A 72,089-nucleotide genomic window follows, 5' to 3' on the forward strand; every position below is an offset into this window, starting at 1 on the left:
AAATAACACAGGCAAAGTTGTAATGCCCTTTGAATTACTAATAGTGGCCTTCAAGCAATTGCACTTCCCAGCACATACATCCAAACAACACATTGCCGCTGATCTCCAGGAGGACTGGTTTATCCCAAACCTTCAGGAACATCTTAACAAAATGGTCATAGAATTCACGACATGCCAAACGTACAATTCAGGAAAGACTATGGTAACACTGAAAGGAACCCTGCCCTACTCCGTAGGGCCCTTCTGTGAACTGCACATTGATTTTGCAGACATGGGAGAGAGATGTTACGGAGCAAGATACTTGATTGTGGTAGTATGTCCCTTTTCAAGGTGGGTAGAAGCAGGACCATGCGCTCATCCAGACACGAAGTGCGCTGCAAAATTCCTTGTTAGGGAAGTATTTCCTTGATGGGGAATATGTGATGTAATACGCTGTGACAACAGAACACACTTCGTAAATGATTTATTCAAAGAAGTCACCTTGTTACTGGGAATAAAACACAAAATGTGCCCCATTTACCACCGGCAAGTGAACTGGGTAGTCGAGAAAATAAACGTCTTATTGAAAAGTAGACGATCTAAACTGTGTCACTCACGTAAGAAGAATTGGGTCTATTGCTTGCTGTTAGCCCTGTTTCAACTCCAAACGCAACCAAGTAAGGACCACCATATGTCCCTCCATGAAATAGTAACTGGTCAACGCATGCAAATGCCTTTGTCACCAGTGCAGAGAGTATTAGGAGAGGAGTTCAAAGAATACCTTACCCAAGTAACATGAGCTGTCAGGAGCATAGCAAAGCAAATGGGTCCCCCATTCACCGGGGAAAATGAAAGAGATACAAACACTACCATGGTAGACAGCCCAGAACAACCAATAATGCCTGGCCAATTAGTGTATGTAAGATGTTTCATGCGCAAATGGAACTCTTCAAGGTTTCATGGTTCCTATGAGGTAATCTATTGTACGCCTTTGGCAGTAAAAGTTAAGGGACTGCGCTACTGGATTCATCTATTCGACATAAGAAAGGCACACAACAGTGTGGTGTCTGAAACAATGAGTGAACAGCAAACAAACGTTGCAATGCCCTAAAACAAATGAGGAAGACATAACTGGGTGTACATATAACAGAATATAAACAGCATAAAAAAATTGAAGAAAATGTGTATGTATACAATGATGTTTTCTCGCGTTCAATACTCTTCTTCTTTCACACTGTCCTATCATCTCTCATTTTCACTCTCACTCTCTTCCAATAATGCTAAAAATGAAATAATGAAAGAGAAGTAGTTGGTAAATTGAATAGCGTAGTACTGCCCGCTCCTATCTTTCTCTCACATCTTCACTGTTGACTGTACCTCACTCACAAGTTTACTATACCTCCGACTTGTCCCATCTTTGTATATATTAACCCCATCCCATTTTTTATTTATTTCTTAGGTGTTGTGATGATGGAGCCAACAGCATATACAGAGACTGAGCTAATTAGCAATAGAGATAGAAGTAACCGCATGCCTTCGTATACATCTCAATGTGCACTGAACTTCATTGCCTTACTGTTTACTTTGATGATTCTAATATTAAATGCGTTTTGGGCAGATTCTTTTATCTGGGGTGTCCATATAAAAGCAGGTGGGGTGGGGATAATATGGAGAAATGTTAACAAGGTACCCCATAATCTAACAACGCTGCACAAAAATGTTACCATACTGTGCCCTGTTTCAGAATTGCACATGAATAATGACAATATCAGCCAATCGCAAGAGACAAATTACATACTACCAATAAAGTCTATGTTTACAATTTCACTACATTCCCCACAATCTACTTTTGACGCTACCTCATCTTCTAGTGAACTCAAGTATGTACCCCAAACCCCACTGTCTAATGCAAGACTTTCGTATTACATTACCCCAGAAATGCACCAACAAGAAGCAACCGAAAGTAATACTGATGCCAATGTCGAAATGTTTCCCATGTACAGTGAACTATATGCAAATGTTCAATGGTCACTCTGTAGTGTTAACGATATGTGTAAAGTCTTCACGAACGGGAGGCGATCCCTTTTACATTATTGACCAAGGAAAAGAAAGGCTAATAAGCACCAATACAATGCCTATCATGGGTTAGGATTAGATACTATTAATGATCTTCTCCACCCCACCCAATCTAATAGCTGGTATTCTGACATAAGTTCAACCGGTTAAAAAACAACTAATAGTAGTTGTTATGTGTGTTGCTTAATTCCCCATGCCTCTGGTACACCAAAAATTCCAGTACCTCAAGAGGTCCCTATAGTTGGAGCCCAATGTCTCCTTCATCAGGCCCTTTGTCGCATTAAGAGTTCATTTCAGGCACGCACAGTAACATTAAAACTTCAGCCGCCGGACAAAAACATTTGCAAAGATCCAGATTGTCTGAAAGACCCAGTTCTGGCAATAGAAGGCACAGATTTTGCCAACAACAAGAGACTCCAGTCAACTTACATGTGCAAGGCAGAAGCATTACGGGAATGGTCAGATCATCTACTAAACTGGATGGGTCAAACCTGTGCTCAAACATGGACAAAACACATCTCGAAACTGACATGGGTCACAGCCTTCGAGAAACCCATCAAGGTCAGACAAGAGGACAGCTATGAACTATGCTTCTATGGTGAAGGAAAGACTCCTATGGGGTCCAACAGATACTGCAACAAGACACTTGCCGTTCCTAATCTTTGAAAGGGCACAGCTGCTTTAATGGACCTTTATTGGGTATGTGGCAATCAGGCATACATGCATCTCACGCCATACTGGAGAGGCTACTGTACCCTGACAACGCTACATTTGGCACTGTTGATGAAAACTGAAGAGCATGTAAAGGGGGGAGCGGTACATCACAACGAAATCTGGGCACCATGTTCAACATTAGAGCAAACCCCATCTATCAAATATTCACTGAAGAAGAAAAACCTGGCAGCTTTAAGCAAAGAAAGGGACACTCAGACTACATATCCCAGGAATCCTCTGGCCTCCTTGCACAAATACCAGATCAATACAAACTGTTCAGCTCTGCAGAGACATTCTTTGCATCACTTGTGCCAAGCATCCAGACAAGAGCAAATGCCAAATGGCTCCAGATCGTGAGATGGGAGCTCATTCAGCTGACCAACGACACTGAAGAGGGATTTAATGTCATCAAGGTAGAACTCAGAGCCCTCCGACTAATGACAATGCAAAATCGCAATGTTCTGGACCTTCTGACCGCAATGGAAGGAGGTGTGTGCAAGAAAATAGGCAGTTCCTGCTGCAAGTCCGTACCTTCTATGGACGCTGAAAATGGGACATTATCACACGTCATAGCAGCAGTGCATGAGCTTGGAGTAAGAATGAAGAAAGAAGGTGGTATCGAGTATGACAGCTGGTTCACCATAGCATTCACTTGGGTACCTTTGTGGCTTGGATTGGCTGTCGAGATGCTAGCTCCCATTATCATCTTGTTCCTGCTATTTTTCTGTCTGTGCCAATTAGGGTTGAGGTGTTGCTCAAAAGCAGTGCCCAACAGTGCAATGATGATGGTGACAATCAGCAACCAGAGTGTAACCAAAATAAAAAAGATAAACACTAAAGAGGCCCAGGTGCAAACTTGTGAAAACAATGAGCCCAAATATCGTATGGTCATAATATACAATACAGGGGATGAAGTAGACAACTTGTATAACACAACAATTAAGAAACCATTAAATCTTGAGAATTATAAGGAGGTGTGGGTAGATCTGGATGGGGATGGAGATTTTATTTACATGACCTGCCGTCCTGAAGAATATGCTAGACATGGGGAGAGTTTGAGAAACGTTTGTAGAACATGGATGCCCATAAAAGGTTCTTCTGCCTGGGATGAAGCAGTTAAAAAGACAGAAGAACACAGAAGTAAGGTGGGGGTATTTGTTACTTTAGGTGTAATGAAAGGGGGAATGTTGGGAAGGGGGTGGTCTATTCCCACTCCCTCACCATTCCCGAACTAACATATCACGTAGAAGTGCCCTGCAATGCGATGTAACATAGACACATGCACACATAACACAACCCATACAATTGCCTTAAGACTCCATCTTGTACCGCGATAGATGCCATATTTTACTAGGCCCAGAAATCATCCCCCCTGCAAAGAGCAGCTCTCCCATCCCCAGCAGCTGCACAGACAGCCCAGAGCCCCGCCACCCCCTCCTGTCCTGCCAGCTTTGCTCAAGCCCTGTTCCCACAGAAGCCCAGCGATTCATTTGTTGCAAACAGCATAACATCATATCCTCACAGTGCCCATTCTGCAGAGGGTGAGAGCAGAGCAGGCCTCTGCACCAGAACCCATCCATCTCCACTAAACTGTCTGTGCCCCCTCGAGCCCCATCCAGCCAGACCACAGCCAACTAACACTGATCCTCCGACTCTCTTTCCTACAGATACCTATCTGACCTGGCCTCAACCTGACCACACCAGAACCCCAACTTAAATTCTAAACCTGCAAAGCAGTATATTTTCTCAAGTTCACACAAGCCCTCAAGTATCAGTAAAATAGATGGGAGATCAAACCTTGAGGCGGGCACTTGGGTGTGAGGCATGAGGTATCAAAAGCATTTCTGAGGGTAAAGGTTGGAATGCCTATAAACTAGCTCATGTACCCAAGCAACCCTATTTTAGTGTAAGATGTTATGTGTACCATTACTCTCTCATTATAAGTTCCTGTTGTTTAGTTTAGATGGATAGAAATGTGTCTTGTCGTACCCTGACCTTCACCCCGAAGATGAGCCCAGCTGACCCACGTGTCAATGGAGCGACAACCGAGCAGCAGCCAATACAACGTGGTCAGCCCTTATAGAAGCATAATGTATCATTCCATTTCTCCAATTGTATTGTCGAATGTTGTCCCTATAGTCTGACCTCACTAGTGACGCATCTTGCACTCATAATGTCCTGCCTGTGTATTGTTTGGCAGAGCGCCCTCGGGCAGCAAAGTTCTTTGCTAGCTATCCTTCTTATATAAAGCTTGTTATACTTGCAATTTATCTCAGAACTTTTTTCCCCAGAAGGGGAACGTCCTCATCACTTGGTCTATTGGATAATACATGCATTGTTGGGTGTGTGTGCCTTCACAGGCCTGGCGGCCAGTCGCAATATCAGGCGCTTATTTCAAGGCCAGAGCAGATTTACAGACTTACAGGTAGTATATATTTAATCGACATTTTGGCGAGTTCTTCCATTCTGCCCTCTCCTCCATGATGGAAAAACAATTACATCGTCGTAAGAGTTTTACGCCCCAATAGCAGCGGCTCCTGGAAGGTCACCCCCTTTACAGAGCCCTAATAGAAGGCAGACCCTTCCCCTGACGCCTGGACCAGCTGACGTGAGTTTAATACGATAAATAACCAGGTCTGGCGTGTATTCGGGGCTGGGAGGAGGTGGGGGGGGGTGTGCGGGAGGGGGAGAGGGAGGCACAGGGGCCCAGGGAGCTGTCAACTCTTTGTAAGGACGAGAGGCCCATACATTCTCTCCCTGCTGCTGCAGCCATTGTATCAACACCAGTGCAATGGTCATGTTCGGAAGGACTCCAGTATGTGTGAGAAACGGAGGCGGGAAACCGCGGGCTTGGCATGTGGCGCAGCGCCGTCTGGAAGGAGGTGGGGAGCACCCCGCCCTTGTTGTTCATGCAGCTCGGTGAACCCCTAACCCTCCTCCCCCTCCCCCCACCACAGGGCATGCATGCACAATGTGCATCGCACATAGGGTCAGTTGAACGCAGGAATAACCGTCAGTGAACAAAACAAGTGCGACAACCATTGGAATCTGCAGTAGGACAATATTCTCTATTATGCCCAATGTACAACACAGCTGCTGCCCGAACGTAAGCCCTTTCCTTAGGTTGCGCCGAATGTGTTCTTCCCAACCCTTATAATATGCTGATCACGTGCTCCAGGGATACAAAACTGCACCAACTGAAACTGAATGTGCCAAAAAAAGTGCTTACCATTTTTCCACTGTCCTTTCGAATTAATTTGAAAACCTCAACATTAACCAAAACATTCCATTTTTGATGCAGGCCTTTCCAGCTCTACCTTCAGGGATGTATTTTTAAATTGGCCTCCACGCATGTTTTGCTCGCGTTGGCAACAGTGGAGCGACCTATGGGGACTGAGGACGTGGGATGTTGCTGGCGGCCTGGTATGCCTAGAGACATGCATCGCAGAAGGGAGGTAACCGGTGTGTGCCTCTGATGCACTGACCTCTCTCTCCCCCAATCCCCCCGCCCATTCCCACCTTCCAATTGGCTCCCTGTGGTGTTCATGATTTGTTAATATAAAGCATGTGCATGGGCTACTGAAATTCCCTTATTTGAATGAGGCACGCCCCTGTGCAAATGAGGCAAGGCCTCCTTTAGGATGCGCACGCCCACAGTGGTAATAGAAGGTGGCACTGAGGCGGTCACGATATGTTTCAGTAGGACTTTTTCTGGGGAAACTACAATATAAATGAAAGGGGCTGGGGAGGAAGAGGGCATATGGATCGCTGGCCATGGACAAAGCTCATAGCCATGAGCCCATGCTATTTTGGTGCAACGTAGTTGGCCAGAGGTGTTTGATTATTTACCAATGAAGGGGGTGTGGCCATGGCCACAGCAATGCCCATTGGGTGACTTTGGACTAATTGGGGGGCTGTTGGCAGTGGCCTTGGCCAAAGACAATGATGGATCTGTTTTTTGGGGAGTGAGCAGATATGGGCCAGGGTCTTTTTGCCCAGTTGACTTCGGAGCCCCCCTGTTGCTCTGCTCATGATCGCGTGCATGACATCACAGCGTGGATCAAACATGATATACAAATTGATATCATGGGTGACATCTACAGAGGGAATCTGAGTTAAGATTGACCTCACTGCCCCGCCCCCCCCTGACCCCTGCACTCCCAAATGCCATACTTCTTTTTGTTGGGGGGTGGGGAGCTGTCAGATCATCGTAACTCTGTTTTAACTAAAGTTCCAATAGAGCTGGCATTGCCTGTCGCTTGTGCGGCGGAATGAGCATTTTCCAGTCACTTCTCTGTGCTGGTTTTCATTCTCTGTTATTTGCCCACCTGCTTCCTGCATCTTGTAATACTTTTCCCTCTGTCTGAATGCCATTGCATACATGCCACTGCATCCTTCACGTTCGGGCCTTTCTCTCTAATGATGCCTTCCCTTATTTCGCATCTTACCTTTTCTTTTCTAATCAGGGAGGGAGCCCCCAGACCCCTTCATGTTTGCAACCCTTCCTCGGCTCCTTCAATGCCACTCGAACCACAGATGTGATCTCCCCTCTTCCTTTCCTTCTCTTGTGGTTGGGGATCTTTTGGTGCCCAGCATCCTGGTTTGTCTTTTAAAATGTTGATGCCTCTTGGTACCCATCCCTACTCCAACCCTATCTCACCACCCCCTCCCCCCCTCTCCCCTTTGCCCCGTACTCCTTTCTCGTTCAGGAACGAGTGCTGCATGCACACAATGTTTCCCTGCACGCCTTTGACGCTGCATGCACTCGTGTGAGGACCTCCCCATTCTGCATGCAACATCCTTCTTTCATGTCGACGTTTATGCAGCGTGGAATTTAGTGAGCACTCTTTCCTGTGTGAACACATTCCCAAGAGACACTGCGATAAAAACACACCTTAAGCTTCTCTCTGGCACCCACAGGTCCTGTTCTAGTCTCCTTCCTGGTGAGATCCTGTTTTGGAATTTTTCTCTGCTCCTCATTTGTGGTGTCACACCCTGTTTTGGTATTTTTCACTGCGACACCATGTTCTGGTGTCTTCCTTTGCTTTCCCCCGGGCTGCCAGACCGCCTTCTGTTTTTTTCTTTTGCTCCTCACCTTGTTTTTCAGATACTGAGCCAACATGTTCCCCTGCGCTTCCCATGAACTGTATGAACCTTTTTGGCCTCTTCCACTGCTCCTTCCAGGGCCTGTTAGACTCTGGTCTGTTGTCTTCCTAGGTTCTCACATGGACTTTTAAACCCTACTCGTTTCTGTTTCACATTCCCTTCTCAAGATGGGCAGTCCATGTCTGCCATACTCTGTCTTGGTGTCACACCACTCACCGGGTCTTGGCGGTGGGGTCGTTGGTTCTGGTGGATCCCGACATGGCGGCTTTACCCCCGGCGGCGCCTCTCACGGGCCCATTCGGTCTGCTACTTGGGCGCAGCCATGATCATGGGTCTGTGCATGCACGGGCATCCATGCCCAACTCTCCATGCATGCGCAGTCCGCTTGGCAACCAGGGTTCATTTTGGACCCAAGCCTTTATCTGGGTTCTGCTTGTGAGAACACACAGCGTCTCAATGCGGTCAGTACCCTGATCGCGTTCCCTGCTCCTGCCTTGTTTTCTTTTCCTTGCCTCTTGGTTGGCCTGTTCTTTGGCAGGTCGATCCCTGTGTCTTCCGTAGATCTTTTTTGGGATACCTGCCCTGGGCCTGGGTTGGGTCCTTGCTCTCTGGTTCCCTCTCTCTCTTTGTGGGGTTCTCCGCTTCCTTCTCTGGTTTCCCGGGCTACATCTCCTGACTACCTCTGGCTTCACCTTGTTAGCTTGCTTCTTGTCATTGCCCTGCCTTCTGTCATTGCTTGGTACCCTGCCTTCTGGAACCAGTTCATTGCACCATTGTGGAACCTCATCATGCTGTCTCCTGGAATCTGTGTATCTCAGCCTCTCGGATCTTCATTCTACATCTGAGCTTACAGTTGGACCATCTTGAGGCCTTCTCTGCTTGCACTGTTCTGACTTCACGCAAATCAGAGAAGTGCCATCCCGTGGCGATTGCAGCCAGTCCAGCGACAAACTGTTTGAGTCAACCATGAGGGTGTTGGGTTGGTACCCTGCCTCGTTGCTAGTACTTTGCCTCAGTATACGTCGAGAGACTGGCTGACTCTCCACATCACTCACCAGGAAGATCAGGTACACAGCACTCACGCAGCGCTATGTTTAACACTTGGTCTCGTCCATTGCTCCTCACCTTGTTTTTCAGATACTGATCTGATGTGCTCCTCTGCTCTTCCCATGGATTGTAAGAGCCTGTTTGGTCTCTTCCACTGGTCCTCCCAGGGCATGTTAGGCTCTGGTCTGATGTCTTCCTAGGTTCCTCACATGGATTTTTAAACCCTGCTCTGAACTGTTTCATAGTCCCTTCTCTAGATGGTCAGACCCTGTCTGATCTCTTCCTTTGTGCCTCACCTTGTTTTTCAGATACTGACCTGATAGGTTCCATTGCTCCTCTCATGGTCATTCAGACTCTGTGTGTTCTCTTCCTTTTTTCTGCGCCTATGCTGCCACAACCTCTCTTGCTCTCATTGTCTGCTCCTCACCTTGTCTTTCAGATACTGATCTGATGTGTTCCAATGCTACTTCCATGGACTGTAAGACTCCGGGTGGTCTCTTCCACTGCTCTGCCTAAGACCTGTTAGATTCTGATCTAGTGTCTTTCTAGGTTCCCCCCAAACCCCACTCCCTCAACCCTCTCTCACCCTGCACTTGCACATTCTGAATGCTCACAAGGCCTAATAGGTCTGCCTCTATCTTCACTGTTGTATTTGTTCTTCATCCCCATATCCCCTCCCTGTTGCCCTGTGGACGTTTTGAAACACAATTCATGTGATGTATAAGTCCCTTACAAATGCGCAATAGATAAATAAATAAAATAAATAGGTTCCTTGCATGGACTTCAAACCCCTGTTCTGGTCTGTTTCGCAGTCCTTTCTTGCCCTGCCTTCTGTCATGTCTGTTCTTTCCTCTGGTCCGCCCCTGGGCTGCCATACCCTGTCTTGGTCTCATCGTCTGCTCCTCACCTTGCCTTTCAGATACTCATCTGATGTGTTCCCCTGCTCTTCCCAGGGACTGTAAGACCCCATTTGGTCTCTTCCACTGCTCCCGCCATGGCCTGGTGTCTTCCTAGGTGCCTCACATGGACTAATAAACCCTGCTCTGGACTGTTTCACAGTCCCTTCTCTAGAGAGTCAGACCATGTCTGATCTCTTCCTTTGTACCTCACCTTGTTCTTTAGATACTGATCTGATGTGTTCCCCTGCTCGTCCCATGGCATGTTAGGCTCTGGTCTGGTGTCTTCCTAGGTTCCTTACAGGACTTTTAAACCCTTTTCTGAACTGTTTCATAGTTCCTTCTCTAGATGGTCAGACCCTGTCTGATCTCTTCCTTTGCTCCTCACCTTGCCTTTCAGATACTGATCTGATATGTTGCATTGCTCCTCCTATGGACATTCAGACCCTGACTGTTCTTTCCTCTGTTCTGCCCCTATGCTGCCACACCCTGTCTTGGCCTCGTCCGTTGCTCCTCACTTTGTCTTTCAGATACTGATCTGATGGGTTTCCATGCTCTTCCCATGAACTTTATGAACCTTTTTGGTCTCTTCCACTGCTCCTTCCATGGGCTTTTAGGCTCTGGTCTGGTGTTTTATTAGGTTCCTTATATGGACTTTCAAACCCTCTTCTGGTCTGTTCCGCAGTGTGGGATGTATTTACCCATGCATCCGAGCCATACCTCAAAACTGTGCAGTACTGACATGGAAAACATCATGATGGCCAGAGCTTCCCAGAAAATGCACAGGGAAATGCATGAAGAATAGGCTGCCACTCATTTTTGCCGATGTTATGGGCACAGAAGGACACTGCCTAAAACCACCATTGGACTACCCGCACAGTAGTCTGAAACCATTGGGAATGGCAATGCTGATTGCCAAATGCAACCTAGAATTGTGGGGAATTCATTTCTTAAATCCCAAAAATGGGTGCAGTACCAGTACTCACCACTATCCAAAAGCCGGCGTTTTAAAACCACTCTGTTTCCCTGAAGGCAAGTCAAAATGCCTATTTTCAAACATTGCAATATGTGCAAAATATTTACTGAACACCAGCAGACATTTGGCAGAATGGAGTTTTGTGTGCCTACAAAATCTGGGAAATGAAGAGCCCAGAACAATGCTTATAACAAGACTGGCTGCGCTGTGGATTTCAGCAGTTTAAGTTGCACTGGATTGAAAGACACTAAAAAAAAAAATCCATATGTTTAAATTGACTGAGTGACCTACTTTGAGTGTCACATAGGTTGCAATTGTTTAAATGTCATAGTTTTGCACTTAGAATCAGCATTCTAGCTGCATGTGTAAAATTGCAAGTTAATTTAAAAAGCAACAAATAACATGACAGTAGCTGAAAGTCTGGCTTAAGGAACTTGATTCTGCCTGGCAACTACCCCCATCAGCAGTGAAACTTGAGTCACCACTGTGTTCCCAGGCCAACCTTCCTTTTGCTGCCCACACTAAGGATATGCCATCTATCTGATAATTGAATTAGCTGTGCTCTGCAGGAGAGTGAACAAAGCCCTCTTCACTCAGGCAAAGGTTTTTATTACGCAGTCGTAAAATGTAGCTTCCTCTTGGCAGGAGCTGGGAGGAGCACTGCCTGTGAGAGCAAGCTGGCTTGGCAGAACTGGAAGAACCAGAAATTCAACCTTTTGCTGAGGGTAAACTACACCCCTTTGGAGCCAGAACATAACTTTAAAAAGATGAATAACTCATAGAGCGGACATGTGAAAATTTTATAAATGACACCATAATTCTTGTGATTTTTCTGCCCACATTTTAAGAGGTTTTTCGACCCGGTGGCATGTTCAGGGGGGTGTCAGCGGAAAAGTGGATATAACTCTAAATGTATGCATGTTAAAAATCTGAAACTTCATCAGTTAATGTCCGTACTCCCTGCACACTTGTATGTAAAGTTGGGTCAATGTCAGAAATTGCAAAATCAGTTAAAAAGTGAAATATGTGCCAGTTCTGAATGCAAGCTCCCAGGAAGAGCAGAGTTTGAACAGGGTATACCTCCTGTAATGCATGATGGGTGCATATGATTTTAAAACAATATGTACCTCTGCAAATATGTATTTGTTTCAAATCTAGATTTGTGTGTAAGTTGACAGGAGGAGTGGACTTTCTGCAGGCTGTAAAATGACATCACTCTGACTCACAGTTCATTCCCCAATCAAATGATAAATGGAAGTTTGACCAATTAGAAGCTGAGAGAGAGGTAGGGTCAGTGATGCTAGAACACACCCACATTCTAAACACATAAAAGCAGACAGACAGGACAGATAGAGACTTTCCAAATCCATCTGCAGCGGGACGCTCTGCCGGAAAAATCCATACTTACCTCCATCAACCTCCAGAAAGCCAAACTAGAGACTTCAATCTATCCAGAACTAAGAAACCAGACCAGAGAGAAAGCAGTGCTGTACCCAGAGAGACCCAGACCAGCAGAGAGAGCTGACCCAGATCACTGTGAAGTGCAGAGCCCAGTCCAAAACCCTGACCAGATCCATGGCGAGGCCCATTTCACTCAAGAGTATAGTGTGAGTACCTAGAAAACTGTGCAGAACCAATCTCCTAGTTAAAATAATATAATTCAATCTAGCTTAATCTAAGTAGAACTGTCTCCTAACTGTCACCTGTCATTTGTAAAGCTGTCACTTGTCATTTCTAGTCGCAAGCTGCACTTGTCTTTTTGAACTTTAAAATTTCAAATCTGAAAAACGACCTTCACAAAATTGCTCATATCTCCGCAACCGTTTGTGCTAGAGACTTGCAATAACTTTTATTTGAAAGCTTAGAATCTTAGCTTTGTATCGCACCTAGAACCGCATTCCTACCCTTTATAGTTTTACCGCAATCGCGGAACACGCATCCGCGAATTTTACCGCGATTTGCAAATTTCTTCACATGTAAAAACTGCTGCTGCTCGCCTTCCATTTGCCAGAATTTCGTTTAACCTGCTAACTATCCCTGCATCATTGCTAGTGTGAGTCTGGACTAATATTAACTAGATACCACTCACCCTGAACCTCTGAAAGGGAATTAAAAAGCATTTCCAGCATATTTCTCATCCATTGCTAGCACATATCAAAGCATTTGGGCCTGTGTTTTCAAAACTCCTATCTGTTTTCTGTAAGCTTGCTGGGATTGAACTGAATCACATTTGATTGCATTTCTGAGAACTGTGTGTTTCCTTCCATTTCCTTGCCTTGCATCAAAGGGGGGGGGGAGGGAATTGCCAGAGAAAAGTGATTACATTGTTTTGTTGAAATCATATTGAGTATTTCTATACTGCATTTCATTCATTCAACCTTGCATCCATTTGAACTCTATAAAGCATTTTGTACCACCTTCTTCTTTTGTTCCTATTTACCAGTGTGCTACCTTATCCATTTCATGTCAACTCATTAGTGATTATAAGAAGTGTGCTAGTGCCAGATTCTCCGTTGTTGATCTTTATCATATCAGATTAAGTGTGCTATTCAATTATTAATTTATTATAAAGTGTCATCTATATATCTATTGTTAAATTATCAAATAAACCTTTTAAACTTGCAAAACAGAACTACTTCTTGGCTCAGTGGGGTCAGGGGGATTCCAAGAGAGGGGTGTTATATAGGGGTAGTCATCCAGAACGCATGAACTGGACCTAAAGATATATCAATAAGGGTTTTCATTCAGTATTATAGACTAGGCGCTGACTTAGCTGTAGTGTTGAATTGAATCCCCTTACAAATTGGGGGCTCGTCCGGGATGTTGGGTTAGATTTACCACTTGTGCAGCTTAATACAGTGTGCTAACTGACGGGATACATACATCCGGTCGGATCACCACGCTGCATTACGCTGTGAAGCATTCCTCAAAAGGGACACTCCAAGAAAAGTTCTGTTCTGCAAAAAAAAAAAAAAAAAAATACAAACTTCTGTAAGTCAGGACAGAGACCAATCTCTAGAATGACGACCTTAGTAGACATGAAAATAGCCAGAGAGCACCTCTTGCATAAGCTATTTGTGAGAGGTGAATGGACCGAACAGGGCCAGGATGTGTGGTTGCAGGCCATCACACAACAGGTCACTGAAACAGGGTCAGATATATATAGAGATCAGGGTCCCTTACATGTGGCCCTGAGTGAACTATATATGGCTCCTAAAGCCAAAGAGGAACACAATAAGATTGCCAGGATAGCAGCATACCTGTACCTATATATGGGAGACATGCAGGATAGATGTGCTGAAAGCCAAAATCTGGCAAATAGGCAACAGATGGCATTACAGAAGGCCCAATCTGATCTGGACTCTTCTGAGCAGAGGCTGCAGAGGAGCCAGGAGGCAGAAAATAATAGTAGGCAATATATCATTAAAATAAAAGAGGATATGGGCATCCTACAACAGGAAAAGACAGACCAGGATACCCGATTTCTGGCCCTGCAGAAGGAGCACCAAGACAGTTTGGACTCCTTACTGCAGAACCAGAAAAAGCTGGAGCAACAGATCAATTTCAACAGGGCATGCACAGAGCAGGTAGCCACCCTGCAAATCCAACTAGACAGAGAGAAAGAGGAGAGCAACAAACTAATTTTGAAAGACCTAGATACCCAGGCAGAGTTTGATCAGGAGCGCCAGAAAGCCGGCGCCTTCCAAAGGCAAAGGGACGACCTGGCGGCGCAGATGCAGGCTCTTAGTCAGGAAAGAGACGCCATAGGCCAGGAAGTCTGCCACTTAAAAAAGGAAATTGAAGAAAATCACCTGGCCCTCCAGGGGCTGGGTGATCTCCAAAAAGAAAACCAGAACTTGGTAGAGCACACCAGAAGGGTGGAAGATGCTCTAGCAAGAAAGGAGCAGGCCAATAGGGACATTGCCCAGGAGGTAAACCTCCTGCAGCAAAGACTGGCCCAGTTCTCCAGGACCAACCAGGAAGCACAGAGGGAAAATGAGGCCCTCTGTCAACACAATGATAGGCTCCAACAACAGGTAGCGATGCAGGAGAGACTGATAGAGTCTAGTAAGGCCTTAACTGAGTAACTGAAGGCACAAATGCAGGCTCTTGCATTGCAACAGGGAGCAGGGGCGGATAGAGATGAGGTTCGCTGGGAAATGGAAACTCCGGAGCATAACCTCAGGAGCCCTAGTACCAGAGGCCCTCATACCTCTCGGTCCCTGGACTCTGCCACCCCCATGTCCCCTGGCGCACATGAGCACAGGGCCACAGGGATGGCAGATTACTATCCAGCTAAGAGTATGGGGCTCATAGGCCAGTACCACTCAGGAATGGAGGGGTGGGCATCCGGGTATGGGCACCCAAGTACAGTACAGTTCAATGGGGAACCCCGGGAGAGTAGGCCCATTAAGGGCATCCTGAAAACCTCTGCCCAGTTAGGTCAGTGGAGGGGGTACCCATCAAATCCTGGCAGCAAGGAGGAATCTGAAGACTCCTCTGAACTGCGCAGGACACAGGAGACCAGGTCCCCACATTCTGCCAGCCATTCCCAGGCTCGCAGAATCCGGGAAAACCTGGAAGAACAGACGGGAACCTCTGGGAGCAGTGCCTCTGAGTCCGAGGAAGAATGGACAAGGGTTACCCGAACCAAAAAGGCCAATAAGGCAAAAAGGGCCTTGCTTAAGGACCCCTTAAAGCAGATTAAGACGATCAGGAGCGTCATCACGCCTTACCATAAGAACGCTAAGTATTCTGTTTGGGAGCACTTAGAGTTGTTTGAACAAATGATGGAGACTTTCCATTTGAAGGACAGCCAAAGCTGCATTCAATATGTAAAGTGGACCTTCTCCCCGGAATACTCCAGTTTCTTTGCGGGGCTGGAGGACCAAAATCATTTAAGATGGTCCACCTATAAGGCGGCCATCCTGAAACATTTTTCTGTTCACAGAAATCCTCAAGAGGCTCGCAAGGCAGCCTACAATTTGCAATGTGGGGAGGATCAGGCCCCACAAGAATTTGTGCAGGAGTTAAAGCGTGCTTTTGCACAGACCACAAGAAGGGTGCGCACAGATAGTAGAGAGTTTATAAATACGTTTTTCCATGCCTTGCCCAAATATATCATGACCCAGCTTGTGAGGGATTTTCATGAGAAAAGATCTTTAGACTGGGTCATTGAACAGGCTACCCGGATCTATGAGGTGCAGAAACCGGTAGATAGCAAAAGTAATGCCCAGAAAAACCCCAAAGCCAACAGCACCCCTGCTGCTGCCAAGGTGGCAGAGGTAAAGGTCACCCCCGTTTTGGATTTGGAGATGGGGGGGCCTAAAAACCTACCTGCACCTAATAATGCTAGGCCCAGAAGGTCCTCGGGCCAGTCACAGACAGGGAGCCAGGGAGGCAGCCCCACAAATGGGGTCCCTCGCTCTCCTGATTATGTAAGTCCCCGTTACAAGGGAAATCGACCCATCCTGGGTTATGTGTGGACCCCTCCAGCCCAAGGGGGGGGATCCAGCCAAGCACCTAACCCAGGGACCTTCCCTCCAAACTTCCCACAGGAGGGCAGAAATTTACCAAACCCTGGGCAGAACTTTTTCCCCAGATATCCTCCCGACTTTCAGCCCCAAAACCATCCATCCTTCTTTCCCCAATTCCCTGAGCCCAGACCACTGAATCCAGGAGAGGGGAGGCCAAGGGTGGAGGGGTACCCAAATCTTCCCAACCAGGGGTACTACCAAAGAAGGGACAGCTACCCTTCCCGGGATCAGCCCAGGGGAGAAAACAGGGCCCCGTATCAGCCTGAGCGGGTTTCCCAGTTAGAGCGCCAGGTTCAAAACATGGCGCGGGATCTGGGTCACATACTGAGGGCTCAGCAGAACCCTCAGATGGGCGTGCCGGCGCAGAACGCACCCAACTCTGGACCTGGTGCTCCAGAACAATGACGGGGGCAGCACCCCGATAACTCACCGGTTCCCAGGGAGGAGGCACAAAGGGAAGGGGGGTGTAAAGCCTTGGAGGAAGCTTCCTTCCTCACTTGTAAACAGCCCCTGGAAACCCAGGAACCGGAAACAAAATCTCTTGCCCCTGAAAGTCTGCCTCCTAAGGAGCAGAGGGGGGGTAGGAGAAACAAAAGACCCAAACAGACTCAATTTGAGGAGGAGGTACAGATCTTCCAATTTGAGGGAGAGGGATCCTCAGAGGATCCTGAGAAAAGGATCTTCTCCTTCAGAGAGGGGGGAACTCCTCCCAAAGAAAAATGGGTCCCTAGGGATGCAAATCCAGACTGGGGAGATGTGGAGACTGAGCTACCGCCGCCCACTATCTCATCCCAGAACAAACAGCAAGAAACCCCCCTGGTTCAAACCCATCCTGGTGACTGCCTCCAAAAAGGGGGGGGCGGCCCAGAACCGGAGCCAGGGGAACCCACAATGGCTCTGATCTCCAGTTGCCAACTTTTTCTTTCAGATTCCCAAGGCTCTCCACAGAATTCTGCCCAAATCTCTTCGCTAGCGATGTCCAAAACCAGAAAGTTAGCCCACCAGTTGTCCAAAAATGTACATTATCTGTGCCCCCTTGAGGAGAAGGAGGGAAGATATTATGCCCCGGTACAAGTACAGGGGCAGGGTACAATCTCGGCACTGGTGGACACTGGATCTCAAGCTACCCTTCTGTCCAGAAGGGCCTTTGATGAACTGAATGCAGGAAGGGGAGAGAATTACCAAATTCCTCTCACCTCTCTTCCTGGACAACTCCAGAACTTTGACGGGAAGGAAATTCCTGTCGAGGGGACGGCAGATTTGGACATTAAAATTGGGCGACACAAGCTGAAACACCCGGTCATAGTTGTGACCCCAGAGGGCACCCCTTGTTTACTAGGGAATGACCTCCTGAGAAGGTTGTCACCCCTAATAGATTGTGTAAACAAGGTCCTCTGGACCCAGACTAGCCGACCAATAAAATTAAAACAGAGTGTCAACCATGTTAGTTTAAACGGCACATGCCACATGGTTGAACAAAAATCTGACCAAGTAGAATTTCACTTCCAGAACAACCAGATTCCAGACGTGACAGTAATAGCTGTAGGACAACAGACTAGTGATGGGGGGTCCTCTCTATTTCTGAAAATCAACCTTCCTTCCAGTCTAAAGTGGTATTCCACGCTGGAAGGAAACACTCTGAAATTCTATACCAATCCACAATCTGAAACTCCCACTCCTATAGTCCAGAAAGATGTGAAATCAGCTCAAAGCCTGGCTGATATTCAGCAAATTGAAGAGCAGTTGTTCATCCCTGTTCAGTTAAATGATGGGAAGGACTCTGTTCTCGCTCGAGTGTGTGTAAACAACGGTAAGAGCTTCATCAGCGAAGCCATGTTCCGCCAACTCCCAAAAGATCCAGCCATTCCCACCTTCAAACTGATAGACACATGGGAAATGGACCTGGAAGCACCTAATTCCAAACATCTCCTGCCAAGCAGGTGTATGCTCAAAATCTCCATTGGCAACAAGAGCATAGTCCACAATTGTTGGGTCGTGCGAGACGTCACTGCCGCCTTTTACTTAGGCAGTGACATTCTCAATCGCTTTGCCATTAGTTTGGACCTAATAAACTTCAAAGCTTGGTCCCGATTAGCGGATAATCCCATGGGCTTTGATGATCCAGAAAAAGCATTTAGGTCAGCTCAATTGCTACCTTATGCAGTTGAAATTCAGATCAAAGAGGAAGTCACCATCCCAGAAAGGACCCGACAATTCTCCCTGGAAGTGAAAGTTAAAAGGGGACAAGAGTTGAAAAACCCTGATGCTTACATACATCTAAATGCTTCTCTCCAACAGCAAGGGTTGGGGGTAAACCCAACTCCATTAGTCAACATAGAACATGACACCATTCCAATAGAGGTGGATAACAGCGACTTAAAGAGTATTACTCTAGCCGCAGGCACCATTATTGGAATGGCGGTTGATGACCGACATTTTTCCATCGACTTAGTAAATGAACTGTTAGGACCAATCCCTAAGGACTGTTTTGACAGTGACAGTGAGGACAATACAACACCAGACAGGATTTTTACCCGGCATGGGGGGAACTTCCTGGTGTACACTTCTTGCCCCTATGGTAAGGAAGATGTGACTTGTGACTTCAGGAGGGATGAGGTGATTTTCCAGGTCCATGAGGGCTGCCTTGCCCACCTGAAGCCTCCGGTCCAAATCAGCACTCTGACCAGGGACTTCTCCACCCAGCTGGAGGAGGCCGCGGAGATAGCCAAACCAGAAGTCTTCCCAGGCTTCAGGCAGATGGTGGAAGAGAGAGTCAATCTAGCTGATGCCTGTGTGACTCTGGAACAAAAGCAAAAGTTGAAACAAGTTTTCTTGGATTTCCAAGATCTCTTTGCGGTAGACTCATATGACTGTGGTCGCACTGACATCCACACAACAACAATCCCCACGGACCCTGGCATGACTCCTGTGTTTGTGAAGCAATATCGCTTGCCTCTCGCATCAATGGAGTCCCTTACTGAAATAATTAAGAACCTTGAGTCCCGGGGAATAATCCGTCCAGTCCACAGCACCTTCAATAATCCGGTGCTGGGAATATTGAAGCCAAACGGCCAGTGGAGACTCTGTGCCGACCTCAGGGAGCTCAACAAACGGGTCCATACTTCCCGATGGCCTCTGCCCTACATTGACCAAGGGCTGGCCCAGATCCAGGGGTCACAGGTATTCACTGCAATAGACCTGACCAATGGATACTGGACTGTGCCTGTCAGTAGGGAGGACCAATACAAGCTGGCTTTTACCTTTGGGGGCTAGCAGTACACCTGGACCCGGACTCCCTTCGGATACCTCAACTCCGGCAATGAATTCAACATTTTTCTACACAAGGCCATGCCTGACTTGGGTGCAAGGGGTAACTTGGCTTATGTAGATGATGTCCTCATCAAAAGTTCATCTGTGGAGGAACACATAGCGGAGATCCGTTATGTTCTGACACAGTTGAGGGCCGCCGGAGCAAAACTTTCCTTTCAGAAAGCACAGTGGTGTAGAACCCGTGTTAATTTCTTGGGGCATGAGATTACTCCTCAGGGCCTCTGTCCCCAGGAAAAGAAAGTGGAAGCACTTCAGAAACTGAAAGACCCCACAACTCTGCGGGAACTAAGGAGCCTCCTTGGACTGACTAATTACAGCAGAAAGTTCATTGAGGGCTACGCAGAGATCACCAGACCCCTGATTCATCTCCTGAAGGGGGGGGTCAAGTGGGAATGGGGTCCAGAACAGGCAGAGGCAGTAAAACAACTCAAAAGAAGCCTCTCACAAGCGCCCTGCCTAGCTTACCCTGTCAGAAACAAGGAGTTCTTCCTGGAGACAGGGTTCTCTAATACGTGCTTGACGGCAGTATTATATCAAAAGCATGACAAGGTCAATAAAGTAATCTCCTATGCGAGCAAAACTTTATCCTCTGTGGAGGAGAAATTCAACGATTGTGAGAAGGCACTCCTGGCAACGGTGTGGGCATTGAAGAATTACCGCCCGTTTATCCAGGGGGAACACATCATAGTGGAGACTCCACACCAGCCTCTGCAATATCTCCAAAGTGACAGAATCCGGGCCGGAAATGTGAGTAATTCCCGAATTACTTCCTGGATTCTGTCAATGCAAGGCTTTCCTGTGGAGGTCCGATATGGCCAAAACAAGAAGAGTCCCCTCGCGCAAGGTCTGGCTGACTTGCATGATTGTGCCAGAGAAAACTGTCTCGAGGACGAAGGTCTAAAAATAAAGGACAACATGGAGGCATACCTTAATTCCCCCCACAAAGTCTTTGAAGAGGACAAGTGTGAGGGAATGCCCACTGTGTATGTGGATGGATGCTCTTACCATGTTGACAACAACGGGGAGAAAGAACTAGTGGCCGGCGTAGGGAATGCATGGGTGAATGAGTCCCCAGAACCCTCCGCCGGATACAAAATTGGTCCCCGAAGTAGTCAGGTGGCAGAATTGATGGCTGTGCATCAAGCCATCCTCACTGCTGTCCAGCATCAACTCCACGAACTGGTCATAATCACAGATTCGGATTATGTACGGAACGGGTTCGTGGAGCACCTGGTTAATTGGAAAACCAGAGGCATGTTATGTGCTAACAACAAACCCTTGAAACATGGGAAGTTGATCAAAAACATTGATGATCTGGTCACATCGAATGGGATGACCATCTACTGGAAAAAGATCAAGGGTCATTCCAAAGTAGAGGGACCAGACAAAACTGGAAATGACTTAGCTGATCAGCTGGCCAAAACCGGGGCCATCCAAGGGGATCTAATTGAGATTGAGTCCCTGTTGGGGGAAATCCAGGTCACTGCTATCACTAGGTCCCAGACAAATGCTCACAACGACCTTTCAATTGCACAATGGAGTAAGGAGACCCCTGATGCTGATTTGATTACCGCTCAGAAGGGGGATCCAATAATTGGTAAATTTTACCAGCACCTTGAGGACCCTGAGAACTTTCCCCTGATGGATACCGATTACACTGGGAAAGAGGACCTAAGAGTGTTGATGAAATGTCCAAAAATGTTCAGAATCCAAGACGGGTTGTTGGTAAGGAAATCCAAAGCTGGCCACGATCAGTGGGTGGTTCCTACCTCATTCCGAAGCCTGATGTTAAGTCACGCCCATGATGCGGCCACCGCCGGTCATAGGGGGTTTCACACAACCTTGGAAATCTTAAGAGAGGTTGCATACTGGCCACACATGGGCCAGGACCTCAACCAATATTTGAAGGGTTGTCTTGTGTGTGCACAATTTCAGCCGACATCCCTCACACACCGGGCGCCTTTACAAAAGAGGGGAATGACACTGCCATGGTCAGATTTACAAATCGACTTTGTAGGCCCTGTGATTCGCTCGGCTAGGGGGAATAAGTACATGTTGACTGTGACATGCTTGTTTACCAAGTGGGTGGAATGTCTCCCAGCCCCAAATTGCAAGGCAGAAACTGCAGCTGCCTTGATGATTAACCACATCTTTTCCCGTTTTGGTCTACCTCAAAGGATTGAGTCAGACAGAGGTAGCCACTTCACCAGTGAAGTAATGACAAAGATGTGGGAGATGCTGGGGGTCAAGAGAAAGCTGCATATTGCTTATAGACCAGCTTCTTCTGGGGCAGTAGAGAGATATAACCGGACAATTGTGAGCATATTAAAGAAGTTTGTGGCAGATTCTGGGCCAAGTTGGGATATCCGATTACCTCTGGTCCTAATGGCTATCAGATCTACCCCTTCATCTGCAACCAAAATGTCACCATTTGAGTTGATGACTGGGCGCAAGATGGTGCTTCCTCAGCATTTGCTCTACAGGACCCAAGAGCAGACACTGATAAATGCCTCCACTACTCATGAGTATGTAGAGAATTTAAGGAAACACCTCCAACATGCTTTTGCTTATGCTCAGCGGAATCTAGAAAGATCAGCTGATAGCATGAAGACCCACTATGACCTGAAAACTTCCAGGAAGGAATATCAGGTGGGGGACCGGGTCTATCTATACAACTTCCAAAGGAACCAGGCCAAGCAGCGCAAATTTTTGCCTACATGGAAAGGACCCTTTGAGATCGTCGATAAGATCTCCCCTGTGGCCTACAAGATCCGCATCCCCAAAGGCGGTTCGGCAGAGGGGGAAGACAAGTGGGTCCACATAAACCAGTTGAAATGTTGCCATCCCAGGCACACTCTGCAACAACTGGAGGAATCCTCTGGAATCCTAGCGGGTACTGTCTCAGACTAATTCAGTTCCAATCATAAAACATACCACATCTAGTCTCTAAAATATTGTGAGTTGCATGAAACTGTCTCTTAGTTATACTGTTTTTTATCAAAATAAGAATGTAATGTTTCGTCATGATGAAATGCATATGCTGTCCCACCATCTCAACAGTGGTGGAAAAAGTCTATGAGTAGGTATTGCCGCTCTTCCTTTGTCGTCCTAGGAGAAAGAACACCTTGAGACGGGCCAAGGAGGACGATCCGGAGACCGGGAGCTGAGACGCAACGGGCTCGGGGGACCGCCCAATATTCCCATCAGGACCGGCGAGGAGAACTGATCGATCAGTACCGGATGGAGGAAAAGATGCTGAACTGTGCCATCTATTGGAAGAAGATGAGGAAACATCCCAGATCTTGCGAGTCCCATCAGTGAAACCGAATGGCCATCGCAAGAGGGGGGCTTGTGGGATGTATTTACCCATGCATCTGAGCCATACCTCAAAACTGTGCAGTACTGACATGGAAAACATCATGATGGCCAGAGCTTCCCAGAAAATGCACAGGGAAATGCATGAAGAATAGGCTGCCACTCATTTTTGCCGATGTTATGGGCACAGAAGGACACTGCCTAAAACCACCATTGGACTACCCGCACAGTAGTCTGAAACCATTGGGAATGGCAATGCTGATTGCCAAATGCAACCTAGAATTGTGGGGAATTCATTTCTTAAATCCCAAAAATGGGTGCAGTACCAGTACTCACCACTATCCAAAAGCCGGCGTTTTAAAACCACTCTGTTTCCCTGAAGGCAAGTCAAAATGCCTATTTTCAAACATTGCAATATGTGCAAAATATTTACTGAACACCAGCAGACATTTGGCAGAATGGAGTTTTGTGTGCCTACAAAATCTGGGAAATGAAGAGCCCAGAACAATGCTTATAACAAGACTGGCTGCGCTGTGGATTTCAGCAGTTTAAGTTGCACTGGATTGAAAGACACTAAAAAAAAAAATCCATATGTTTAAATTGACTGAGTGACCTACTTTGAGTGTCACATAGGTTGCAATTGTTTAAATGTCATAGTTTTGCACTTAGAATCAGCATTCTAGCTGCATGTGTAAAATTGCAAGTTAATTTAAAAAGCAACAAATAACATGACAGTAGCTGAAAGTCTGGCTTAAGGAACTTGATTCTGCCTGGCAACTACCCCCATCAGCAGTGAAACTTGAGTCACCACTGTGTTCCCAGGCCAACCTTCCTTTTGCTGCCCACACTAAGGATATGCCATCTATCTGATAATTGAATTAGCTGTGCTCTGCAGGAGAGTGAACAAAGCCCTCTTCACTCAGGCAAAGGTTTTTATTACGCAGTCGTAAAATGTAGCTTCCTCTTGGCAGGAGCTGGGAGGAGCACTGCCTGTGAGAGCAAGCTGGCTTGGCAGAACTGGAAGAACCAGAAATTCAACCTTTTGCTGAGGGTAAACCACACCCCTTTGGAGCCAGAACATAACTTTAAAAAGATGAATAACTCATAGAGCGGACATGTGAAAATTTTATAAATGACACCATAATTCTTGTGATTTTTCTGCCCACATTTTAAGAGGTTTTTCGACCCGGTGGCATGTTCAGGGGGGTGTCAGCGGAAAAGTGGATATAACTCTAAATGTATGCATGTTAAAAATCTGAAACTTCATCAGTTAATGTCCGTACTCCCTGCACACTTGTATGTAAAGTTGGGTCAATGTCAGAAATTGCAAAATCAGTTAAAAAGTGAAATATGTGCCAGTTCTGAATGCAAGCTCCCAGGAAGAGCAGAGTTTGAACAGGGTATACCTCCTGTAATGCATGATGGGTGCATATGATTTTAAAACAATATGTACCTCTGCAAATATGTATTTGTTTCAAATCTAGATTTGTGTGTAAGTTGACAGGAGGAGTGGACTTTCTGCAGGATGTAAAATGACATCACTCTGACTCACAGTTCATTCCCCAATCAAATGATAAATGGAAGTTTGACCAATTAGAAGCTGAGAGAGAGGTAGGGTCAGTGATGCTAGAACACACCCACATTCTAAACACATAAAAGCAGACAGACAGGACAGATAGAGACTTTCCAAATCCATCTGCAGCGGGACGCTCTGCCGGAAAAATCCATACTTACCTCCATCAACCTCCAGAAAGCCAAACTAGAGACTTCAATCTATCCAGAACTAAGAAACCAGACCAGAGAGAAAGCAGTGCTGTACCCAGAGAGACCCAGACCAGCAGAGAGAGCTGACCCAGATCACTGTGAAGTGCAGAGCCCAGTCCAAAACCCTGACCAGATCCATGGCGAGGCCCATTTCACTCAAGAGTATAGTGTGAGTACCTAGAAAACTGTGCAGAACCAATCTCCTAGTTAAAATAATATAATTCAATCTAGCTTAATCTAAGTAGAACTGTCTCCTAACTGTCACCTGTCATTTGTAAAGCTGTCACTTGTCATTTCTAGTCGCAAGCTGCACTTGTCTTTTTGAACTTTAAAATTTCAAATCTGAAAAACGACCTTCACAAAATTGCTCATATCTCCGCAACCGTTTGTGCTAGAGACTTGCAATAACTTTTATTTGAAAGCTTAGAATCTTAGCTTTGAATCGCACCTAGAACCGCATTCCTACCCTTTATAGTTTTACCGCAATCGCGGAACACGCATCCGCGAATTTTACCGCGATTTGCAAATTTCTTCACATGTAAAAACTGCTGCTGCTCGCCTTCCATTTGCCAGAATTTCGTTTAACCTGCTAACTATCCCTGCATCATTGCTAGTGTGAGTCTGGACTAATATTAACTAGATACCACTCACCCTGAACCTCTGAAAGGGAATTAAAAAGCATTTCCAGCATATTTCTCATCCATTGCTAGCACATATCAAAGCATTTGGGCCTGTGTTTTCAAAACTCCTATCTGTTTTCTGTAAGCTTGCTGGGATTGAACTGAATCACATTTGAATGCATTTCTGAGAACTGTGTGTTTCCTTCCATTTCCTTGCCTTGCATCAAAGGGGGGGGGAGGGAATTGCCAGAGAAAAGTGATTACATTGTTTTGTTGAAATCATATTGAGTATTTCTATACTGCATTTCATTCATTCAACCTTGCATCCATTTTAACTCTATAAAGCATTTTGTACCACCTTCTTCTTTTGTTCCTATTTACCAGTGTGCTACCTTATCCATTTCATGTCAACTCATTAGTGATTATAAGAAGTGTGCTAGTGCCAGATTCTCCGTTGTTGATCTTTATCATATCAGATTAAGTGTGCTATTCAATTATTAATTTATTATAAAGTGTCATCTATATATCTATTGTTAAATTATCAAATAAACCTTTTAAACTTGCAAAACAGAACTACTTCTTGGCTCAGTGGGGTCAGGGGGATTCCAAGAGAGGGGTGTTATATAGGGGTAGTCATCCAGAACGCATGAACTGGACCTAAAGATATATCAATAAGGGTTTTCATTCAGTATTATAGACTAGGCGCTGACTTAGCTGTAGTGTTGAATTGAATCCCCTTACAGCAGTCCCTTCTCCAGACTGTCAGACCATGTCTGTTCTTTTCTCTGGTCCGCCCCGTCTTGGTCTCATCGCTTTCTCCTCACCTTGTCTTTCCGATACAGCTCTGGTGTGTTCCACTGCTCCTTCCATGGCCTTTTAGGCTCTTGTCTGGTGTCTTCCTAAGCTCCTTACATGGACTTTCAAACCCTGTTCTGGTCTGTTTCTCCAGACGGTCAGACCTTGTCTGTTCTTTTCTCTGGTCCGCCCCGTCTTGGTCTCATCGCTTACTCCTCACCTTGTCTTTCACATACAGCTCTGGTGTGTCCTCCTGCTCTTCCCATGGACTGTAAGTGCCCGGTTGGCCCCTTTCGCTGCTTCTCACTGGTCTGCGACCCTGTCTTGTCTTTTCCTCTGGCTCACCCATGTCATGATCTCTTCCTCCTGTTCCCTCGTATGCATTTCAGACCCAGTCTGGTCACTTTTCCTGCTCCTGTCATGGAGTTTTAGACCCTGTCTTTTCTCTGCCTCTGGTCCTTCCGCCCCTAGGTTGCAGACCCAGCCTTGATCTCATCCTTCCGCTCCTTCACATGTCCTTCAGACACTGCCTGTTCTCTCCTTCTGCTCCTCCGCTGGAATTTCCGACACCTTGATTTTATGCCATGTGTTCTGCTGCTCCTCCCATAGACTGTCAGAGTCCGTCATGATGTGGCCCTACGGCTCCTTCCCCATGTCTTTGAGAACCCAGTCTGGTAAATGTTCCTGCTCCTCCCAGGCTGCCAGTACCTGTTCGTTTCCCTTGCTTCATGCCAGTGCTGTCTGTCTGCCAGACCCTGCTCTTCCATAGGGGGTGCTGTTTGCCGCAGTTGCATGTAATTGTAAACATGTTCCTCGAGTCTGTAACTGAGCTCCCCTACTGCAGGCCGGGACCCCTCCCGCCACCCCAGTCCTGCTCATCTCGCCGAGTACAGTAAATCTAGCTGCAGAAAGGCTTCCCAGGACGCCCGCACTTCCACCAATAAGTTTATTAGCGTGTTTCTCTTTCAAGCAGGAATCCCGCCAGGATTCGGCAGCTGCTCTTTGTAGAGGCCGTTCGGCGCCCTCCTTCCTGGGGTCGTGCGTCACTTCGCTCCTCCCTCCCCACCCCACTTACTTTAGTGAGCTTTAGGCATGCTCGCACTGAAACATCTGGGGTCTAAAGCGCTTCGTGTAATGTGGCTCGTTTCTTCACAATCTGAACAGGTTAACACCTCCCCTCCCCCAGGCTAGCTCCTCTGCGTCCCTTTGCACCCAGTGCTGGAAATGGAAAGTATTAACTGTGGGATCCAACCAGCCATGGGGGCACGGGAGATTCCTTGGGGGGAGGGGGATAGGGGGGGGGATTGGGTACAGATAAATAAGAGCACGAGCAGGGATTGTAAGTTAAGGTGAGGGAGAACTCACGAGGCTTTTCTCGGCACCCTCGCCACCCATAATTAAACATTTACACTTCAGGAGATGAATACATCATTAAAGAAAGGAGGGTAGTTTCCTATAATGTTGCAAGCACATTAGAAAAGTTGCACATCTTTACAAAGCTGTTCTTGAATATTTTCTGCAGAGTACAATCCTGACAGGAATAGCCACAGGGTGTTGTAACCGGACTTTGCTGTACCCTAGTGGGTAAGACACTCGACTTTAGTCCTGGTGATCTGAGTTTGAATCCCAATCCTGGTTTTGTGAACAAAAGCAGATCGGTCACAAATAGTTTTCCTGGATCCAAGACCAGGAATTGTAACCCCCACCTTGGCGCGCTCCCAAGTACTGCAAGTACAACATTCTGTTGCTTCTCAGTTAGGCCTGCCCTTCATTAATCCCATACATAAAGTGGCAGAGACAGATAGGAGCCCCCATCCCCCACACACACGCTGAGACTTCTTTCAGATCCTGGCCACCCCCCCCCTTGCCATAGTAAAATAGTATTCTGAAGTGCCTCAGGAGGAGCCCTTCACCCCCACCTGACACCAGGTCGCTGCAGTAGATGACTGGGGTGTCCTAGAGCAGTATGCTAAGGGGTCTCTATCGACTTCTGGCATGCCCTGGCTGACTGCCATCTATTGTCAATGCCTTATTGACTTTGTTTTGGCTATGGGCAAGATTGGTTCTAGTGTTATGTTATACTTTATACTGTGCACATCGCCGCCGTAGTGGTCTTAAAGTTCTGAAACCTTGTCCGTATGGGTGAACTATGACCCACCAAGGGGGTATACCAGACCCTGGTCTGGGAGCTGTCCATCTCGGACAAATCAATTATCTGGTCAGTTAGAGGTGCAATGTGTTGTCAGTTTGCAAGGCAAGAGTAGTCAGTCTCCTGGGGTGCCACCTCAAGTGAGCGACAGATGACCCCTGCAACGGTTGCCTCGAGTTACCTTGCCTAGGGGCGACAAACTCCCTTACACTGGCCTGCCCTACAGGAATGCTTTGCCATGCTTACTGCCACGTTCCATTCAAATCTGCAGGTGCTTGTCCCATCTTGTTTTTCCCTTTGCTCTTTTGGATTTGCAGTTCTGCTTCCCTCGTTACAAAATAAAGAGAACAAGTCGCAAAATGCAAACCCATCCCTGCAGCGCTGTGAGTTACATACCCAGGTTTTCATTGTCAAACGACATCAAAACATCCCTCGCACTGAGGATTCGGTCTCATCCGGCCTGCACTCATCAACACCTCAGGTTTTGCACCTGCCTTCCCTTCTGTTGCACTAACACCCCTTAAAGGGATGGTCTAGTAAACATTTTTATTTAAAAAATAGATAGGCAACATAAAAAAAAAAATACTAGCATTCTCCGTTTTAAAACTTCCTATGTAAAATTTTGGAGCTATTCAAGCTCAAAATTTGCAAAAGCAAGCACATGGGCGCATCCATTTTGTGAAATGGAGGCCCTCCTGTGCTGGCTTTTGCTTTTGCGGCACTAATGAAGGAAAAGCCAGCCAGCTGTAGTAAACAAAGGCTACCGCTGGGTGGCTTTCCCTTCATTAGTGCTGTAGGCGGAGGACGGGGACCGGAGACCAGAGCAGGAAAGCTGCAGCTGAATCTCGGTAAGTGCTATTTATTTTTTTTTAAGAATAAGCACTAGCTGCGTTTAAAAACGCTTTAAAAACGTTTTGAAGCGACCGCTCCTCGGAGGAGCCTGAGAAACTCGGAAAGAAAAACCGCAGCGTTTTCCAACACAACCGCATTGTTTCAGCCTGAATCTGCTTTACCATTTGGGGCTCTCGGGCTCCCCACGGGGAGCCCGAGAGCCCCAAATGGTAAAGCAGATTCAGGCAGAAACAACGCGGCATTGCGGAAAACAACCGCGTTGTTTCTACCTGAATCTGCTTTCCCATTTGGGGCTCTTGGGCTCCCCGCCCGAGAGCCCCAAATGGTAAAGCAGATTCAGGCAGAAACAACGCGTCATTGCGGAAAACAACTGCGTTGTTTCTGCCTGAATCTGCTTTCCCATTTGGGGCTCTCGGGCTCCCCACGGGGAGCCCGAGAGCCCCAAATGGTAAAGCAGATTCAGGCAGAAACAACGCGGCATTGCGGAAAACAACCGCGTTGTTTCTACCTGAATCTGATTTCCCATTTGGGGCTCTTGGGCTCCCCGCCCGAGAGCCCCAAATGGTAAAGCAGATTCAGGCAGAAACAACGCGTCATTGCGGAAAACAACCGCGTTGTTTCTGCCTGAATCTGCTTTCCCATTTGGGGCTCTCGGGCTCCCCACGGGGAGCCCGAGAGCCCCAAATGGGAAAGCAGATTCAGGCAGAAACAACGCGGCATTGCGGAAAACAACCGCGTTGTTTCTGCCTGAATCTGCTTTCCCATTTGGGGCTCTCGAGCACCCCACGGGGAGCCCGAGAGCCCCAAATGGTAAAGCAGATTCAGGCAGAAACAACGCGGCATTGCGGAAAACAACCGCGTTGTTTCTGCCTGAATCTGCTTTCCCATTCGGGGCTCTCGGGCTCCCCACGGGGAGCCCGAGAGCCCCGAATGGGAAAGCAGATTTAGGCAGACAACGCAGCATTTAGCACTTCCCATTTGGGTCTCTCGGGCTCCCCACGGGGAGCCCGAAAGCCCCAAATGGGAAATCAGCTGCAGGTAGAAACACTACGCGGCATGTAAACATAACCGCGTGTGTTTCTGCCTGAATCTGCTTTCCCATTTGGGGCTCTTGGGCTCCCCGCCCGAGAGCCCCAAAAGGTAAAGCAGATTCAGGCAGAAACAACGCGTCATTGCGGAAAACAACTGCGTTGTTTCTGCCTGAATCTGCTTTCCCATTTGGGGCTCTCGGGCTCCCCACGGGGAGCCCGAGAGCCCCAAATGTTAAAGCAGATTCAGGCAGAAACAACGCGGCATTGCGGAAAACAACCGCGTTGTTTCTACCTGAATCTGCTTTCCCATTTGGGGCTCTTGGGCTCCCCGCCCGAGAGCCCCAAATGGTAAAGCAGATTCAGGCAGAAACAACGCGTCATTGCGGAAAACAACCGCGTTGTTTCTGCCTGAATCTGCTTTCCCATTTGGGGCTCTCGGGCTCCCCACGGGGAGCCCGAGAGCCCCAAATGGGAAAGCAGATTCAGGCAGAAACAACGCGGCATTGCGGAAAACAACCGCGTTGTTTCTGCCTGAATCTGCTTTCCCATTTGGGGCTCTCGGGCACCCCACGGGGAGCCCGAGAGCCCCAAATGGTAAAGCAGATTCAGGCAGAAACAACGCGGCATTGCGGAAAACAACCGCGTTGTTTCTGCCTGAATCTGCTTTCCCATTCGGGGCTCTCGGGCTCCCCACGGGGAGCCCGAGAGCCCCGAATGGGAAAGCAGATTTAGGCAGACAACGCAGCATTTAGCATTTCCCATTTGGGTCTCTCGGGCTCCCCACGGGGAGCCCGAAAGCCCCAAATGGGAAATCAGCTGCAGGTAGAAACACTACGCGGCATGTAAACATAACCGCGTGTGTTTCTGCCTGCTGTGGCCTTCACTTTGGGTCTCCGGTGCTCCAACACAATAACGTTGTATTTATGTTTGCGGTCGCTTCAAAAGCGACCGCAAACATAAATACGTTTTTAAAGCTGCGGTTTTATTTCTAAGTTTTCGGGGCTCCTCCAGCCCGGAAAACTTAGAAAAAAAACCACAGCTAGTGCTTATTTTAAAAAAATAAATAAATAGCACTTACCGAGATTCAGCTGCAGCTTTCCTGCTCTGGTCTCCGGTCCCCATCCTCCGCCTACAGCACTAATGAAGGGAAAGCCACCCAGCGGTAGCCTTTGTTTACTACAGCTGGCTGGCTTTTCCTTCATTAGTGCCGCAAAAGCAAAAGCCAGCACAGGAGGGCCTCCATTTCACAAAATGGATGCGCCCATATGCTTGCTTTTTTGCGAATTTTGAGCTTGAATAGCTCAAAATTTTACATAGGAAGTTTTAAAACGGAGAATGCTAGTATTTTTTTTTTTATGTTGCCTATCTATTTTTTAAATAAAAATTTTTACTAGACCATCCCTTTAACCCAGTCTATTACTGCAGAGCCATGTGCAACGAGGCCCCCAAAGTGGCAGAGGTGCACTATACAAGAACACTTTACATTACATATAGGAGTGGGGGTTTACTTACAGGGACAAACATTTCACCAAAATGCCAGGGGTAGCGGAAGTGACATCACATGACCCTTGACCTCTGATGACATCACAGGAAGTGATGTCATTTGATCACCCCCTGAAGTGGCATCACAGGAAGCAATGGAACACGACCTTTCACCCCTTTACAAAACAGGAAGTGGCATCACATGGCATTCTTCCCAAGTACACTATGAAAAATATGGTTACGACATCATTGTAATGTGATATACATTTGGTACAAGAATGGATTGCCATATGTATCGTTAATATCAGTGTGTATAGGCCCATATTACCAAATTACTGTTAATGCAAGCAGACGGCCAAGGCCAAATGATAATGATGTATTATTATATAGCACTTACACATAAGCACTTCATATAACATCACCCAACCTGTATAATTAATCCTTTATCGACCACAGACGGACGAAAGGCTGAATCAGAACCAGGATCTGAACCTGCAACTTGCAGATCACACAACCATTGCAGCAGCAAGCGCTCAGCCCACTGAGCTTTCTTACTGGCTACAACTATCTTACCAGCTATAGTAAAATGAGCAATTACATGTCTGAATGTTCTCAAAGTCAGAAAGCCAATTACACTCTGTAGTGGATGCCATTAAACTGGTAACTGAGATTGAACAGCAGGCCAGTTCATCTGTAGGTCTGGTGCAAAGTTGGCCACATGTCAAGCTTGCTTGGGTCTACTTTTCAGGCTCCAGAGGTTGGCAAAATACATACCATTGGAAGATTTCATAACACTGTTTTGAAGAATTTAGATTAGCGTGTCAAATGCAGCGCACTCACACGACATCCTGTGCTCTGGACACTCTTTACCTGAAAAATTCAAAGAAACATCCTGAACAGCATGGTAGGGAGATAGGACAGATAGAGACATTACAACAAAGCATTAATTGTGGCACAAGGGAACTTTATATGCTACTGTCAACTATTTCTACACTGTACACACACTTTTAGGCACAAGGATTTTTTCAAGTGACTGAGGACACTGAGATGCAATGTCTTGTGATGATCGTAACAGAGATAACAGCAGAAAAAAACATGATATAACTTCAACTTGTGGAAAGCAAAATACATAGTCCAAATTGGATGCGTATTCTACTCAAAATGCTTTTTGGAAATTTTGTCTGCATTGTGAATTTGAAGTGTTTAAGAAACCACTAAATAAGTGACTCACCTCTGAAGTGTACATGAAATATACCTTTAATAAGTCTAGCAATTACTGTATAGAATTCCAGAAAGGCAAATTATGTGTTATTCCTCTTCTTTCTTATTTAGGGTCACTACTCAAATTGTTACACTTGTGGAACCCCCTGTTTTTTTTAAAGAGGCTTGAACAAGAAAGACAGCCAATACAGAAACAAAGAGCCACATGGCGCTGGCCACAGCCAAGGAGCTTCCATTATAAAAAAAGTGTATTTTTTTAGGGGTAGCCAGGGAGACCGCAGGGGTAGCAAGGGAAACCTCATGTGTCACGCTGTGACCCCTGGTGACCCCCAAATGACGTCCCTGTTTACTTAAAAACAGGCCTGTAAATAGCAGATATTACTATTACACAACACAATGACCCTAATTTTATCACCCATGTCAAGAAAAAAAGCTGATACTGCCTTTGTAGTTATCAGAGTCAGTGGTCGAAGTGCGCACAAAGAAGTAGTGGAACTATATTCCCTACTGGCCTGCCCGCCCTCCTCACATACCCCATCACCGCACCCACTCCCACGCACAATACAAACCCCCAAACACATGTACCTGCTGTTTAAGGGAACGTTCAGTGCTATGCACTGAAGTGCAAGTTTCAACTTCTACCAACATTTCTATTTTAAAACGTAACCATCCCAGAACGGTTTATGTTTAAAATAAAAGTATAGGAACAGTAAAACGTAATTTAAAAAAGTAGAGGAGCACGGCTCCCTACCGCTGCCGCCCACTTCGACCATTGGCCGGAGTCCAGATTTTACTTTCTCTATCGGTGGACTATACCAGCGGATAGCTGCCAACTGAGTCCATGATATGAGGATCACCTTCGCCGGTCCTGGCTGTTTATATAGTGGTGCTTCGGGTTCTCCAACCTCGTTATAACCTTCCCTATTATAAATATATGGGCCTACCATTTCCAGCGGTCAGTGTGGTCTTGATAAAGAACAGAATCGGCGAAAGGTAATCTTCTTCAAACGAGGGACAGCTGGAAGCTACGCCATCCCATCTCATGACACCAAGCCACGCTTCAACAAGCATTGCTTAGCCAATAGTTTTGTTTTTTGTATATGCATTATCTAGGCATTTGTCAGGATGGACATACTTAGACAATCACAGCATTAGCCACTTATTACCATGATGTGCAGTGTTATTACCATTATTTGCCAACTACTGCCATGATATAGGTATAAGTAATCACATTAAATGGTGGGCAAAGTCATGATTATCCAGCTATTGCCATCAGATCACCAGATTCACATACAATTGGCAGGGATTGCCATCTTGTGGGCAGTTTATCATACTATTTCCCTGTTGCCTCTATATTTCTTGATAGACACAACATACTGGCAGTGTATTCCCAGGTACACACAATTGCTTCATGTACTCCCCTGAGGAGTAGGGTTGGGTGAAATTGTTAGATTCTGTTCCACCATCGCAGAAGCAAAATCTGTCTGAATTAATTCTGCTTCGCCCCAATTCGCCGTTCCGCCACCACCTTATCAAAAAGAGCAATGCAAAGTTTCCTGTGCCACTGCGTGAACTGAAATGAGCCACCCGAAGTTTCTCAGAACACTGTGTGAACCTAGTACAAATCAAAACAAAAACTGTGAGAAGTTTCTTGTGCCGGTGCTCAAACCTAGCACGGATCGGAAAAAACCTATGCAAAATATCTTGTGCCCTAGCGCAAAACTAGCGCAGATCAGAATAAGGGCTGCACAAAGTTTCTCATGTCACTGAGCGAAACTAGCTTGCACCATGGAAAAATCTCGAGATGCTGCGCGAAACGAGCACGAATCGCAACAGTCCTGCACAAAGTTTCTTGTTTGGCTGTGCAAACCAAGCACCAATATAAACTTCTGTGAAACAGTAGCATGGTTTGGAAAAACCAGCACAAACTTTCCCACACGAAACCAACATGGATACAAAACGCCACGCTCTGGGCAAAATGTCAGTGCAGGCAGAACAGTAATGCTGATTTCGCAGGAATGGCGCAAACAGATTCCAATGCGAATTCCGCACTTTGCCGCTTCACGGGCAGAAATTTCACACACCGCGACTGAGGAGTCCCATTGCTGTATGAAATGACTTATTTTCAGCATAGTGTGTTCATGTGAAATAGCCGGATACATCATGCTGGCACCCAAACACAACTGGCACATATTTATACACCTTGACAAACTATGCTGTCAGAGGTGGTTCTCTGGCAATTAACGACTGTCGTTCCCTCACTCAGGCAGGGCTACTTGACAAGATGTCTATATCGTCTGATAAGGCCCAGCAGCTTCTGGCATGTTCTATTCAGACACACCTTCTGCTACAGACCTACCTGGCAGCTGGCACCTTTGCTGTTCTCTCCCTCGACAGGAAGCCTCGAGTTTTTAGGTGGAGATGTGTTCTAGTGACTGAGTTGGTGGCGCTACTCTCGGGTCATATCAAACATTCTACAGTTTATAGGCATTAAATCAAGGCTGTAGAAAATACTTCATCGATCATCTTTTAATATTCATTTCATTAGAAAATACAGAGTTCAACAAATTTTGTAAAAGAAGCGATGGAAAAATCCCTTTTACTTCGTACAGTAAAACATATACACACTGTCTAAAAAACAGACAATTTAGTTGTGACACATGAATTTAAATATAATTTGATAGAAAATGTCTATTGTGCTATTGGTAGGTTTTTGAGATCTTTGTAGGGAATAATTACTACCTTACCCTGATTTAAAGGCCCTCTTATAGAGGGTAATTTTATCAAAACTAGTGGGTGTTAAACTAGTCGGGGAAGACTCAACATGTTTCAGTTCTCTGATTATTCTAGGAACTTTCTTCAGGAGTAGTGTCACTGTATCTAAAAAGTTACAGTCAATCAGTAAAAAACTGTAAAAAAAACCGCAAAAGACAATATCAGGAAATGTTATTAATACATATGTCATTTAGACAATTCTTCCTGTTGGCAGTGAAAATAATTCACTTGAATGTTTTTTCTGTAGGCTGTTGATATGGAAGACAAAAGAAGAGTGTAAGCTATAAGTGCCGAATGAACTTCTAAGATAATTTGATTTTATTGGACAGTACTAGGTTAATTAATTACCTAGTCTTGTCTGGACGAGTAGTTGTTATAGAGGTAGGTTCCTGAATATAGAAGGGGTTTGTCCTCCTGGTCGATAGTGGACTCGAAGTTGAGTTTCAGAACGACCTGCAAATTATATTTGCATAATTCAAACCGAAAGCGAATAAAGAGGCCTAAACGAAACCACAGAATGGCATAAAATCTAATCATCAGTAAGGAACCTGTTAACGTTACGAGACCACGAGTTAGAGGCATCCTGCCCCATTACTAATAGTTTACTTGACAGTAATAGGAACCACAGGCCTCTACTTAAACTAACCATTCATATAAAAGGCCTTGGACTCTACTTATAGCCTTAGTTCCAGTACATACTACTACACTACTGCATTATAAATTGTCAAAAAATAGTATATAATTAGTGCCATCCCTATTTATATACATCCAAAAATAATTTGATTTACAATTCGCCCAATACCTACACCTGATTGTGGGTGCCTTTTGCCGTTAAATAATCAAAAATGTAGATACTCCATTTAAGCGGTATTTATGAGTGCTCACAGCATTCTATGCAATTGTCAAATCCCTATCCGTAAATTAGATCATCCATCTAATTCACGTAGTGCTTAAGGTATAATAGCCAAGCCTAGACATCATGAAACTAAAATAAGAAAAACAAAAAACGGACTACAAAGACTATATAATCATATTCATCCAAGATGGAGACCGCCACTTGAATCGCTTCTACGAGCAACCTAGCTCGAGGAGGCCGCTGGAGAACACGAGTGACTGGAACTCCCAGCTAAGCGACCCCCCTACCCCATTTAATATACACTTCGAGCGGTTTTAACCAACACAGTTTTCCGCACGCTCGCAATGTACAAAATGAGTATCTAGCCTAATGTAAACCTAGGCTCCCATTTATATATACCTATTAACGATGCCCAGAGTAGGATTATAATAACAAGGAGCAAATATTTCGACACCACCTTCTTTTATTCTCTCTAGCACTCTGCTATCAGCTATCGACACTGACCACAACGATAGCGTTATACTAAAGAATACACATCGGGGTCTTCTTTCACCGAGTCGAGTAACCTCCCCGAATAAGGTAAGCCCACAAAAAGCGTCAACTATGATCATCTCCGTTTTTTCTTGATTACATCGGCTACACTTACCGAAAAGCAAATTCGAACTGTAATAGTAAGGAAACCTTCTTTGTGGTTTATTACAGGCACAATTTGGTGCTTTAAGTGTTAATTAATGAATGATTCTTCAAAAACGGTTACGAGTCTTCATTTTGACGGACCGCCTCCAAAAGGACTTATAGCTTCAATGTAAGTGGTAAGCCCATGCTTTTTACCCCATGCACTGAACTGCTCGAGCAGAGCCTCCAAGCCAATATGCTAACTAAATTATGCAAATATAATTTGCAGGTCGTTCTGAAACTCAACTTCGAGTCCACAATCGACCAAGAGGCCAAAACCCTGCTATATTCAGGAACCTACCTCTATAACAACTACTCGTCCAGACAAGACTAGGTAGTTAATTAACCAAGTACTGTCCGATAAAATCAAATTATCTTAGAAGTTCATAAGGCACGTATAGCTTACACTCTTCTTTTGTCTTCCATATCAACAGCCTACAGAAAGAACATTCAAGTGCATTATTTTCACTGCCAACAGGAAGAATTGTCTAAATGACATATGTATTGATAACATTTCCTGATATTGTCGTTTGTGGGTTTTTTTACAGTTTTTTACTGATTGACTGTAACTTTTTAGATACTACTCCTGAAGAAAGTTCCTAGAATAATCAGAGAACTGAAACATGTCGAGTCTTCCCCAACTAGTCTAACACCCACTAGTTTTGATAAAATTACCCTCTCTAAGAGGGCCTTTAGATCAGGGTAAGGTAGTAATTATTCCCTACAAAGATCTCAAAAACCTACCAATAGCACAATAGACATTTGCTATCAGATTATATTTAAATTCATGTGTCACAACTAAATTGTCTGTTTTTTAGACAGTGTGTATATGTTTTACTGTACAAAGTAAATGGGATTTTTCCATCGCTTCTTATACAGAATTTGTTGAACTGTGTATTTTCTAATGAAATGAATATTAAAAGATGACCAATGAAGTATTTTCTACAGCCTTGATTTAATGCTTATAAACTGTAGAATGTTTGATATGAGCTAACTACCTCCTATGTTTATTATACTGCCTCACCCGATATAAGGGAGAGCTACTACTTAAGTAGTAATATTGGGGTTCCCCCCTTTTTTGTGCATTTGCTTACAGTTGCCATAGGTCACGGGAACCATTTTTAGAGTATATATATTGGCAGGAGGTTTGGTTCCAGAAGCGGTTGCATGGGATAGAATACAACTTACCAAGCAAATAACTTAACTCCTATAGAAGGTCATAAAATTCAAAGATGGCTGAAGACAGAATCCTAGGATACAGCGATGATTACGTGACAGCACTCATGAACGCAATATCTATTATTAATAATAGTGAGCTAGAAAATATAGAGGAACAAAACAATGACTGGGACGAGATGTTACAACTTCATAAAAGACTTATCAGAACAGAACTACACAGGGCTATAATGCTTGAATATTTAAAAAACAAGGCACTGCCACAAGGTCTGACAGTGCTTAATTAACCCTGTCTATTTCTGGACAACTCCAAATTTAAAATTCAATGGAGCTACATATCAAATCGCTGCGGTCGATATTGGTTAATTCACATTATAGACACGGCAAAAGAGATGGCACAAAAAATAGAAAAAGACCTAACCAAAATGGAAGAAGATTCTTAAAAAACTATATCTATAGAAGCCCTAAAAAAGAAACTAGAGGAAATAGAAAAAGCCATGAAAGAGTTTAAACAAATCAATATCCAAGAACGGATACAACGTTTAAGAAAAGACCTCACTAAATATTCCCACGAAAAAGCCTACCCCTATACCAACAATGGTTACAAAACCACAGGTCAACAAAGAGGCAGACCACAAAATACTAATCAAAATCGCAGAGTCAGTTTTAGAGGCACATCATTCAGCTCTAGTAATAGCAGCAGTGATCCGGATAACGCAGCTACAGGAAGTACCACTCCCCAAAGAGGACAGGGAAACAACAAAAAAGGACAAAGCAATCAGAGAAATAAATCGAGGATTTTTTTACAACAAGGCCCCAACCGGGGCAATTGGAGCAACAACAAACGCCAAAACAGGAGCGGCAATCCCTCCTAGTGAATTTATCCAAATATAAACTCACAGATATAGAAGAACAAGTCCTTAATAAGGGCCTGGGCTACGTCATTACAAAGAGACACGACCCTTTTCTTTTTCGTAGTGACTTCTATAAATTGATGCGGAAGATACATCTAAAGGAATTCTTCTCCGATACTACCAATGAAGCCATGACACCTCAAACGAATAATCCCACAGGTCTAAAAAATCCATCGCATTTCTGTCCTCCAAGCTCTTCCCATACTCCAGAATCTATAATTTTTGAAAAACGAGTCCTAAAAGGGATAGAAAATCTAGAAAAGCAAAACCACTCTGTTTTCCGAAACCTAAGTCGTCAAGAACAAAATGCCCTAAACAATCTCTCGAAAAATGATGGCATAATTATTAAAAGAGCTGATAAAGGAGGAGGAATAGTGGTCTTGGACAAAGAAGACTATGTAAATGAATGCCAAAACCAGCTAGACAACACATAATACTACAAGAAACTACCGGAAAATCCAACTAAAGAACTTCTAAAAATGATTGAACTTAAAGCTGAAAAAGCCAAAGAACGTGGATGGATAAGCCAACATGAAAGTGCATTCCTCATAAACTCTGACTCATCTACACCGACCTTCTACTGTTTACCTAAAATATACAAAACCCCAAATATACCTCCAGGGCGCCCCATAGTAGCGGGTATTAATTCCATCCTTGAACCGCTCTCCAAATTCGCTGATCACTATCTGAAAAATTATGTAATGTAACCAAAATGAAATCATATCTCAAGGACACAAAATAGGTGATTAAACATTATGAATACCATCCTTATGATATCAATAACCAGTTCTTAATAACTTTAGATATCGTATCATTATATACGAATATACCTCAACAAAAAACTATTGAAACCCTTGAAGAGATATTGTTGACATGACTAGATGACGACCCAGTACCTAAGTCATTTATTCTTTGGTGCATAGAAGTTTCCTTAACAAAGAACACTTTCGAATTTAAAGGCCAATTCTACCAACAAGTTGAAGGAACAGCCATGGGAGCCCTCATGGCCCCCAGCGTAGCAAATCTATATGTTGAATTTTTCGAAAAAAAGCATATTTATGCCAATAATCCATTCGAAAGACATCTGAATTCATGGGCAAGGTACATAGACGATATTATTGTCATATGGACAGGTACAGAAGAAGAGGCTAAGAGTTTTGTTACTTGGCTCAATCAACAAAACCGCCATCTACAATTTACTATGACCATCAAAAGAGAGGAAATTAATTTCCTCGATCTAACTATCTTCCACCACCAAGGCACTTTATTAGTTAGACCATACCATAAAACCACAGATAAGAATTCCCTTCTACATTATCATAGTCACCATATCAAACATTTAAAAGACAATTTGCCTTATGGACAATTTTTACGGCTAACACGAAACTGCCGCACTAAAGAAGCCTATGAAGAGGAAGCAGGAATTCTTGCCAAAAAGCTAAGAGACAGAGATTATCCTAAAAAACTGATTAAGAAGGCAGCGAAAAGAGCATGTAATAATAACTGAGATGCTCTGCTCGAGGAGAAGGCTAAAAAAGAAACAGACACAAGAATCGTAAGTGAGAATACATTCACGAATTTAAGCCTATCCATTACTAATATAGTGCGGAAAGAATGGAAGATTTTTGAACAATCGACTAACAAACTCCCCTGCCCACTTTTTGTCTATCAGAAATCCACTACCATAGGCAATAGGGTGAGTAGTAGTAAATTTAAAGGCAAAAACCAGAGCCAGAAAATGTATCTCAAATTTGGGGATTGAGAGGCTGCTCGGTGTGTAAATACACCAAGAAATCCAAAGAAATTGAAATCAGCCTACCTAGACCCTGGAAGCAATTGCAATTTTCGAACTGTAATTCAGAGTTCGTTGTATACATGACATGTTCGTTGTATACGTAAAATAAAAACTCGAATCATAGAACACAGGAGTTGTATACGTAACAAAACCCTCCAAGCACCCATGGTGAAACATTTTCTGGAACATAATCATTCAAATGAAGACTTCAAATGGACAGTGTTGATAAGTATAAAAGGGAATGACATCACCAAAAATAAAAAAAATTCTATTAGAAAAAGAACAAAGAATCACCTTCCAAACCAAAAGCGACCAAAGAGGCCTAAAGGAAGCCACAGAATGGCATAAAATCTAATCATCAGTAAGGAACCTGTTAACGTTACGAGACCACGAGTTAGAGGCATCCTGCCCCATTGCTAATAGTTTACTCGATAGTAATAGGAACCACAGGCCTCTACTTAAAGTAACCATTCATATAATAGGCCTTGGACTGTACTTATAGCCTTAGTTCCAGTACATACTACTACACTACTGCATTATAAACTGTCAAAAAATAGTGTATAATTAGTGACATCCCTATTTATATACATCCAAAACTAATTTGATTTAAAATTCGCCGAATACCTACACCCGATTGCGGGTTCCTTTTGCCGTTAAACAATCAAAAATGTAGATACTCCATTTAAGCGGTATTTATGACTGTTCACAGCATTCTATGCAATTGCCAAATCCCTAACCGTAAATTAGATCATCCATCTAATTCACGTAGTGCTTATGGTATATTAGCCAAGCCTAGATATCATGAAACTAAAATAAGAAAAACAAAAAACGGACTACAAAGACTATATAATCATACTCATCCAAGATGGCGACCGCCACTTGAATCGCTACTACGAGCAACCTAGCTTGAGGAGGCCGCTGGAGAACATGAGTGACTGGAACTCCCAGTTAAGCGCCCCCCCTCTAGCCCATTTAATATACACTTCGAGCGGTTTTAAACAACACAGTTTTCTGCACGCTCGTAATGTACAAAATGAGTATCTAGCCTAATGTAAACCTAGGCTCCCATTTATATATACCTATTAACGATGCCCAGAGTAGGATTATAATAACAAGGAGCAAATATTTCAACAACGACTTCTTTCATTCTCTCTAGCACTCTGCTATTAGCTATCGACAATGACCACAACGATAGCGTTATACTAAAGAATACACATCGGGGTCCTCTTTTGCCGAGTCGAGTAACCTCCCCGAATAAGGTAAGCCCACAACAAGCGTCAACTATGATCATCTCCGTTTTTTCTTGATTACATCGGCTACACTTACCGAAAAGCAAATTCGAACTGTAATAGTAAGGAAACCTTCTTTGTGGTTTATTACAGGCACAATTTGGTGCTTTACATGTTAATTAACGAATGATTCTTCAAAAACGGTTACGAGTCTTCATTTTGACGGACCACCTCCAAAATGACTCATAGCTTCAATGTCAGTGGTAAACCCATGCTTTTTACCCCATGTACTGAACTGCTCGAGCAGAGCCTCCATGTCAATATGCTAACTAAATTATGCAAATATAATTTGCAGGTCGTTCTGAAACTCAACTTCGAATCCACTATCGACCAAGAGGACAAAACCCTGCTATATTCAGGAACCTACCTCTATAACAACTACTCGTCCAGACAAGACTAGGTAATTAATTAACCTAGTACTGTCCGATAAAATCAAATTATCTTAGAAGTTCATTAGGCACTTATAGCTTACACTTTTCTTTTGTCTTCCATATCAACAGCCTACAGAAAGAACATTCAAGTGCATTATTTTCACTGCCAACAGGAAGAATTGTCTAAATGACATATGTTTTGATAACATTTCCTGATATTGTCTTTTGTGTTTTTTTTACTGTTTTTTACTGATTGACTGTAAATTTTTGGATACAGTGACACTACTCCTGAAGAAAGTGCCTAGAATAATCAGAGAACTGAAACATGTCGAGTCTTCCCCAACTAGTCTAACACCCGCTAGTTTTGATAAAATTACCCTCTATAAGAGGGCCTTTAGATCAGGGTAAGGTAGTAATTATTCCCTACAAAGATCTCAAAAACCTACCAATAGCACAATAGACATTTGCTATCAGATTATATTTAAATTCATGTGTCACAACTAAATTGTCTGTTTTTTAGACAGTGTGTATATGTTTTACTGTACGAAGTAAATGGGATTTTTCCATCGCTTCTTTTACAAAAGTTGTTGAACTGTGTATTTTCTAATGAAATGAATATTAAAAGATGATCGATGAAGTATTTTCTACAGCCTTGATTTAATGCCTATAAACTGTAGAATGTTTGATATGAGCTAACTACCTCCTATGTTCGTTATACTGCCTCACCCAATAAAAGGTAGAGCTACTACTTAAGTAGTAATATTGGGGTTCCCCCCTTTTTTGTGCATTGGCTTCTCTCGGGTCACCAGAATTGGAATCTGGGCTCCCACGCGTGGCAACTTTGTGATCTCCCAAGGAAAGCACTTTGCACCATTTCTTCATCTGCCACCATTGGGCGCCCAAGAACCTGGCTGCGCGCCAGTGTGCGGGCGGCTGTAATAAATACACTGCACCAGAGCAGATGTATGCGCGCCAGTGCAGTGCAAGTTTGGTGTATGATTACAGAGCATTTTCTTAATGTGGCCATCATGTGAGTAGCTGGCTTGGCATGCCTGCACCATTTATCACACATGATATATGTGCTACGGTTTTAGTAAATCACTTTGATTCCTTGTGCCCCGTTCCTTCGTCACGAGTGCTCCGATCTAGCTACATTTCAGTAAAGCGCTATTAGCAAATGAACAGTTACATCTATTTTATATTAGAGTGTTCAGTGGCAACACCTAACTTAAAAAGATGTGCTTCCTTTGGGCCATAAAAACAAATGATAGCATGACATGTCCAGTTTTGAAAAAGTGAAATTAAAATGCTCCAAGTGAAAGTTAATGCTTTTCAGTGCGCTATGACAGGGTCTGTCAAGGAAGAAGTAGTTTGCATTCAAGTTCCTGCAGTGGCATTTAACAGTGCCACGGATGTGTTAAGCTTCATTCTGCTTCTAGGGTTTCTTTTACTACCTTTCCACCACATTGTGCTCAAAATGAAGTGTGTTTTTCAGTGTTTTAGAACCTTTGGGGACTAGCGCACCTTTCATCCGAATGGGTTAGTTGAAGAGAGAACTGTTAGCCGCAAACCAAATACATTGTTATGGTCTGTGGCGGGAGACTGGATACAGGCAATGCAAAGAATTCATCGTTTTTGGTGCTTAGTCCAGACTATAGCATGTGCCCTTAATACCAGTGCAATAGTTTGCCATCCAGTGGTGCCAAAGTTATCAGTGAATGCCCAAACTATAAGAGTATGTTTCCAGTCTGTTCTTCCAAGGTCTCCAGCACTGGATACCTCTTATCATTCCCCCATCCAAACCTACCCCCACCCCACCTCACCAGGGGCATCCACACCTACCCCCACCCCACCTCTCCAGGGGCATGCAACCCTACCGCCCCACCCCAGCTCTCCAGGGGCCCAGCTCCCAACACCAGAGCACTTCTGCATGCACTAGTCCTACTACATGTCTATGCTTGCCATTTCTAGGCAGTTAAAGAATGCTGCACATTCTGCACTGCTGTGATTGATTTGGTATTCTGCTATTGTAGAGTTTTTGTTCCAATCCTTTGGTCCCACTGGCCGAGGAAAGGCTCATTCCAGGACCCGCCTTGTTCTACACTTTAATATGCCAGGGCCTCGGGGGAAATGGGGGAATTTGACACAGATGATTTCCTTGTTCAGGAAAAGGAGGAGTGTCTGGAAGGGATGGGTAAGGTTTGCTGAGCACTGCGAAAGCAACCTTACAATCCTGATCTTGGCACTAATGAAGTTCCATATTATCATCACCACTTTCCTCCAATTCACTAATATGTCTGGGTCTGATTTCCAAGCGGGCGAGGCAGCTTTGTGGGTGCAGTCTTTGCCTGCTAAGGCCTGTGCTCCCTTGAAGGTAACATGTTAGGGTCCTGGTGGGGTCTCCCTCAAATGCCCATGCCTCGGATGCTGAGAACATGAGTACAGTCCACTTGCGTAATTTATTTACTGATTTATTGATTAGATATACATATAGCCAATTGGCTTTGTATAACACATTAACAAAACAACATAAATACACACAATCTAAAAACATATTACATTTTCACATGTGCTATACAATACAGTTTAAAATTGCCACAATTTTCAAATAAAATACCACCATAGAAAACTATAGAATATATCAAGTTAATATCATTGCCTCGCATAAAATTCATCCATTGCTCAGAGATCTCAGTCATCACTGTGTCATTGTTATAAGATTTAAAACATGTAGTACGCAGATCATTTAGACTTTCACAGCACATGATTAGATGATGAAGGGACTCAACTACATTTACTCCACATAGGCGGCAATACTTCAACATATGTGTGGAACCAATGTTCGCACAATTTGTTTCTAGTGCATCAGTCACATTAAATTTCATCATTAGGTAGGTGCCAATTATGCCAGCGTTGGGATGAGCAAGAATATAGGAGGGAGACAACACTCTACTCATATATTCATCAAGAAACCTGCCACTATGCTTTTTAGATGCTAAGTTTACAATATTTTGCTCATGGCAATAGTCCTGCACCTTGACCTTAAGTCTCATTTTTAAAGATAGTAGAGAAAGAGTGCCTGGATCAGACCCATTAGTCCATGTACAGTGTAGTCTTTGAATGATACCAATGGTACCAATCAACACATTACCTTCCAGACTAAGATATGCTTTTACAAATGGCACAAAGATAGTTTCAGTGCGGAGTGTTGCAGCTTTCTCATAGGATAGAACACATTGGCAGATATATGCATACAGATAACTTTTGATGTTGAATTCCAAATACAGATATTCCACGCTCACTCTCGGAGGGAGACGTAGTAATTTTCTTAAGAGAATAGACTCAAAGACCACACTACGTTTGACAAACTTATGCCCCCAAATGTCCACAGCATAGAGCAGCATTGATCTTATTTTTGCAAGGTAAATGTTGAGAACTGCAATGACCGAATAACAGCAATTGCGACCAATAAAAACACTTAAAGCGTTTGCAGCCACAGTACATCTGCTCTTGATAGATGACCACTGTTCCTCCCAATTCAACTTTTCATCAATAACAACTCCCAAATATTTATATGATTTGACCTGTACCACTTTTTTGCTTTCCAAGCTCCATGAGTATTTCTTCGGTCTGCATTTATTAGAGAAGACCATTATCTTGCTCTTATCGATGTTAATGGTTAAACCATTCTCAGCAGAGTAGATAGCCAAAGAGTCAAGCATATGCTGGAGGCCCGCCGGGGTATGATCTAACAATAGCAGGTCGTCAGCATAGGCAAGCCATCCAATAGTTACTCCATTAACTCTCATGGGGTTAGCTTCTGGGATAGAGAATGCATTCATCATATCTGATAGATACAGATTAAAAAGGATGGCAGCAATCATACAGCCTTGCTTAACGCCGCAGCTAGTGGCCATAAATTTTGAAAGTTTGCCAGCTGCATTGAGTCTGATGCGTACTGATGTATCAGAGTGTAAGATCATTAACATCTTTAACAGACCTTGGGGAATCCCCCATGTACTAAGTTTTTTCCAGAGTCGGTTTCGAAGTATGGTGTCAAATGCCGCAGAAAAATCAATATATGCGCAATAAACATTTAGATTGCGTTTTTTCCAGGCATGTTCTATCAAAGATATAAATATCATCAAGTTATGTACAGTACTAGATTTGTCACGGAAACCTATTTGGTAGGGAGGTAAGATATTATTTTCACTAACCCAATCATTAAGTTCCTTGAGCAATACTTTGGTAAATATCTTAGAGGACACATCTAACATTGCCAACATTCGGAAGTTAGCCGGGTTATCCCATGGCCCTTTTTTATGAACAGTAAGGATGTGGCTTGTCTTCCACGATAAGGGTATTTCACCTAGCGTCCCTATTTGTTTGAACAAGAGTACAAGAGCAGCACCCCACAGTTCAGGCTGCTTTTTTATGACCAAATTACAAACCCCATCTGGCCCTGCGGCCCGTGAGTTCTTAAGGTTTTCAATGATCTTAATGATATCAAGTTCGGAGGATTTACAGACCCAAGTAACTTCGGGAGAAAGAGTAAGCGTAGTACCTAGTTCAACTTTGCCCAGTGTACCGTTGATATAATGGGCCCACGTGTCTTCAGGGATACAATTTATTGTTAAATCGCGTTTTTTATGTTTGCGTAATGATGACACCTGCAATTGGAGTGTCCATGGACTATTCGGATTGTGGTTTTATGTTATGTTATTAGTATGTTATTCTGCACACACCACCACCGTAGTGCAGAGCCGGTGCTAATATAATGTTGTGTTCCCTTTGTTTTGTACTGGAACAATATTATTATCTAATGTAACTGTGCCTTGTGTAGCTCAACTTACAACGTTTTGGTGGCTTCTTGGCACTTGAATGAGGAACCCCATTTGCACCCACTTGACACATGTCTCAGGGTTCACAATTGAACAATCCTGGATATCAAACCAAAAGTACTATGTATTCCAGGGCCTCAAGATCTATACTTATATTTGGAAATATGAAACTACTAGCGCCAGAATAGGAAGGGGTGAGAGCCAAAAAGCCAGAATTTGCTGGTGGTGACACCCATGACATGGGCCCAGTTGGTACATATGGCGCAAATACAGTTAATGCGTCATAGATTGTACTGGGGCTCCCTTGAAGGAGAGAATGGGGACACTGTGAGATTTGTAAACTTCCCAATGACAAATATCCAGGTACTCACTCCATTAGCAGAGTGCCTTCAGATGAACTCACATTATTGTCCTGGGATTATGAAGATGGGGTGGGAAGGGAAGACCACCACGCATCTCTAACTTTCATTGGGAAGACCACCACGCATCTCCATCTTTCATTGTGAAGACCACCACGCATCTCCATCTTTCATTGGGAAGACCACCACACATGTCCATCTTTCATTGTGAAGACCACCACGCATCTCCATCTTTCATTGGGAAGACCACCACGCATGTCGATCTTTCATTGTGAAGACCACCACGCATCTCCATCTTTCATTGGGAAGACCACCACGCATGTCCATCTTTCATTGGGAAGACCGCCAAGCATCTCCATCTTTCATTGGGAAGACCACAACGCATCTCCATCTTTCATTGGAAAGACCACCCCGCACCTCCTGCTTTCACCCTGTCTTTGGGATCATGCACTCTGCACAATTCCATGCTGTTAGTATCCATTTGTAAGGCATTACTTTACATGTGGAAGCACATGCGAACACACACACACACACACACACACAACGGATCATGTTTGGTATGCAGTATTTCTTTCGTCTAGTCAATCTCCAAGCCACCTACCTTGCACTTGGTAACAGTTTCCCATTCATGGCTTTGATACCAATCAGCCAACCCTAAAAAGCGATTGCCACGCTCCCTGGCCTTTGGGTTGGTTGCAGCAGTGGCGAGCCTTAACACAGACACCAGCCCTGATGCTGTGTTAGTCCATTCTTGAGAAACCCATCAGCTTGAGTGCCATCCCCTAATTGTTTGGATTTACGTAAAAAACGTAAATTCCGTCCACTAATGCGGATTGCACCCCTTTAACATATACGATACAGCACTAGGATTGACTACAAGTCTAGCATTTATGCTACATCTTTAGTTTTCTGTGGTTCAACACATAGGCCTTGATAACGACCGTGAGGGTCGAAACACGTGTCGGCTGATTTTCAAGATTCCTCTATTTTGATTTCACGATAAAGACTTTATTGAATTTCAAGACTATTCTATTTGATTTCACTATAAAGACTTACACAGTTTTCAAGACTTGAAGCCCAAGAAGCTTTTTCTCGTGTTACCAGCTTCATTGATTCATACACAAATTGATTAATCAGGACCAGCGCGTCTGATTCACCTCAATCTTAATACTTACAACTGTCTGAAGGCAGTTCATTGCCAATGCCCATGCATTCTATATCATGTTGATATCCGTAGCAGGGGCTGCTCACTAGGTGGTAGGTGGTAATGTCGGCCATAGTTTTGCCTCTTTGTATTGCCCACTGCTACAAGCAGAATCAATGCCCTTCAAAGCTATCCGCTTGGCTTAAACCCATCCACCTTCTTGGTGGCTAATGGCCTGTGGATGCGTCATCAGATCTATGGATCTATGAGGAAGTATCGAATGCCAATTTTCAGAATAGTTTTTTCCCATTTTGGCTCGTATAGTGCATTATTCTGATTTACTGTATGTTGTGACCTCTGTACTCATTTATTTAAAAAAGTGAAAAATACAAGCTGATTGATAATTCTGGCCGCTGCGTTTGAAGCTCACTACCTGACCGGTACCTGAAAGTAGGAGACGTGGAAGTGGTTGCTTAATCCTGTGGTGCTGTGGCTCCTCTCCCACCTCCATTGGTACCACTGGCAGAGAGTGTCGAGGAGAGGTTGGTACCGGCTAGGTGGCTGAATGAGGAGTGGGAAGCAGGTGTGAGGAGGGGAAATAAGGATGTCTTACAATTGGCCACCAGTGTCCTATTTAGGGCATTCTCAGTCATCCTCCTCACCCAACAGTCTTGATTCTTATTCCCAATGAATGAGAGGTGTGGGATATTAAGGAAAAGACGTAAGATCGAAGATTGGAGAGGATATTTGAGGAGCGGGAAGCAGGTGTGTGGTGGACAAATAAAGATATATTAAAATGTACCACCAGTATTCTATTCAGGACATCCTCAGTCCTCCTCAATCAACATTCTTGATTCTGATACTCCAGGAATGAGAGGTGTGGGATATTAGGGAAAAGACGCAAGATCAAAGAGTGGAGAGGATATTTGAGGAGCGGGAAGCAGGTGTGCGGTGGAGAAATAAAGATATCTTAAAATGTGCCACCAGTGTCCTATTCAGGACATCCTCAGTCCTCCTCCTCACTCAACATTCTTGATTCTGATTCTCCAGGAATGAGAGGTGTGAGATGTTGGGGATAAAAAGTAAGATAGATGATTGAGGAGTGGAAGAAGGTGTGAAGAGTAGGACAACTTATAATGGACAATGAACTAGGACACTATGGGCCTGATTCACAGAGCGTTTCCCCCAGGGATTGCACCATTATAAAATGCTTCTGTGGACCAGGGCCTATGTCTCCTCCTCCTTCCCACTCATCACCAGTCACACTCATTAGTAATGATTTTTCAAGGGTATTCTTAACAAGTGAGGAGGAGTGAGGACTTAGGGATAAGAAAGAAGACTGGTGAGCGGGGAGGATGACTAAGAGGTGGGCCCAACACAGCATTATGTGTACTGCGGTTGGCTCTGCATACATTATCAGTAAATACATGAATAAAGGTGGTGTGAGGAGGAGAGGAAAGTATAAAGTCTTAAAATGAATGCTGCAACAGTATCCAACTAAGTCGTTTTCTATAACAATTTAGCCACACGGACCAGAATTAGGCCATGTTGCCAATGTGTTGTGGCAGCGCCATTCTGCCAGCAGACTGCCCTACATAGTTACCTAGGAAGAGTGCCCAGAAAGAGTTGTGAACCGCACCCCTGAACTTAAAGATGATTGGAGGGGGTGGGGGGGCTCTGGTTGTGTTTTTGGTGCTTATGTGTGCTTCATGTGGATTTTTGTTTAGAGCGGTTTATGAATTGGAACAAGGGAACCCACGTGGAAGACAAAAGCATGGGACTAAAAGACATAGAACTAGCAACTTGACCTGTATAAGCTCACATTCTAGCCCAAGATCACCTAGCTCTGGTCCTTGGGCCTATAAATCTATTAGGTTTTAGGATAAATACTGAATATGTAAATAAAGTCCAGCTTGGAACAGTCTGATGCCAATTTACTCCATGAGCATTCAAGTTGGATTTCCTATAATTCTGACCAGTTTTGCCGCCGCCGAGGATCAGAGTTACCGACCCCCCTCTAGCCCAAGCTTCCCTCTTGAAGATGTTGCTGCTTCACTTCTGTGGCTATGTATTATCAAGCAGCTTTTTGCACCTCTTAGTATAACTTACCTTGACTTCCCCTGGCATTTGAGGCCGGAGATGGATGGGGGAAGGGGGAGTGGAGAGGAACAGTAAATCAAGGTGAGGCAAGCGTAGATGCATTTCAAAAAAGTCGAAGTCCTATAATTTTTTCATCGCCCTTACTATTTCCCCACAACTCAACATGTGATGCAAGCGTGGATCCTGAGAACAGCCACCATTATTCTAACCAATCAACACTTCCCCCAGGGGTTCAGACCGGGTAAAGTTGGACGAGTTCCCCTGATGGGATATGCACAGTAGTTGGATAGCACACTGAGACTTGCATCCTTAAATCCAGCAACTTTCTCTACTTCTTGTAATCTCCTTTTCTGGATTGAGCATCAGAGCAGAGATCTAGAGATCTAGGAACTTTCCCCCCGTAAAAAGATTCCTTTCTGCCTTGACGACAGCCTCAGGATCAGATCTCTGCCTCCATCTTCGTTCACTGTGGCCTGGATGTCTCCTTCACCACTATACACTAAATCATTCTCCCTTTTTAGGAGGCCTGAGAACTCCAGTTGATCACCAGTCAATTTTGTCTCCCCTAAATTATGGTACCGAGGGATGCAGATGTTTTGTAATGGACCGAACCTGAGTACGTAAAACACAAATAAGGAATGCCCTCGTGTTGTGTTTTCAGTGTCTCTATTTCTTGTTTCATCTTGTAAAAGCTACCTAGGAATGCTGGCGCTTGAGAAATCCCCCCGGGTGTCTAGGGATCCCACAACAGCATACTGGTTACAATTGATCTTCCCTCTAATCAGTTCTGCCGTGTGGTCAGTGAAAGTCAACCCGCCTGGATGACCCTATATTTTACTCCATCATTCTTAAAATGGCGTGGATTGTGTTTTTTACTGAAAGGTTCCTCGATTGCGGTTAGCCAGCTGCTTCTGCTTCCTTTGAGGGGAGTTGATTGTAGGCCTTGATGCCCCCAACCTCACATCCTAGTGGGAGCTATGCAGAGTAGAAAAGGCTGTACTTCTCTGAATCAGTTTCCTCTTGCAGGCTTATTTTTGAGGCATGGAGGCTACAAACCCCTCTGTGGCCAGAGGAAGCACCAAGATAAGCCTCCACCCTGACGAGACACTACTCATCCCAGGTCCGACCAACACCTGGCTCAATTTGTTTCTTGCCAATGTGTGCATGCATTGGTCCTTCATAACACCTTGCACTCCTACCTTTGCACTGATCACCCACTCCTGTCTTCCATTCCAGAGCCCCACACTCCAGGCTCACAGCTGCATGCTATGATTGTGCAGAGGCCTCATTTGGTGTATCTCCCCACTTTAGGACTCCTCATACAGCAGGTCCTACACTTTAAGTCTTGCCTGTTAAGTAGAAACTGTTTGCATGTAGGTTTATTTCCTATACCCTAATGTCATCCTAGGTTGCTTCAAAAGAACTTTAGGAGGAAAAGGAGAAAGTGTTGGTGGGGTGGGGGTGTGGTAGAACTGAAGTAGTAGAGCAAGAGGAGAAGAGGAAGAAGAGAGAATTAGATGGAAAGAGATGCCTTGGAGATGACAGTGAAAAAAACAGGGTCAGAGAGTAAATTAGAGCTGTGTACGGGAGCACAGGGAGAGAGGACTAAGGGAGATACCAAGACAGGCAGGTATCCAGGTTCCCCCATATGAATTACCGGGGAGACCAGTGTTATATGGAGTGAGAGGAACATAGAGTTTGAGATGCTGCCGCAAACACTACTCTTAAAATCCTGTTGCTGGTAAGTCTCTTAGAAGGACAAGGACAACCTCCATGGGGTGTTTAAGTATGAATTGTGACACCCTCCAAGTCCTAGAGTAACTGTACCTTGGTGACAGATCCCAGTGCCAGGCCCTTGTCTGTCTGCATCTTAGAATAGACACAGGGTGGTGGTCTCAGTAGGAACATTATGGATGCATGGAGAATGCGGAGGGAAGACCTCTGCCTGATATTAGGCCCTGGCTGTGCAAGGGGCAAGAGACAAAGTGAGAGGATTACTCACCGCCAGCTTCTGAGCTGGAGGGCAAAATGGCACAGTATGTGGTGGGAGATGAGAGGGCTACCTGACTTCCATAGACATTAAGTACATGCATCTGCATAGCTACCTAGTTACCCACATTTGGAGGGTTCCAACCAAGGTGAAAATAACAATATAATCCTCCAGCCTAGTAGCTTTTAATGGAAAGTTAAAGGTGGACCGCCAGAGGGTCCTCATCCTACCTGGAAGGTTGAGTGATGCATGCGTATTGCATGAGCACGCGGTACAGCTCCCCAGGTGTGGCACATCCAAACTGGCCAGAGCTTCCATCCTGCCGTGATATTCTAATGGAGCCCATACTCACTCACTGAGAGACATCTCCTTCAAAGCGACCTTCACTTGCAGGGTCAGACCAGCATATTGTTCTCATTTTCTCTCTATAAATGACCATTTTATAATATGACCCTCCAAGATAATCATCTCCAGCCGAATGCCTTTCATTGGAGAGCGAAAGTTGGACCAGGGCTTAAATGCCAATAGATCCCCTATTTGAGTATTTGACTTGGGGGCTTAGTCTAAATATAGCTGCAGTGCAAAAAAATTGCTGATGGAATGATTACCCTTTTCCTGGAAGTAAAGTGGGGGAAATACCTCCAACACTCGGCTGGAGGTATTTCCTCCAGAAAATTAGGGAATCATCTCTGGCAGAATAACCACAGGCAGTCATCCATCCAATCTGCATTGAGTCCCAGTTGTATATGTGCTTTGCCACATTTTTATAGTTAATCACCACCAATACAATTCGAGTGAGGAGAAGGGTGGGCTTCGGTGCGGAGACAGGTCTTGTGTAGAATGGACATTCGGCCAGGGATGAGGTTTGGAGAAAGGAATGGCCTCTGAGTAGGAATGGGCCTTTGGTAGGGATGGGTATAACAGAAGGGATGAGACTCGTAACAGAAATAGCATGGATGGGCCTTGGGAAAGGGATGGGTTTAGGAGCAGGAATGGGTCTCAGATCAGGAAGGGGCCAGCTGTCAGGGGCATACATCAGATTAGGCTGTGCCTAGGGAACGCAATGTGCTCCTGATGAAGGTCAGGAATGGGCAACTGGTGAGGAGCAGGTATGACCACTGGGAAAGAGCCTCATGTGTTAGTGGACGATGATGCTTAGCTTAGGCGATGAGAAGGTACAGACAACGGGGAAAGCCACATAACTCCTCAGGTGTTAGTGTAAGATGGTCCTTAGGCGAGGAGCAGGTACGGACCACAGGAACGAGCTACAATGAGCCTTAGGTGTTAGTGGAGGATGGTGCTTAAATGAGGAGAAGTTACACACCATGGTGAAAGAGTCATACTGAGTCTCAGGCGTTAGTGTAAGATGGGGCTTAGATGAGGAGCGGGTACAGACCACGGGGAAAGAGCCACATAACTCCTCAGGTGTTAGTGTAAGATGTTCCTTATGTGAGGAGCAGGTACGGACCACGGGGGAAAGAGCCACACTGGTCTTCAGGTGTTAGTTTAAGATGGTCCTTAGGTGAGGAGCAGGTACGGACCACTGGGAAAGAGCCACACTGAGCCTCAGGTGTTAGTGTAAAATGGACCTTAGGTGAGGAGCAGGTACGGACCACGAGGAAAAAGCCACACTGGGCCTCAGGTGTTAGTTTAAGATGGTCCTTAGGTGAGGAGCAGGTACGGACCACGGGGAAAGAGCCACACTGAGCCTCAGATGTTAGTGTAAGATGGACCTTAGGTGAGGAGCAGGTAGGGACCACAGGGAAAGAGCCACACTGAGCCTCAGGTGTTAGTGTAAGATGGACCTTAGGTGAGGAGCAGGTACGGACCACGGGGAAAGAGCCACACTGAGCCTCAGGTGTTAGTGTAAGATGGTCCTTAGGTGGGGAGGAGGTACGGACCACGGGGAAAGAGCCACACTGAGCCTCAGGTGTTAGTGTAAAATGGGCCTTAGGTGTGGAGCAGGTACGGACCACGGGGAAAGAGCCACATAGAGCCACAGGTGTTAGTGTAAGATGGTCCTTAGGTGAGGAGCAGGTACGGGCCACAGGGAAAGAGCCACAATAAGCCTCAGGCGATAGTGGAGGATGGCCTTTAGGTGAAGGCCAGGGGCAGGCATAATAACTATATTTTGTAGGGTTACCTTTGGGAAGCGATAACAGTGAAGCAGTGTCTCTCATGTACAGTTTAATGACAAAACACAGCACGAGCACAAAATTGAATATTTTTCTTGAGTATAAATTCAAAGGTTTCAAAAAATAAATGTTTAATGTGTTTTTAGTACAAAGTCTGTGTCTAAGGAAAATGTGGAGGTCACTGTGAGTATATAGAATCTGTCATGTTTGCTTCATAACCTCGACCTGGTCCAATGGAATAATTGTTTCTAAGCATCATCATAACGATGGATACTCAGTACACCCTGTGCTGTTGGCTCTCCGTGCACGAGCATTGCTAGCTGGACACTGCAGGGGGTGCCTATGCGCCAATGCATTGTATGCGTTAGTTTACTCAGCACTTTACACTCAAAAGAAACGGAACCCCACTCTAACTACAAACATTCAACACGCTCCATTGTCTGCTGTGAAGCCTTCACAGCCCGCTACTCTAGCAGAACAAAATGATTTTGGGACTGCGGGTTGAAAAGGAAAAAGTGAATTCACTTAAAACCCAATTACTGACTAACATAAATTAAGCACAGTCATTTGCACAATATTTATTTGTTAATCTGCTGTTTAATGAGGACACTAATAGATACATTGTTATTATACTTCAACTGTTATATATTCATTATACATGAATCTTGTGGGTGTGTCTTATTAATGTTATGTTATGTTATTTTGCATTTATATAGCGCCTTATATACCATTGGTATGGTCTGAAGGCGCTGGTAGGTTGAACGCCCTTGGGAACCGAAGTTCGGGTCAGTAGAGAGAGTAGAGGGAGTCAAAGGTGCATGTGCGCACCGGGTATGTGTGCAGCTCGTGCGGTATTCGTGTAGTAGCTGCTTCTTAGCGGTAGGTGTGGTGGTTGAGAGATCAGGCGTATGTGTTCGTTCTGGTAGGATTTATCCAGACCGAGGGTGGCTGCGTTAGGCCTGAGGAGAACGCCTGGCTGGTGGGTGTGTAACCAGCAGTGTTTACTTAGAGTGATGGGGAGTGAGCGGGAGATGTAGATATGAGAACAGTTATGATATGATATTATATGATATGGCATTTGTAACGCGCCTATACACAAGTGTTTCAACTTTTATACCGAATGGTGTCATAGTATCTCTGTGTTCTAGTTGAGTGGTGGTGTAAAGAAGAGAGTAAGAGTGGAGTATGGTATGATGGGATATATGCTCTTCCAAATGTTCCCTGCATTCCAAGCTATACTATGTACGTCATGCAATTCTATGCAATCAAGTCAGTTCTATGCACTTTTATTCATTTCATGCGTCCCCGTTTGCCCTACACACCCCGGCTGCTCGACACACTCACGCACTCCAGTCCGCCTCGCGTGCTGTAGTCCACCCCTCGCACTCCAGTGTGCCCCACGCATGCTCACCTGTCTTCCCCACGCATGCACTCCTGTCTGCCCCACGCATGCACTCCTTTCCGCTACACGCGCTCCATTCCCTCACACGCGCTCTTGTCACCACCGCGCACTCGTCCCCACCGTGCACCCGTCCCCTCTAGGCGCTAGTCTCCTCTAGGTGCTAGTCCCCTCTAGGCGCTAGTCCCCTCTAGGCGCTTGTCCCTTCTAGGCGCTCGTCCCCTCTACGAACCCATCTTTTCATATGCACTTGTTCGCTCATATGCGCTCGTCTGCTCTATATGTTTGTCGGCTCTACCCAGTAGTCTGTTCTATGCAGACCTACACTCTACAATAATGCATTCATTGTATTATTTTAGCATCAGGTGAAACGTGCAATGTCTTTCGATCATACACACAAGCTTCTTCAGGCCACTCACCATTTCAAAAACGTTTTCAGTGAGTCATGCTTTTCATTGGCATGTCCCTGCAAAAGGTTACCAATGGTTTAATCCATCCAATGAAAAGTGCTTCTACTGGGACCTGCCCACATGATACTGGGTATTCAATGAATTTGTCACAGTGGAAACCATGACACACTTAAAACGTTGTTCGATGTGCGAAACACATGGCATGTGTCCCGTGACACTACTACGATGCCACAGATGCATACACACGTATTTGGTTATTTATATAGCGCTCTTTCCCCATTTGTGTGGCCTCAATGCGCTTTGGACAGTGGACGTGTTATAAACATGTATCCATAGACTGATCAACCGAATAAAGAAAGAATTTTTGGTCACATTCTCATTATGTGGAGTACATAAGTAAGTGAATCGGTGCAAAGTTATAATCGTGCTAGTGAACGTCCCCTTTTCCACATGTGTGCACTAGTGGCCTCCGTGTGCGGTGGACGCTATCCCGGATCGCTCTTCTGCAGGACTCCTAGAGACAACGATTGCAAAACGCAACTCTCGACTTCATTGAAAATTGGGGCAGTGCCCTCGTAATTCCGCCCATCACACGTGCTTCATTACACTCGACTTGAAGCATAGTTTATCTTCTTTTGACCACAGAGTGCCACATGGGATTTAATCATATGCAACATCCTATTATCATTAACTACCAGGGTGACCAGGCGTTACGGTTTGGCCGGACATCCCCGGTATTTGGAGCTCTGTCCCCCTTTCTCAATATTATGTTCCCATGGGAAACTACAGTGGTCCCGGGTTTTGATAGTAGGTCTTCCTAGCTGGGAGGCAGGAATGCACACATCTTCACACAGAAGAAATGTTGTATTTTAAAACTTAAGATAGTGTTAGTTTGTGATCAATTAATTATATGTGTTTATTTCAACAGTAACAATTAAACCCCCTTCTCCTCCAAAAGCTACTGAAGTGCAGTGCCTTGACAGCCACTTTCAAGAGTTAGTCCTACTTTTATGTTAGTTGTCATATGCCCGTTTTTTACTTTTTAAATCTGGTCACCCTATTAACTATGCTCCTTGGTTGGTAACGAACATTTTTCTTTCATGCATTTCTAAATAAAACGTAAGCATGTAGTATACGCAAAGAAAGATAGTGTGTATGAATCACTAGGCGATACTGAATACTACCATAGTGACACACCCACGCGCACACGCAAATACACATATCTGTAACGTCATTGTTAACTGACATAATATAAAACACACACAATAAGGTGCCATTTGAGGCATGTTGTTGGATTATTTATCATAACAGCGCTCTAATGCATACTTGCACATTATTTCAAATAAACGTGGAGAGAAGTCCAGCACTCGTGCCACTCGCTGCTTAGCCCGTATCCAGTATTTGACGTATCCACTGTGTCAAACGTTATATGGCAATGTCAGCACAGCCAGGTGGCAATGCAGCCTCGCCCCTGTCAGGCTTTGCCCCCACCCCACCCCCCGCACCCTCACATCCATCTTCACACGTTCTGAAGTAGAGTGGAAGTGGCACCCTAGGCTGGGAAAGCTCTGTCCCCGGGACCTGGCTACAGTGACCCCTAGCGGTATACCTTTGACGCAAGGACCCCAGCGCTACAACTGCCTGTAATCAATCAATGCCACGTTGTATCAGGGGAGCGACTCCCACCGACCACCTCCAACCTTCAGCCTCCGTCGAATGCCATCAGGGGGGACACGGAGAGACCTGAACAGGGCATTTGGGAGAAAGGAGAGATGGCGGCACTAAATATCCGGAACTTCAACGTCAACAATGGGCAAAAGAGCAAAGTTCCTCCTGCTCGACGGTGCCGTGGTCCTCTAATGGCGGCTGTTTCCAGTTATTGGACTTGAAAGAAAATGATGCCCGCGCCGTTCACTGCTCCCCCTCCCCTTGCTCTGTTCATCGACCCTTCATCAAGGCCCCCGCCGCCATAGCTCGGCGTTTAATGCACATTAGTGCGGTAATATTCCCCAAATTGAACTTCCCTGCTGATTTCTTTACAGATAATAAAATCGGGAGGGATTTAATCGGGGACTTTCCCCCTTGGATCCCGACCCTTATTCTTTTCATGGGAGTTTTACACTCTCTGGCGCTGAAGCTTTTTATGTCTCTGATTTGGTTATTTATGGAAAACATCTGTCCCTGGAGCAAGTTTTGATTAAATTCTTTCAAAAAAAGGCAAAATTACAAATTCCACCTTTACTTGATTATGGGCAGAAGGGAGGAGGTACCGATGCCCAATGGTTCAAAGAGGTACAGAGCATTCCTGGGTATAGAAAGAGGTTTTTAGAGGCAGGGGGCAGAAAAGTTACAGGGTGGTGCTGTATTAACACCGCTACTGGGACGGATGAATTACTGTGTCCCCCAACGACGGACACATGATCATAGATATGGACTGGTCACCAAACCTGACAAATGCCACTGGGAATCAACTGGTGACCCTAATTGGATGGACTGGTCTCCCAAACATGACACGTGACCCTAGGAACGGGCCTGGCACATCTCCCCTAGAGGTGGACCTAGCCTTATCGGCCTGACGCATTGCCCACTGTGTCTACAAATGCCTCCCGGCACCAACTTTCTCAACCTCTGCACTCAGTTGAACTATATGCATACCAAACAAACCACGTGCATGCGGAAACTGAATAATCCTCCCAGCGACAATGAAACAACAGAACGCTACACCTCTAGAACCATCTTACATACCACCACCTCGGCCAATGCATCCCAGCTCCACGGGCACATGAATCTCCACGCTGGAGACAAATGCCTCTATGTTCTCGACACCGAACACCGAGAAACAGGCCTGCTTTTAGAGGCCACGGGGCTTCCAGTCTGAACAATGAAACAACAGAACGCTACACCTCTAGAACCATTTTACATACCACCACCTCGGCCAATGCATCTCAGCTCCACGGGCACACGATTATCCACGCTGGAGACAAATACCTCTATGTTCTCGACACCGAACACGGAGAAACAGGCCTGCTTTTAGAGGCCACGGGGCTTCCAGTCTGAACCCATCAACACAACGGCAACGCATTTTCCCTCTTTCCCAACTACCCAAATCCACCCCGCTATTTCAAATCCACCAGAGCACCTGGACACTATGCAAATGGAAGTGGTGCATGGTATGGATACCAGTAACATAAAATGCGACCAGGAATGGTCCGGCTTGCCTCAAATTGGCAGATTTTCCTAGGGGTGGTCTGGCTACACCCCCTCTGCCACTATCTCCCCCTGATGCATTGACACATGCCACTGGAATGAACTGGTCACCCTGTGCCTGTGGCGTGCACCCTTAGACGATGGGATTCTTCACCCGACCCTGGTGCCATGGCTCTGTGGGTGGGCTGGCGAGCTTAGCTACATGATTCCAGGGACAGGCCAAGATTTGTTAACACTGATCATCCTGCTGTTGTTCTTCGGCTGGGGGGATGGGCTGACACCAATAATGATCAGCCCACCAATGTCATGTGCTTCTTGGAATCGCTGATCAGCATCACCATTGTAACCTGGATGACCCTTTCTCCCACCGTTCTTGCAATAGCCATGGAATCCTGGTTTATGACAAGGGGTTACTACTTAGGTGATTTTGGTAAAGTGTACCTATGTGGAGTGATCACCCCTGAGCCCCACTCCCTCAGGGGTAGGTGACCTGAGTTCATAATTATACATTTGTGCCGGGAGCCCTTGTAAAATTGAGACAAATGTGCCACTAACCGCTTCCCCAACTGTCTATAAGCGTTACATGTATGTTTTATTTCAATATGGTGCCATCACCCCATGATTTCGCTCCTGGTTACTGGCAGTGTCTGAAGAGCCACTGAACCATAGACACAAATGACAGACTCTATTAGAACATGCCAGTGTTATTTCATTCTTGCATTTAGCTGCTTGCCGTTAAAGCACAACTACAAACATTAAAAGCCCTCTACAGACCAGGGCAGTACATTTAAATGTTGTCTTCATTAAACAGACATTCCGATCATCCAAGGTTTGACAAATAATAATTTGTTATTTATATAGTGCTTTCACCAAAGCACCATACATAGTTCATCTTTATATGCAATTATATTACCCGAACAAACTGGGTACTTATTTACCAATCTCAGAATGATGAAAGGCTGAGTTGTCCTTGCTGGAATTGTGACACACATGCATGCATGGACCTACACGTGCACACACACACACACGCACACATTGGCACACACCTCATACCTCGGAATCGAGTGTTTACCTCGCTGAGTTATCGTATCAGCAAAGACAGCTGCTGTCCAATTCATCTCTGCACTGGCTCCCAGTGGGTGCGAGGATTCCAAACCCTCTTCATTGTCCACAAGGCCACATGGGGCCTAAATACCTCCAACTCTCTCTTCCTAAATCTCTTCCTTCTCAAGCTCTTCACTCATCTGCCTCCACCTCCCTCTGGGTCAGTCGCTTCTCCAAGCAACAAGTTGGTGGTAGATCTCTTTCTTCGGCTGGGGCCTCCCTATGAACAGTCTCCCTGCCTCCCTGAAACTTGAGGAGAACCATCTCCAGTTCCGGAAGCACCTCAAGACCTTCCTCTTTGCCTCTGCTTTCTCTCCTCCTATCCCCTTCTGAACTCCCGACTGAAACCGCACTGGTCACCTGGCTACCCTCGGATCTCGGGCCCAGGTTCCCTCCCCCCCAGCTGCACTCCTGCACTGCCTCCCGGGCAACCCCTGCACTTGGGGGCTGTTTGTGTATCCCTACAGTCCCCACCAGCTCTTGACACTTGGGCCCTCATTACGAGATTGGTGGTAGTCATGGCGCTATTTGCGCCATGACTACCACCAATAACGGTACTGTGTCCGGATTGGTGAACTGGGGACTTACCGGTCCAGTCCAACCTTGGCGGGACCGGTAAGTCCCCATTCACCAAACCATTCCCTATTCCAATTTGAGCCCCCATAGGGCTCAATGAGAATGGGGAGGGTGCAAATAACGGGCCGGCGTATGCCAAGCCCGTTATTTGCACCTAGGTCCCTTAACGGGTCCCGTCCTTAACACCTGATCAGAACAGGCGTTAAGGAAGGGACCCGCTAAGGGACCTCATAATAGGGTGGTAAGGGATTACCGGCACCGGTCTCCTTACCGGTGCCCGGTATCCCTTACTGCCCTACTCGGAATGAGGGCCTTGGTGTCTGCACTTACTCCTGCACTTGTCACTAGCTGGCCGCACTTCCACCTACTGTTTTTATTTATTCTTCACTGTTGATTCTATGTATTGCACTTCCCCTGCCCCTTCCCTCCTCCTCACACTTACCCTTTCCCCCTTCCTCTGAACTTGCACTATCTCAATGTCACTGGGCCTAGTAAGATCATTGTCTTTGTCTTCCCTCTCTATCCCCTCCCTTGCCTTGTTGCGCCTTGAAACACTTGTGTATAGGCACGTTATAAATGCCATATCATATCATATCCAATAAGTCAATGGAAAGGTTTTCACCATCCATGGTGACAGCACCTCCGTCCCCATCACCTCATCCTGTGGTACCTAATCCTCTTACATGGGTGACAGATTTATGGCAGGACTTTGTTAGTGCCACTCGCTTGCAGGGCAAGGGACTATCTTCTTGACACGTGGCACTAGCATCCCCCAAAAGGTTGCCAAATTTCTTTAAGAGTAAAAAACACACAATCCCCACCCAAAGAACATGGAGATGCCTTCATGCAGCACATTCCTATACATGATCGAAGGGGCTAGTCACTTGACACGCCAGCTCTGTTGCCCAGCTTTTCTCCATGGAACCCTATTTCCTTAGCCCTTCCTCTGACTCCCTTCGACACCATGGAACCTTATTTCCTTAGCCCTTCCTCGGACTCCCTTTGACACCATGGAACCTTATTTCGTTAGCCCTTCCTCGGACTCCCTTTGACACCATGGAACCTTATTTCCTTAGCCCTTCCTCTGACTCTCTTCATCTTGTCCCCATCTCTCATTTTGCTGAACAGAGTTGTGGTTTGAGGGCCAGAGCTGCATAATCAGTGCCCACTGTCTCATGGCAAAAATCCGAATGAGTGGCAATCCAAAATTTCCCCCGTCCAAAGAGTGTTAGACACAGCTGTTTTGGCTATCCAGCAAGCAGCCCTACACACATTTTTTTATGGTCTTCTCCCCCGTGACTTTAGGCACTTTTCGCAGTTTCCCCACGCTCCTTGATGTTCATCAGAGCTGCACGTTACATCATGAGCCAGCCCATTGGGTCCACTGATTACCTCCCTTTGGTCTATTCGCCTTTTGTCTCCTCTACAGGAGACAGAGCATCCACCCTGTGCCCCACACTTGTGGCACGTTTTGGAAGGCAAATCTGATGATTGATTGAACAATTGGTCCTGAAAAAGATGGTCTGAACATCCTACTCCATCGAATCCGGTCGACCCCCTTGGCCATGGGTGGTATCATGGTCATCTTATAGATATCACCAATAACAAGGGGCGATACCTTACAAATATCTTTCTACGCTCTTTACTCACACTACGTGAGCCTTTTATAGTGTGTTACACTCATAGGCACTGATGTACCCACACCAATTGCCCTTTTAAATGTTTAGACACTTTACCACTCCAACATGAGGCTTAACCAATATTTCCTTAAGGGTTAATAAAACATATATTGAAAATCCCATGGCCATTGGAACACTCATGGAAGCTATTCAGCTGTGTTGGGCAGTGATTTAATTAGTAGCTCTGCCGCACTAAGATATATTGGAAGTGGTACGGTGTTATTGTTTTTATGGTTGCTCCTCATGGTACATCCCATGTTCAGAATTTCTCAATGCAGGTCGTGGTGCCCACATTTTTTGTAGATTAAGGGACAGTTTTGTCTCTACTCTATCCTTATTAGATAGGCCTTGCACCATCCGCAGCCTAGTGATAGGCACCCCTGAGTAGGGACATGGTTTTCTTCGAGTAAGGGCTAGATAGCTTCATCACGTTGGTTCCCTATCCCCCCCACCTGTATCCAATTATAACCAGCATCAATAGACAACCGATAGTTATATCTCTTCTCCTATTTTTATGTGAAGCCATTGCTCAGGTGAAGTGGGTAACATGCTAACATGCATAAGTCTGCACGCACCTTCTCACATGGACCACAGCCTCTGCTGTGACAATGAATGAGTAGAGGATGTGGTGGATAACTGGGCCTTGCAGCTTGGCATAGGACACCGCGCATGGCTATTGCTGTCTTAACTCTATCATCAAAGCCTGGGAACCAAACCTTCTCCCTGAGACAGGACTGTGCTTTTACTGCGCCAGGGCAGCTTTGATAGCTAGCAATATCTTCCTTCCTGCAGACATATTGTGATGCCTCTCAAGCGTATCCCTTCCTCAGATTTGGACAGGTCGCTGTTTGTTTTCTTGATAATTGACAGTCTTGCTGTTTGATTGGTGTTGTCTTTCAGCAGGTGCTTGCATGGGCCGGAATCAGTTGCACATATAATCACTTGTAATCTCTCTTCATTTTCCTCAACTATTTCTGTCACTGGTATGGCATTTTAAGTGACAAGCCCAACTACCAAACTCCCGTTCTTCAGTGGAATGACCGTCTTACATCTCACTGATATTGGCACCCAGTTGGTGTATGGATAACAAGTCTGTTGGGTTGTGTAGTCCTAGGTCAATCTCTAGGAAGAATCCCTAATCTTGTAATTTGAGGCCCCGCCTCTGCACGCTAGGAGGCACCCATGGGAAGTTGGGGAGGGGAGATCCTTCTGGTTTGCGAAGCACTGGTTTGTCACAACTTTGAAAGGATGTGCATATGTTTATAAGTGGAAGTGTTTGACCTCACTGGACATCTATAGCCTATTTTTCTATTTGAGTGTTACATTGCTCTATGTGAGTCTGGCTTGTGTGATGAGGTCCATTTTTATGGATTTACACGGGGACGACCCAGTCGTGCCTAGAAAGACATGTTATAAATGCCATATCATATCCTATCATACACCTTGCATATAAGGATCTACCAGGATCCCTAGTGTTTTGTGTATAAAGAAATAACCTATAGTCATTCAGAAACATGTCTTTGATGTCATGGACTTGTTTGTGTTTGTTGAACTCCCATCTTGTGTTTGCCCTTCATTTGGTAATTGTGGATAGTCATGGGGGGAACAGCCACAAATGTTTGTCATGCAAAGAAAGCCCTTTCCATTCCAACATTTCTGGAGGTCAGATGGGTATTTCATGTCCTTTGCATTGCGTTATTTAGGAAAGTTAAGTAAAAGCGTATCTGAAAGACCACACTCAACTTCTTCATGAGCAACTGTTTCACTCAAGTGGTTTTATTTACTTTTTATTTAACTTTTACATTTTGCTAGGCATGAAACTGGAGCCCGTAGCTTATTGAAGCTTATAAAAAAAACATAAGAACTATACACATGTGAATGTTAACCCTGTTGGTACAAATATGTATAAGAGGAAAGGGAAGGTATGGTCAAGAGGGATGGTGTTTCCCAACCACAGGTGAAAGGGTGGTCTGCCTTGATGCGTACAGCGCCTGTGGGCTTGGGCGACATTAGCAAGTTCATGGTGCCCTTTGATTACAAAATGGTAGTTCACCAATAACTAACATTACTCATTTTAACTATAGCAATGGCATGGATTTGAGTTACCTAATTTCCAATCAAGTGATGTGAAGTAGTGGTTAAGCTAACATTTGTAGTGCGCTGGACTTTGCTTGGATGAGGTCAAGGGTTCACATTTCAACTAGCAGCAGCGAGGAATACAAATTCACTCGTCCCTTCAATTCTACAAATGCACATGGCACGCAAGCAAGCAAGAGCAAAATGGAAGGTTGACGGCTGGAAGGTTTTGAATTAATCATAACTAAGGGCATTGTTAGGGGCAATCCTCCAGGCCTTCGCTTTTCAGCCTGTTAAGCCATTAAAGGAGGGGTCAAGACCATATGCAAATCAGGCTTGGTCCCAACCCAAAATTCTAATCACCCCACCACCATGACATAGCAACGTATGGTGATCACTCCACTGTCACCAAATGGCTCGGTGGACATTCCGATCACCCCAACATTCTGACATAACTAAGCATGGGGAAACATGACACCATGGTCACATGACTCTGGGGCGGTTCGGATCACCCCACCGTTGTTATGTCACTGGGAATGGCCTGATTACCTCAGTTTTGTCACATGACCTGGGGAATTGGCTGATTTCGCGGTTTTTTCCACACGAGTCTGGGGAGGCACATTATCACACTAACATGCCATGTGATTTTGGGGATTGACTTTTTTCGCCCCACTTCTGACACAACTATTGGGCAGGCCACTTACCATTCCATTGCTGGGAAACTCCATAGATAGAAAGGTTAGTTTACCTTGCACACTTGACTCTGGCAGGGTGCTAAACCCAGTCCTGGAAATACCACCCACCCCTCCATCATCATATGACTTTGGGAACACCCTGATCATCACCCCACTGTCAAATGACTCCATGGATAGGTCGGATGACCTCGCAATCGTCGCACAACCCCCAGTCCAGTCTGAGCACCTCAACATTATCAATGGCCCTGTGTGACATCTTGCTGACCCATCATAGTTACATGGACCAATGGACATGCTGATCGTCCAATTCCTGCCTCTTGACTGGTGTGATAGGTAGTTCATCCAACATAGGCCACATGACTAACTGGACGTGCAGATTAGGCTGGTTGGCTCAGTGATCTAGTGCATCCACTGCAACCATCTTTCTTTTACATCCTGGTCACAGTTCTGAATCCCGGCAGGTCAGGTCCACTCTGCACTTCCTTCGGGGGTGGATAGAATGGGTACCATTGAGTTGGGCATTTGTATTTTGTTTTTGTATTTATTTGAAGAACAGGGATGTTTATTCGGAACAGAAATGACTTCATTTACAGATGGTGGCGGCAGTCTCCCGAAGGCTGCATGTACAATAGCACAAAGATGAGAACAACTGGTGAGACAGTTCATGACGGCGCCAAAAAGTGTGACGTATACCAGGGACAAAACAAAAGTACAGAACAAATATATATTCGAAAGTAGGTGACTTACAAAGGTAACATTAACCTGACTGGGCAAATGCTTTAAACTAACGGGGGCTACTACATAAATATGTAGAATGACATTATTAAGCTGGAGGGAGTGGTGGGGCCAGGAAGGGGGCATGGGGGAGAGGACAGGGGGAGCTTCCTCATTAGCAAGTAAGTCAAGTTTAAGCTGAGCTTTGAAGAGATCCATAGTTAGGGTGGCAACAATAAACATCTATTACCTGTGTCAACATACTCCAGTGGGGAGGAAATGTATGTCACAAAGACACGTTTTGCTATGTTATTAGGGAAAGATAATTTACCTCGGGTCTGCTACACAACTCAAGGCACATTCTGGTCACCAAACATCTTGTGAAGTGTGCTCCGGTAACTCGGCTCTTCTGACCTTGCTTGCTGTACTCCTCCGCATAAATCTTTCTCTGCCACACATTCGCTCATACTCCATAAATTATACATCAGTGCTGTGGCACAAGACCGCCACAGTAGGAAACAGCAAGCATGCTCTCCAATCTGTTCACGTGGCGCTGAGGACGTCGTCCTGCCGCGCCAGCAGCTGCTAACATGCCGCGCGGAAGACCTCCTTCTGTTACGAAGGATCCCTCGTAGTTAAGAGAAGGCCCCATCCTGTGCAAGGAGCTGATCATTTCTTGGCAAATTAGGAACCCTCCTGTGTAACAAGCTGTCCACTTACAGGCACAGACTCCATCCTCATGTTAATATTGTACAATATTGATTTTATTCAATTTTGAAAATTGGATTCACCTTCACAAAACATATGTCTTCCAGGATCAATGACATATAGTTGTAGGGCTTTGGCAAACATATTCCCACTCTTAATTGATGCTAACATTTCTACACGCCTTTGATTCAGCGCTGTGTATTGCTTCGATCTTACCGGAGGCTGGGCCGGGATTCCAGGAAATCCTACCTATGATTAGGGCTTGCGTTCCTCCAATATCAATGGTTCTCAATTTAGGGGTGTTGCTTTCATGCCCCTTGATCATCCCATCTCTGGTAGTGACTGAAATCAATTTGGCTCAATGACCTCTCAATAAAAGCCATCTCACCGTGAAGCCAACTCAATTCAGCCAGCCGCAGCAATGAAAGGGCTTTTTGGCCATGTCACCTTAAACCATTACCATGTTTTTTGAGGTTTGTTTTCTATTTGTTTAGTAATTTTGCTTCCTTATTTATTGCAAGATGGCCGGAATACTGCTTACTTCCTTTTTTGTACGTACCGACCTCCCACTCTCCATTTCTATACTCATCTTTAACACGATAAATATAGTTTTATAATGATATCTGTGTAATCCCAGATCAACCATTGAGGAAACATTATCACCAGTGATGAGAAACTGGACAGCCGTCAGAGCCGAATGTGGTGAGAGATAATTTATTTATTTCTTGTCTGGGTTCAACATTCAGTTCAGATATGTCAGATTGTCACGTATTTTAAAGTCCCATTTTGTTCTTCAATTTCAAGAATTATTAAGAAAATGAACATACAATCTATTCTTTTGTCCTCTTGCCTGTGAAAGAAAATGCTCAATTTAATCATAAAATATTCATGTACTCACTCTTCTTTGCTGCTATCATCCTGGGGGACATGAATTACCTTGTAGTGTCTCAGGAGGAGTGACATATGTCTAAGTCATTGCATCCTTGCATCCAAACCATGAGGCTGTCCAAATAAGTATATATGGCTCTTGGTGACAAATACATTGTTGGAATTGAGCATTGTGCAAAATCAAATGATTACTCAGCTCGGTGTGCATTATGAACTTAGTGATTCAATCATGCAACTCTTTTTTTATCACAGACAAATTCTTCAAATATATCTGCAGTTATTCTTATGTTCCCTGAACGTTCTTTGATTTTGTGAAAAGCAGCCCAGCACCCCCATTGGTGCTATTTGAGCCTTTTATCTTTCTCACAGGGTGTCTTGAAAGAGTGCAATAGGAGTGCATCAGATTGTTCATCTTGAAATGATAACCTGCTATCATAAGCTAATCTATATGGTTTTTCAAGGTTTTGATTATGTGCTTTGTTCAGTAAGACACGTGTAACATTCTTATTATGACTACAATATATAATGGAAGTCATCATTAGAAATCCACATTGCAAAGTCTATAAAATAACCGGTTTACAATAATAAATAAACCGCTGCTGCAAAAAGGAAAGGACCAAAAAACAAGCTATCTCTGCCTAGACCCCTAGACTATGGAACCTCCTCCCCGTCAGCATCGGACATGCCCCCACGCTCCTACAATTCAGAAAAGAACTCCCAACCCATCTCTTCAAGGTGTCTCTCCTCCTCATCACCTAGTACATCACAACGTCCCCATGCCACCTGACTCGCTACACACCTTTCCCCCGCTCCGCCCTGCCACCCTGTACAGCTGTACCCCTCCTCTGTGCCCCTCTGTATCCTACCCCCGCTGCATATCTGTACTGTTTTATACCTCTGTAAAGCGCTACCCTGTGTATCTGTATTGTTGTATAACTCTGTAATTGGTTCTGCTGCTTCTCAAAGCTAGGTCTGCTTTCAATAAATACCATAATAATAATAATAATAATAATAATAGAACAACTAAATAATTTCCATTTTTAAACAGATATTTGTGTCACGGAAATACAGAAACTTGTCTCTCAACATGTCCTTCCTTCTTGAAAAGGGTTGCGCTCTGATAAAAACTAAGGCAATGTTTAATTTCATGTTCTGGTCACAGAATGCATGCATTTGTTACAGTATGCACAAACACTAGTAATGAACAACAAGTAGAAAATAACAAACACAGTTGTGAACCCTGCAGTCTGGTCCTCTAGTCCCTTACAAGGTCTGTCAGTACACCAGCTGCCCTCACAGAGCTGTGACGAATCCTTAGATGTCGCCACTTCTCACTGAGGGGGAGCCCCGTTCTCACGAGGCAGCTACCCGACAGTCCCATGGGGGTGGTACTCAGTAGGAGGATCTCATGGGGGTAGACCCCCCTCTAGGGACAAGGATGGCATCTAGGCAGAACGCGGTACAACATCCCTCACCCTCCACCCAGTTCGTCTACCTCCCCTGAGTCCATGAGGCCCACCATCTCATACATTCCCCCATACCACAGACGTACATGTGTCTCTGCAAAACCCAGTATTTAACTTCCACCAGTACGAGGAAGAGTACGGAATACCCAAGAGAACAAGCCCTACCTGGATGAAAGGCGAGATTCAAAGCCAGCGAGTGAGGATAAGGTGGGAGAACCGTAGCTATGGCGTTTGTCTGCCGGCAGGGGCTGTCCTGACAGTACGCCCTGAATGGACCGATGAAGCAGGAGGAAGAATGGACATCCAGCCGACTCAGGGAACTGGAACGCACAGTCAGCTGGAGAAGTGCAGCCTAACAAGTAGAAGACGCTGCAAAGGTATTGCAGCCACTGCAGAAGCAGCCCAAAGCCAGAGAAGGAGAAGATGCTACAAAACCACCGCAGCTGGAAGCCAGATAGGGAACCCCGAGAAGCCCACAACCATCTGGAAGGCACCGGCAAGTGCCCTTCAGGTACCAGGGTTGTCAAGGCAGTTGGCCGGCCATCAGAAGGTCTGAAGAGTGATGAAAGACCCGTTTGGAACCCACACTCAATAACAAATAGCCTCCTGGGTCATCTTCTTCACGACAGTACCTGGCAGGGTAGTGAACCAGGTCTTCCAAAGCAAGGAGAAGAGGAAAGCAGTTGGAGATCTGCACAGAAAAACAAAGAAAGCCTTAAACCATCTTCTTTGTAATAGTACCTGGCAGGGTAGTGAACAGGTCTTCCAAAGCAGGGAGAAGCGAAAAGCTGGGTTTGGGAACTGCACACAAGAACGAAGAAAGCCTTAAACTAGCTTCTTCGTGGCAGTACCTGGTAGGGTAGTGAACCAGGTCCGCCAGAACTGTGAAACTGAGAATAAGAAAGGCAAGGGGAAGGGAGACATTTCCCCTGGTGTTGTGAACTGTGTTATCAAAGCCGGAGAAAGGTCAGGGGAAGGGAGACATTCCCCCTGGTGATGTGAACTGTGTTATCAAAGCCGGAGAAAGTTCAGGGGAAGGGAGACATTCCCCCTGGTGTAGTGTACTGTGTTATCAAAGCCGGAGAAAGGTCAGGGGAAGGGAGACATTTCCCCTGGTGTTGTGAACTGTGTTATCAAAGCCAGAGAAAGATCGGGGGAAGGGAGACATTCCCTCTGGTGTTGTGAAATGTGTTGTTGAACACCTGAGAAAGGCGAGGGCAAGGGAGACATTCCCCTGGTATTGTGAACTGTGTTATGAAGACCTGAGAAAAACGAGGGGAAGGGAGACATTTCCCCTGGTGTTGTGAACTGTGTTATCAAAGCTGGAGAAAGGTCAGGGGAAGGGAGACATTCCCCCAATGTGTTGTGAACTGTGTTATGAAGACCTGAGAAAGGCGAGGGCAAGGGAGACATTCCCCCTGGTGTTGTGAACTGTTATGAAGACCTGAGAAAGGCGAGGGCAAAGGAGACATTCCCCCTGGTGTTGTGAACTGTGTTATGAAGACCTGAGAAAGGCGAGGGGAAGGGAGACATTCCCCCTGGTGTTGTGAACTGTGTTGTGAAGACCTGAGAAAGGCCAGGGCAAGGGAGACAGTCCCCCTGGTGTTGTGAACTGTGTTATGAAGACCTGAGAAAGGCCAGGGGAAGGGAGGCATTTCCCCTGGTTTTGTAAACTGTGTTGTGAAGACCTGAGAAAGGCCAGGGGAAGGGATGTGTCCCCCACCTGGTGTTGTGAACGGTGAAACAAAGCCTGAGAAAGGTCAGGGGAAGGGTGTACTGTGTTATCAAAGCCCCCTTGGTGTTGTGAACTGTGAACTATAGCCAAGAAAGGCCAGGGGAAGCAAGTTATTCCCCCTC

Source organism: Ambystoma mexicanum, chromosome 13, assembly GCF_040938575.1.
Source record: "Ambystoma mexicanum isolate Mex_15411 chromosome 13, UKY_AmexF1_1, whole genome shotgun sequence".
Lineage (NCBI taxonomy): Eukaryota > Metazoa > Chordata > Amphibia > Caudata > Ambystomatidae > Ambystoma > Ambystoma mexicanum.